The 72,089-nt window shown below is 33.0% G+C and overlaps 1 protein-coding gene across 1 annotated transcript; it reads right to left on the bottom strand.

The window, feature by feature from the left end:
• Nucleotides 1-30,758: 30,758 nt before the first annotated feature.
• LOC134718327 (uncharacterized) lies at nt 30,759-67,526 on the bottom strand. Its single transcript, XM_063580822.1, has 12 exons — nt 67,457-67,526; nt 59,876-60,118; nt 58,908-59,396; nt 55,492-55,598; nt 53,646-54,099; nt 47,982-48,751; nt 47,324-47,354; nt 44,202-44,473; nt 41,870-41,897; nt 38,247-38,573; nt 37,172-37,471; nt 30,759-34,381 (listed from the first exon to the last, which is right to left on the bottom strand). The coding sequence occupies exons 1-12, from the start codon at nt 67,524-67,526 to the stop codon at nt 34,047-34,049; spliced, it is 3,426 nt and encodes a 1,141-aa protein (XP_063436892.1). The 3' UTR covers nt 30,759-34,046.
• Between the last annotated feature and the right edge of the window lie 4,563 nt (nt 67,527-72,089).

Here is a 72,089-nt window from a genome sequence, read left to right as displayed (position 1 = left end):
AACGCCATACATAAATGTTTTGTCCAGGTTTTTATCATAAAAAGTTGTAAAGTACAAGGTATGATAAGGGGCTTTTTTGGCCCCCTCTTCAAATGACTTCATATTCAATTCATGGCTAGTATATGCCTAGTGACTTAAAAAAATGTTGAAAATTTAGAGTTTATCTGATTATTTGCATATAAAGTCGGCTCCTATATTGATATATTTAGTAACAATGTTTGCAGAATAAATAGTACCGCTTTCTCTTCAGGGCGTACAGACTACCTAAGAAAAGATAACACTTACGCACAGTCTGTTTCATTGTAGCGTTTTAAAATTATATGCAATACGCAAGAACTTAAAAGATCTTGTTCAGAATGTTTACATTGTTGCTAAGAGCAGGTATAAACATATTGTTATTCATTTAATATGTTAATCAAATCAAAGCTACACATGTTCCATATATGAATATTCAAAGAGAAAAAATATGAAAATTTGGAAGTAAACAACAATTACAAAAGAAAACAATGTCAGATTTTTTTTTCAAATCGTTAACTGAAATTACTTTTTACGTACTTTTTTTAATGCCTTACATGTAATATGATAATGTAGGAAGCATAAAAAAATAACAATGAAATTATAATCAAATGATAAAATAAATAAACCAAGGACAATTATGTTTCCTTTTGTAGCAGATTGATTAATTTCAAGTCAGAATTGTCTTAACGATATCGATACTTTTTTTAAAAACCGTAGTTATGAATAAAATACACTTAATAGTGTAAAATTGCAAGTTACTAATTACTTATATATGACATGTATATGTTTGTGTTGTAAAACGCTGGCATGTTTTATTTTATGCCACTGAAAATCTTAGGACATGATTTATTTTCAATAAAAAGCCAGAAGATACCAAGGGGATACTCAAGCAATTTTGAAGTACACTTTTCTTCTCAAGTCTCAATTCAATATTATGACTGCATAAGATTCCAGGACGGGGGTGGGGGGGGGGGGGCAAAATATAATGTGAGACTTGTAACTGCAGTTTGATATTTGGTGGAATGAGAGATGAAATGAGTTTAGTCTCTCATATTTAGATAGCATTTTTAAAACTGATTTGGTTTAAACTTCACACCAGTTGTATCTAATTTTCATAATCTGTGCAGAAATACTTTCAAAATCTATGTTTAACTTACTTGCTTATACACACAGATTTTGCACGGTCCGCTCTATTTTTTATCTCCTATATCAGATTTTCAAGAGCCATGGTTCCTTGCACCAATTGATTCGTTGTTCGGTTCTGGGTCGTATATTCTTTCTTTTTTTTTTAAATCTGTAAACCAACAAATTTAATTTGAAAACTTGATTATGTAAAATATCAGCCGATTTTAGATTTCCCCTATGTATCCTACGTTTGTATCTAAGATTGTATCTCAAAAACGAAAAACGGTTACTTTTTTAATGTTTTACTTGTTACTTTTAAAAGCAGAATTCGTAGATGGAATTTAGTAAACTATTCTGTGGAGTAGTTAAGTACGTAAACTTGGCGTTGATAGAAACTATACTTTTTTTAAAACTTTATGTTACTACAAGTCATTTGTGTATTCCGTGCATGGCATTAATTCATATTTCAAACTGTGTGTGAATATTGCTGTATGGTCGACTAGAGCTTGTGTATTATTTATTTGTTAACCAAATGTTGACTCTTAATAAAACTTTGAATTCAATTGAATTGAATGGACATGCTAAAAATTATAATTCTAGGTCAACACACAACAGGGATGACCTGCTCAAGTTTTTCTTGCCAAAATACAGTTATCGTTCCCAAGGTCAAAGTTGAATATCACGGGGAAGGTCAAAATTGTAAGGGGGAACACCCCATCATGATAATACATCCACATGACAAAGATGTAAAGTGTCCAAAACACGAAGAAGAGTCTAGTTGTGTTTCCTGAAAAAAAATACAAGAAGCTAACTTTGGGATCATATTTGAAGTTAACATGAAGATCATCATGATACAAGACAATATATAAATCTCATGATACAGCCACATGTCAAATATCTAAGGGATAGATAAAAAAATGTATTCCAATTATATACTATGTAGTGGATCTTTCTTTTATTTATTGAGCCAATTGGAAAGTAGAAGCATATTTTAAACTTAAATACGAAAAATATGACTGTTAATATTTTTTTTCAAGAACAATATACTGATATTGCCCTACAAATGTTGAGGGTTTAAAAAAAAATAATTAAAATATACGTTTAAAACAAATGTCTTCTTCAAATACAAGACCGACTTTGTGGTCCCATATACGCCTAATTTTTGTTCAGTCAAACATATAAATCCAGAATAAACAAAAATTCAAGTAAAGCCAATCGGTGAACTAAAATTTGCTTAGTTATCACTGAACTTAAATTTGCCTTAGTTACACCTGAAACTTCCAAGTTTGGCCGATATTGACACGTAAAAGATGCCATATTCGAGTTACAAAATCTTTTAAATGCATTGTTAAAAGCGTTTGAATGTTTTATAAGATTTTTAGTTATGCCAATTTATCAATGAGAGAAAAACAAGAAAAGAAAAACTAAAATTAGTTTAGGGGCAATAGTGTTGAGTATCCCTTTAAATGTTAGTAAAGCATGAGTGCAATTGTTTTTCTTTTCTGTGCTTTAAAAGCGTTTCCCGGGGGAAAAGGAATCTACGGGAACAATTTCAAACACCGAGGAAACTAAGGTATCACCATAAACAAAAACAAAAAACACTCCAGACAAACAGACAAACAGCAGATCATAATCCATTCGATCCTTGAAATCTTGGGAGAATGTCCAGTTCTAACTTATAGTTGTGAATATCTAAATACATTTAACCATTACCATTTGCTATTATCACGACCTCATTTAAAAACATAATTCTATAATAAAAAATCGACGAATCTAGATCAAATAACTAGAATAACCAGCGGAAAAGAAATTGTTTCCAAGTTAACATTGTTCAATGGTTCCTGAAATAACTAACGTCGGTCAGAGAAGACAAGTAGTAACACAATGAACTTTAAACTAACATTGTGACATAAATTAAGGATAGTTACATTACACTATGAATGGGTATCAATCTATGGAAGAAGCGAACCGATTAAAACTTTTCTTCTATCACATAGCGATACATGTATTGTATATTATCAATTATAAATATGCAGACATTCCATGCGGAAAATGTTGTTTTCGGGAACGAACAATTACGAAAATCATTACTTTAAAACTTAGTGTTCAAATATAAACAACAATTGAGTCTAAATTTACATTTCAGAAGTTAGTCAAAAGCAAACGTTTATGTCCGTGTAAAATTTGAAGTTCTGTGTTTTTATTATATTCATAAATATACAAATGCTATTAGTTCTAATATCAGTGCGATACTTTTAGAATATCATAGCGGTGTTTTTGTTATATCAATATTAGTACTTATTAGTGGACTGCTGTACCCATATTATGACAATTTTACCTATTATGTCTGTTTTGTTCATGCATCGTTGTTAATAAGACAGAATTTGACGAGACTGTCATACTCACATTTGAAAATGCCAGTACCGCTGGGGTTTAATAAACAATGTCGTAAGCAAATAGCTAAGTATCAAAATTTTAGTTCACCGCAATAATATATGTACAATTTAAAAACACCTGCTATAATCCTGACTTTTATGAATATTAAACCAAAGTTTTAATTAAAAAAGTTTTAATTTATCGTGTACTAGACAAACAAATTTCAAGATCCCATTTACATAGATAACAGTTTAAACTGCTTTCAAATTAGGTGTTTTCTAACTGTTAGAAAAAGGTCGATTAACCTTATAGTTAAATAAAAAAAGACTAAAACAAATATACCAGTATTAATTCTGTTCTTAAATTTACCAGTTTGTATAAACTTTGTCAAATATTCTACAGATCTAAAGTAATATATATTGCATAACAATAGCACACAAACGTTCGACAAGATTAATATACAAAGTACTAAATCTAAAAAGGTCAACTATATATATAAATACCGGATATCAATATTTGTAAAATTATCAGATTTGAACAAACACGACTCGCCTAATTAAGGTTTGTATCAGTCGTTATCTAATGGGGAAAGTCCGATCATCATGAGACACACAAGGCTATAAAGTTATCCTTATTGATGTCTATTAAAAATATGTATAATTGACGACCTGGGCAGGATTTAACAATATTTTACGAACAATTCACGAATAAAAATGATAACTGTAATTTTAATTTCAGGAGCTAATGATGAAACCATATCAACGATTTCAATTGTTTTCAGGAGGTTGGAAATCTTCTTCAGGTAGTTTTTTCGAAATATTATGATAATTGGTTTAGTCCTGTAACGCTTTCATTGATATATGATACAGTGATCCAGCAATATATAACACGAATACACTTAGTTTAGTTTAAACATATTTTATTGTTCAAAATGACAAAAGGATCAGACACAAGTTTAACAACTTAGTAACGTCTTCTCCAAATTTAAAACAATACACTATAAATATAAAACATAATAAATTGTGTCCAAGACATCTATTAAAAGTCATAAATTATACATTACAGTTATTTAACGACTTACCTCAAGCATCCTAAACTCTGTACACGTATGTTTGTACATATATTGATAAGTTAGATAAATTATTGATAACCTTGATAACATGTTAGAAATCTAGATAATTTACCGTAGTAAATTATTAGGGGGAACACCTGTATATAAGTGTTCATAGGATTGGACAAATAAGCTGTTTATATTGTAATGAATGCAAATGGCTGAGATGATGATGTTGATAAGAGAGTGCGGGGGAAGTTATGAATATATTATATAACCTTTAAAATGTGACTCAATATAACGTGGCTTGAAACATTTCTATGTTATTTGATGTCATGATATTATTTGACACGTTATCGCTTGTGATTAAATTGAGAATGGAAATGGGGAATGTGTCAAAGAGACAACAACCCGACCATAGAAAAAACAACAGCAGAAGAGCACAACCGGTCTTCAATGTAGCAAGAAATTCCCGCACCCGGAGGCGTCCTTCAGCTGGCCCCTAAACAAATATATACTAATTCAGTGATAATGAAAGCCATACTAAACTCCAAATTGTACACAACAAGACTCAAATTAAAATAATACAATACTAACAAAGGCCAGAGGCCAGATTTAACATTGAAAACTTAGAAATATGTTCACTGTAGTTTCGGATAACATACGTTACACAGTATAATCACAGAATCATTATAATTTGTTCTAAATAAATAAATAATATACAATTATGGCCCGTTGAAAAGGTAAATATCAAAAATTGTCAACACGATAATGTTATTTCAGTGAAGGCGCAGAAATATCTTTTAAGGGTTGACAATTATGGATATTCATCGATTATAAGGGGCAACAATTGTTTTATTACACCGAACTAACAATGCAATTGCCTTTTAAACACCTACTATTTTTTTTACATAACAGCTGGCTTTGAAAATACCTCATGAAAATACATTAAGTGTTCTTAAATTGGTCAAAAGTACAACAAAGCTAGAATATTTTTGTAAAATATCTATGGCCCTGAAACGGACCGTTACTTTATAAAAGAGGGACGAAAGATACCAAAGGGACAGTCAAACTCATAAATCTAAAATAAACTGACAACACCATGGCTAAAAATGAAAAAGACAAACAGAAAAACAATAGTAAACATGACACAACATATAAAACTAAAGAATAAACAACACGAACACCACCAACAACTAGGGGTGATCTCAGGTGCTCCGGAAAGGTAAGCAGATTCTGCTCCACATGTGGCACCCGTCGTGTTGCTTATCTGATTACAAATCCGGTAAATAGTCTAATTAGGTAGGTCACATTCATGAAAAGGAAGGGGATTGTAATTACGACGTAAGAAACATATCCGATATCATTTGTGAAACGGTTATTCCATAACGGTCAACCAACTCGTGATGGCGTCCGTAAAATTTACGAAGGGATGATTTCAACTTCACAATTTGGAACTCTTGGTTAAGTAGCTTCCTTGTGAGCAGCAACCCTCTATCAAGAAAATCATGATAGGAAATGCAAGCACGGGAATATCGTATCAATTGGGAGATATATACCCCGTATGCAGGTGCTACTGGAATGTTGCTACTTAGAAATGGAAAGTTCACAACTGGAAAGCTGAAATCATCTCTTTTGTCGTAAAATTTTGTTTTCAACCGACCCTCATTGTCAATTTCTAGATGTAAGTCAAGATATGAAGCCGACTTTACTGTATCTGTAGTATCCTTTATCTCTAGTTCGATGAGATGGATGCGTTCCACATTTTGAATTGTTTATTGAAAAAACATCACCAATATATAGCGGAAAGTAGAGTTAAAAAAAGTTCCTGCATGAAGTCAGCCTCATATAATAAAGAAACAAGTCGGCAAGAAGAGGGGCACAGTTTGTTCCCTTTGGAATGCCGACAGTCTGTTGAAAAACACGTCCTCCGAACGTAAAAAAATATATTGTCAATCAAGAAATCAAGCATCTTGATAATATCAGTTTCAGAGATTTTTATTTTTTGTTTGAATCAGAGTGATTCTTCACAAAGTAGGATTTATCCCTCCCAAGGACATGATACATGTATCTACGTTGGCCATTCTTTTTTATGAAGCAAAGTAATACCAACTCTTTCAATTTGTCTTTTAGTTTGGAATATGGAATACTTGTGTAAAGAGTAGAACAGTCAATTGTTTGAATGCTGGTACAAGATGAAAGAGAGTTAGATTGTATGTACTCTAAAAGATCTTTGGATTTTTTAAGTATCCTAAACTGATTCACGCCACCTCTAGAATAGGCAGTTTAACAATAACTTTGAAGCCCGTCTTTGATTGCTGATAAACTAGATGTTAATAATTTAGAAAGAAGTTTCGTGGAGCATTTGGAAAACCCAGCAATATACCGTTGTTTTTAACACTTATGTAGTTCGTGTATCCAATACAGTGATGGAAAGATCCAGTTCTTCATCTTTGGTTGACATTCCAAAGGAACATAGAACAGACCTATGATTATCCAGAATTTCCTCTTTGGTAAGTTTCGTGAAGGTATATGTTGAGTTTCCAAGTGAATTCTCAATACCTAATTCGTTTATCAAGCAGTTAACCCTTTAACGTTCCTACCGGTCAATTTGACCGATAAGCTAAATTTGTGGCGGAGTAGTTTGCATGAAGTTTTGTATCGTTGACAATTTTTGACGTACATATGTGGTTGTGGGCTCAAATTGAAGATCAGTATACCACCACCCTGATTTTTGGTGTCTGAAACCAACAAAATGCAATGCATTATGTCAATTTGCCCTAAATTGACAAGATTGTTTGGGGGGAAAACTGTTTTTTTTCTATTTTTAAATAGAATATTTTCACCAAATGTCACAAGACAAATTGTTGCTGTTTTTTGTTTTTAAATGACAATTTTGATAACTGTGTCGTGATCATTTACAAGAATACTATCAAAACTGTAAGTAAAACCCATACACATACAAAAAATCTGATTCATAGAGTATCAACACTGAAACAAACTCAACTTACAAGGAATTTTCATGTTTTGTTTTGTCAGTTTTTATAGCAAAAGAGATGAGAACATCTAAAATGTGTTAAAAATTGTTAGCCAAGTCGGAATAGTAATAACAAATCTTTGTTTCTTTAGTGTCTGGTTATGAGGGTGTTGGATATCGTATCTCTCAGGTAAAGAAATAGTCCCATATAGACGAAAAAACGAACATTTCTGAATAACTTTCTTACAAATTTGCTTCAAAAAATAATAATTTTCAAAAAATAGCTTCTTAAGAAAACGAAGTTTGATTATGTTCTCCCAAAATAAATTTCTAGTCTTACAGAGAAGGTGACTTATATGCTTAAATTTCATAAAATTTCCAATAGTTTCTGTGGCTCAGTGGAAAGATTCACAGTCTTACATCCGGATGGTCGCGTGTTCAAACCTCACTGCCGGAGGATGAAAAAATAAATTCCTATATTAAATGTAACTTAACTTAACTTTACTTTCAATTTCAATTAAGACAACTGAAAAACATGATTTACATCAAAAAGAAAAATCCCCCCCCCTTTTTCTCCCCTCTCTCTGTTTTTGTTTCATTCTTAGCCTGGGCACTCAATAATGCCAGATTTTCATTCAATATTTACTAAAAATTCTTTCCTAAAGGCTCATTTTTGTAAGCAGTTATGAATAGTACATCTTTAACATAAACTTGGGCCATTTATTGGACTATGACAAAAATTCTCAAAAAAAACACTATTTTTCGGAGTTTTGAGTCTTGATATTTCTACCAATCAGACAGGTTTTGCATCTTTCTGTATAAAGTTTTCATCGATAACGTTTCCGAAAGTCTTCATGCATTAATTTAACACTAAAACTATGTTCTATTTTTGTCACTAAATGTCTGTAAAACCGCTTTTCCGCTTGAATTGTACATTTTTGTCACTTTAATTCAGCATGTCACGTGACTTTTGTGAGATATCACGTGACCAACGTCAGAAATTATTTTCCTTAAATCAAGTTTTCCTGAAACCTTGGTCAATTACCTATCAGATGAGTCTAACTTGTCTTTTGAGTTAGCTTTTTATCGAAATGTGCAATTGATTGAAAACAGATATCCTTTATTCGGGAAGAAAAGGTAAAAAATCCTTGAATGTTAAAGGGTTAATGTAATGACTTTTACACACAAAACGATGTTATTTGGGGCTTTATTTAACAACAACTCATTTGTCATGGAGGTCGGATAGGTCTTTTGCAACATTTGGGTCTTTAAAGATTGACGTAGCATGGGCATGGATAGACCCATTCAGTTTCTTAATTCCGATTGGTATCAACGACCTCACTGCCTTAATCCATTTGGAAAGAGTGGCTTCGTCTTCCTTCTCGCGCTTAGCCCATTGCCAGGCATAATCCTCGACTGAATTCATCAAAATTTTAAATTTGTATTTCCAATTGATGGATTTAGGCTCACTATATTTCGGACCTTTCGATAACACATTTCGTAGAGAAGTGTTATTAACAATGTTAAGGTCACCGGTAATAACGTGGCCAGCAGGATTATATGTGAATTGGGAACTAGCACAAGTACAATCAGGAGGTTTAGACTTGAAGTCGTCAATATAAGAGATAGCATTGGCCGCTGACACTCTATTTATTTCTAAAGCTTTGTTTCCTCGTCTCTCGATGGGCTGTCAGTGTAACATGAACGCTGCCATTTTGTTTATTTACGTCTGTGACGTCATGTTCATGGGAGATAACTAGAGTGCAAATATAGACATTAAAAATGTTGTTTGCCGTTGAATAATAGGGTTATTAACCCCTGGTGTAAATTTTAAAGGTTATTCGTCCTCCCTTGCAATGAAATGAAAATTTACTGAATGATTCCATGTCACGTGATAACTCTTTATAGCTTCAATGAACATTTATCCTTTCAATTAATTTTCGTGCATAGAACCTGTTACTTAAAACTCATCAACATAAAATTTCTCACATGATCGTCTAATAACATAGGTTCTTCATTTAGACTAACAATTGCTTAATGGTCTTAAAATATGTTGATTAACTTAATTATTAATGTTATTGCAAATCTGCTGTGCAACGCATGTACCGTATAAACTGTCACATTAATCAAGATGAAAGAAGATTAAACTGATTAAGTATTGACCCAGAGTATACATATAGTTCGCTAACATATAGACACATTACAAATAACGCCAAGAGAAATTTGTTTCTGGAATTTTTTTTCTTTTTTCTTCGATGTTTACGCAGGGCTCAAAGTGCCATTTTGATATTCAACTACCGAATACCGTTTAAATGTCAATAAAATTTGGCTATCTCTTAGACTAGGTATAGAAACAGAACTTCTGATATACAGTTGAGCCCTCCGTACATATTGAGACAAGAAGCTTTCACAATTTCTCTTATTTGTATCTATATTTACATATGCTATGCAATGGGGTTCTTTTTCATTATACTTGTATTCTCCATATGTCTCTTGCTGGCCTTGGCTTAATTGGTAATAAAATATATCTATTTATGCTAAAAGAAAGGTCTTTTTAATGCACCTTTTCCTATTCCGTGTTTTTGTTTCAGAGATATTTTTACAGTTTTTATATCTATACCTAGCCTAACAGTAACTTACATTCAATTGACTTTGATGTATCAGGAAAGTCTCATTGTCATTTAAGCAGCCTCCGGTAGTCTTTTGTAATATATTTTTGATATCAAATTGACACTTTGAGCGCTCTGTACATGTTGAAAACAAAAAGTTTCCACAGATTCCTCTTATGGTATCTGTATTTTCATATACATAGTCTTATAGAAAATCAATATTGTTAAAATTTAGATATTGTATGTTTGTAAATATTGTCATGTTTGTCTTGGTAACATTTCAATATTTGGATTTTACACCAATAAACGATTTGATTTTATTATGCACTTACTCTGGGATAATTTTGATGACGATTGAAAGATCAAGATTTTTTTTGTGCAATTTTGGACATGTTCCTTTCGATAGTAGATAGGTTTTAAACTACCGAAAGGAACATGTCCTGGAAAAGTACCTAAATGCTTCGTCAAGCCATCCAAATTCTGTTAAAAATGCTATCTATACCTTATGGACTCGGTATTCGTGTTAAACGAATTTGCTCAACAGAAGAAAATTACAAAATAGGAAGAGAAGAAATAAAAACTCACCTCAGAAAACGGGGATATAACAATTCGTCAACTGAAGATCATCATTTTTTAAAAAGACAAAAAGAATTAAAAAAAATCCTTATTTCATAAGAGAAATCAATTTGAATAAATGTCTTCTAATAATTTTGTCAAATTTAAGTTAGTTATCATGGTTATAGTTTGTTTTGATCATCTTTGTTATTTAAAGTATCTATAAATCTTCTGTATTTTAAAGATAATAGGCAAAACGCAAACAATTGGTAAAAATCATCGTTAAAGAGAAATAACTTAATGAAGGAATCGTTTCACGATTTCGGCCCGTTGACTTATTTGACGATCTTGTCTTGCTAATAAAATTTGCAATTTAAAATTTTTAATCTATATACATATCTATTATAGTTTTCAAGATAAAAGACAAAAACACTAAAAATGGGTAAAAATTATCATGAAAGAGCAATAAATCCAATAAGGAGTTAACAGACAATTTCGACCATTAGGCTTCTATGTAGATCTTGTACTGTCTTTCTGATCATTTTTCTTTATTTAAGTTTCTTCATAGCTGTGGGCTAGGTACGCTAAAGACGGTATCTAACGCAATAGCCATATGCACTGGAATTCCAACTAGAAACCCATTTTTTTTTATGTAACTGGAGATCTTGCCCCTCTTGCAAATATACCAAAAATATAAACACAAATTAATTCAGTAATCTCACTAAAAAATATTAAATTTAGAAAATAAATTTTAGCTTGAATAGTTGAAACATGTGTATTTTGTCGTTAAGGTGACACTTTGGGTAAAATCATCGATTCTCTTATGTTGTACCAAACACATACGTGTATGAAGATTTTGGTAATTATAGTTGAACAGAAAAAAAGATGCTTTCTTTTAAAAAAAGAAAAGCAATACGTGAACTTAAGATCGCTGGTCACCAAAAGAATGTTGCTGAATTTTTGTTTGCTTTGAACTTCTGAAATAATTGACTGTGAATAGACAAAGATAATGGTGATATTAAACTAACTTTATTGAAACTATGTGATTGTGTGTACATTCTTGCACAGGTCAGTTGAAAGCAATGCTGTATATAAAAGTGTATAGATACAGTATAGATACAGTTACTATTTGAACATACATGTTAAAGCTCGGCTATTTTATACGTGGCTGATAGGTACCTCCAGACATTCAACATTAAGACACACTACATTAAATAAGGGTTAAACTCTATTTATTACACTGAGATACAAGAACTTAATATTTTACTGATTAAAATTAATATACAAACACAAATCAGCAGGTTGTTTGACAATGGTGAGATTCATGGGATAACTCTTGATTTTCTCCGTGGCTCATCGAAAGAGGGACCCATATTGGGTCGTATTTTTCTCCTTCCTAAACTTCACAAATTAAGTGAACTTGTTTTTCAAGGGATAAAAAAACAAACGATAGCAGTAAATAAATTGCCCCCATGCAGACCAATTATTTCTGAATGTAACTCTGTCACCGAAAGGGTTAGCAAATTTATTGATTACCTTTTGATACCTATAGTTAAAAGACAGAAAAGTTACATTAGAGGGGATAGTGGGGATTTCATAAATGAAATAGAAAATTTAAGGCCTGATCGGGATTGCCTTTTAATTTCTTTTGACTGCACCAGCATGTATACAAACATGGAGTACAATGAACTCATTTAGTCTGTTGGACGGGCTCATAGCAGTGCAGTAAAAGAAGATTATCCGATAAAATTACCTAGCTGTGAAACAATTAAATCGTTAGTAGCCACGGTGTTGAAAAACAATTATTTTGAATTTAATGACCGACACTTTGTACAGAAAATAGGCGCTAGTATAGTATGGGAAGTAAATGCAGCCAAGAAATTTATGATATTAGAGCATTCGAAGTTATCAATGAAAATATTGAAAATAATAAGTATAAAAATAAGATCTTATTTTACGGAAGGTATAGAAATGATTCGTTTATAAAAGCTCATACATCACGAGAAGAGATTGAGGAGTTTTTTTAAAATAGCAAATGATCATCACCTTTTATTAAAGTTAACTTATGAAATTTCAAACGAAATTTTTTTTCTCGATACAGTCGTACATTAAGGGTTGGAGATCAGGAACACCGGTAGCCTTTATATAAAGAGCTACATCGAACCTACTAATACATTTCAATTTTTAGATAGGACGTCTATGCATAACACAACAGTCTTCTCCGGATTTATAAAAGGGGAAGCTATTCGCAACCACCAAAACAACAGCAACACGCAGAATTTAAAAGATACAATTTGTAAATTCAAAGGCCATCTTAAGCAAAGGGGATATAAGGAGCATGAAATACTTCGTAACTGTGAATCGGCTCTCAATATCGAACGACCAGAGTTAGTCCGTTTTAAACACGAATCTGACAAGCAGATACCACTAGTATTTGTAACTAAATATCACTTTTCATTAGAAAATATAAATAAAGCCTAACGAAAACTGTCGCGTTGTCGTTTTTGTATGGGTTCGTGTTTGTCGATGTGTTATTATGAGGTAGCGTAGATTACGTAAAAGTATGTTCAAATGGCACAAAGAAATAAAAAACACAACACAAATTGTCAATTGTAATCAAAATGTAATCTGTTAAATGTATATCAGTTTGACATGATAAAACAGTTCACCAATAATCATACTTCACAAACACAATATTACTCTCAACACTTCTAACTAACAATCTCAATTCTATATATATTCTCTCCCTGACCGCTCCCATTATATACATAATTACAGGCGGTACTTCGACGGTTCCAAATATGGGGTACTGGGCGGTTCTAAAGATACCGGGCGGTACCTCAACGGTTCTAAAGATGGGCTACCGGTTGGTACCCTGACAGTTTCAAACATGGGGTACTGGGCGGATCTTAAGATAACGGGCGGTGCCTTAAAGAAATGAAATTTAACCCAAACGTATTTAAAATAAAGACATCTTACATGATAATAAATTAAACAGTCAAACTAAAATCGTCACAATCCCCCCAACTAGCAATTGAAATTCATATTTTAATGTAGTAAACAAAACTAGGCTACTCGCTGTACAGTTACATAATCCAAAACAAGCACAATATAGTTCAACTCATGTCAATATTGTATATTCACTTCAACATGTAAAATAAAGTTATAACAGGATTTCCTAACACTTTTAAATCACCAAGATTAGCTGTGACGAACCTTGTATCCAATATGTTATTGAAATAATTTCCCGGGGGTTCCAATATTTTATTTAAAGAATTGTCTGGCAGTCCAAATATTTTATTCACAGAATTTTCTGGCGTTTCTAATGTTTTATTCAATGAATTACCCGGGGATTATATTTGATCCAAAAAATTGTCCTGAAGTTTCTTGATTGGTATCTGATTCTCCAATATGATGTCATGTATTCCCAACACTATGTGTCCAGTTTTCTCACTAGGGTAAGAAAATACACTATCATTTTGCAATACCCTTTTAAATTCATCGGCTTCTTTAATTGGAAGATTCTGTATACCGCTTTGGTACATCCTTTCCATATATTGAGAAAACATTTTTTTTAGACGAATTACGATGCTCAACAATACCACAAACAACTTCATTTTCATCTTCTACCTCAACATAATTGCCGATATTCAAAACTGGTACAAACACAGCAATATGTGTTCCTTTGAACAACATAACATATTTACTGTTTGGGTTAAACAAACTTCCTTACACCATACCTTGTGAAGAATTAAGTACTCTTTCTAGCGCTAGTCCATATTTCACATCACATGGATTGGATAATACTTTCACCAAGTAAATGATTTATTACTTCTGAAACAACAATTGGAAATTGAACACAAAATTCATCACATTATTATGTCATAACACTTTTAAATCACCACCAATAGTTGTGATGAACCAGCTTGTAACTTATGGTCCTAGCATAGGTCTACTATCAGGCAAAATATTTCAGTAGCTGTCTTTTGTTATGAAAGTATATCTTGCACCAGTATCGATCTTGCAAGTAATTGCTGGTCCTTCTATTTACTATCTACCATCATACCGACCTTTCCTTATATTTTCGTTAACACAGCAACGTACGCTATTTTGTACACTATTATCGGACAATAATTCATTGTCTTTGTGTTCCTCTCATAGGTAAACAAACGCACCATCACTCGACTGCTTAGGTATTATGTGATACTCCGGAGTTAAATCTTGGTCTATTAAGTGATACAAGCTCAATATCTCTCCCTCAGTTTGAGTGGAACGTGTCGTCCTCCATTTACCTAAGGTACACTCCTTAAAACTTCTGCTACGCCACCAGGTACCGTAGGGCGGAGCAGGGCCTATTGCTCCGACCGGTTGTTGTTTAACTACCAGACGGTACACCACTATTCTGGGCGGAGCTCTCATCTGGTACCGTCTGATTTGGAATGTTCTGCTTGTTTCAATGTGTCTTACTCCAACAGTACTTTCTTGTGCACCTCTTTTTCCCTAATTTGTACACTGTCTGACACTTTTGTTTTGATATCTTCGGTTGTTCATAGGACTTTCTGAATAATTGTTCTTTAAATTCAGTTCATGAAAATCACTTCCTTTTTCCACTGGATATACATTATTTCTCTTGTTGACCTCAATCACATTTCCTTTATGCATTCGTATACATTCTTTTTGCATTTCACTTGAAACAGTTGCTTGGAGTGTCATAGTCTTAGTTCGCCTTAAAAACATGCGGAACTTGTCTGACTGTCCTCTTAAGGTCGGAAAGAACACTTACCTATTTCTTTCTTCATTCCACACATTTAGTGTTACAATGTTATTAGAGTAATGTGAAAAGTCTTACAGCACATCATCGTTACTGCCACTAAATGTTATCTTAACCTGAACTTCAAATCGGTTAGCTTGCAGAGGAGATGACGAGTTAATCGGTACAATATTTGCTTCGTCTCTAATATGTGGAATATACTGATCGAAATTCAATATCTGACGTACCGTATCGGTTGGCCTTCTTTTTTCTTCATTGTGTTTGTCAAAGTGTTCCAAACGTCCCAAGGTTTCATATATGAATAACTTCACAGGAAATGTTAAAGAATACCATCCGAACACAAGTATCACACTTAAGATAAACCAAATACATCTATTAAGAACGAATTACTTCAATGTATGATCAATTCCGGCTGTATTGGCATTTTGTTGTCTCTGGTTCATGACAGACATCGGTGTGCTCGAAATAAAAGATTCATCTTTCCAAGTACTGCTAACGTCGAAACCACCCCACATCTTAGTTGTTGGTGCACTGGTGTCCCAGGGATCGTCCGGTGTGCGGTTCTAGAATCATCCAGTGTCCTTGGAATAGAATCGGGTACCCCTAGGAATGCTTGAGGTGGTGAAGATAATCCTGGTGAGTACGGCCGTTTGTTCATAATGTTTTGTTTTCTAGAAACAGTCTGCTCTTCTCAAACGTTAGTAAAATTCATTGGATAAATATTATAGTCAGTTATATTACTATCCATCTCCATTAATGATAAAACACAACTTGTACTGAAAATTCTAACATATATCCAAATAGTTTAAATCTCACTGATATTCCAACTATTATCTTCATCACGAATATATAAAACTTTGTGCTAAATACAATACAATGTCTTATTTTAAATTCCTACTGCAAAATGAATGCAACCTTTCCCCATCAGTGCTCACAAGTACATATGGTTTGTGAGACAAGGGCCTAGTTAAGCTTTAACAGTGGTTTGATTCTTCGTCAGACCTTGTTAGCAGAGTATGCTTATGTTATACTTGTTGGTGTAGGTATTTATAATATCTTTAAATGGAGTATTCTTGTGGTATAACTGTTTGGGTAGATATTTATAGTATAACAAAAAGTGGAGTTACTATAAAGAGATAGCAACCAGACAGAAAAAAAGCATATATTTACTGGTCTCTTTCTTTACCTATGACAACAGACAGGTTTTTATGCTTTTTGAGAACTTGAGTTTACATTCCTCTAGGAGGCTTGTAGACATGCTGACATATTCTCTTTGATCTGGAATCTTATATATCTGGCTAAATGGTATCATAGTGTTACATTAATGGTTTATATTCATTGTATACTAACATGTTTTTGTCCTGAAAATCAATTGAAGGATTGTTTGCTGGATATCTTATATAATTCAGTCAGAACACTACATGTAGAAGGAAGCAACCTTATATTAAAATGTATTTCTAATTTTCTAAACTTCTTTATATCTATGTAATTGATCAATCCATTGTTTTTAGGATGTTAAGAATGGACTGTTGTCTAAAGATTTTATTCAATAGACAAATGAGAACATATTATTTGTGAGACAAGGGCCCCATTAAACTGTAACAGTGGTTTGATTCTGCTAGTGTACTTCATCCAAAGGATGAAAATTCCTAGTGTGTTTGTCCACCAACAAAAATGCAATAGTTTTTTTAATCCGGTAAAACACTTGCCATAAGATTCTGAAGATGGTTTTCCTGTAGGGGAAATATATAAAAAAAAATTGTAAGGGTTCCGCGGAACCCAGTGTCTCGCCTACTTTTGCTGTAAATCGCAGGCTCAACAAAAAATGAGGAAAAAAATCAATAGAAAAAATCCTCTTGATACTATCTTTTGATTGTAAGAAGCTTCTGTCCAAGTTTGGTAAAAATCTAGGATAGTTAATGAATCTAATTAATGTTTGAAAACTTAAACTGCCGACTGTATGTAATGTTAACTGGAAGAAAATCTAAGTCCATTTAAAAGTAAAATACAGAAAAAATGGAGTTATCTTTTTACAATATTTACTTCTGGATACTATCTTATGGTCATAAATAAGCTTCTCTCCAAGTTTGGTACAAACCCAGGATAGTTTAAGAAAGTTATTAAAATTTTAAAAACTTTAACCACAGAGTGAATGTAATGTTTCCACGCAGAAAAACTAAGTCCATTTATAAGTTAAATACGGAAAAAATGGATTTATTTTTTTACAAAATTTACTTCTGGATACTATCTTATGATCATAAACAAGCTTCTGCCAAAATTTGGTTCAGACCAAGGATAGTTTAAGAAAGTTATTAAAATTCTAAAAACTTTAACCACAGAGTGAATGTAATGTTTCCCCGCAGAAAAAACTAAGTCCATTTATAAGTAAAATACGGAAAAAATGGAATTTTATTTTTACAAAATTTACTTCTGGATACTATCTTATGATCATAAACAAGCTTCTGTCTAAGTTTGGTAGAAATCCAGTATAGTTTAAGAAAGTTATTAAAATTTCAAAAACTTTAACCACAGAGTGAATATGTGTGGACGCCGCCGACGACGACGCCGACGCCGACGGAAAGTAGGATCGCTTAGTCTCGCTTTTTCGACTAAAGTCGAAGGCTCGACAAAAATGGGGCTTGCTATTTTGGAGGGATATTTGAATTAACTAAAACTTGCATAGGTGATTTATGTAAAAAAAATTACAAAATTGACTATCTATATAGTTTTTGTTAACCCAGGAATGTTCACACTAGTGTTTGTTTTTAACCAGGCATGATTACACTAGCGATTTTTCTTCAGGAATGATCACACTTGTTTTTTCGTTTTAGGAATGATTACACTAGTGGTTTTGCTTCAAGAATGATTATACTAGTGATTTTGCTCCAGGAATGATTACAATGGTGATTTTATGCGGTAACAATCCTGATAAAGCGAACATTCTAAGGAGGGTTTTCTTGAGAGGAAATAACAAAAAAATGAGGCTCAGCTTTTTTACGGGATGTGATATGGATTAAAATTACTAGTTATTTTCTGGATAAAAGAGATAATGATAATCAGATAATATGAATTTCATTCATTTAAAGATAAAAAAAAACATAAGTGAATTGTATTAACTAGTCTAGTGTTAAAAAACTCCGATTGTTATATACATGTTAAACAAAAAGACTACTATACAACACATACCATTTCATTCTTCAAATACTATTATTACATGTATGTACATAAATGACTGGTTTCTTTTTGTAAACAATTGTTTAAAAATATTCATATATACTAAACTGCCTGACATTTTTAAATACGTTTTGGCCTCGTAACAGGTTCCAACATTTCATCCAATTCAATATCAAAATTTGCAGTTAAAGCCAAAAGAGATAATAATTGACATTCACATTCACGAGGATCCAATGTGCTTTGTGTTACAAAATGATAGTCGTCATCGATTTCAAGATCATTGTCGTTTCTTGTTTTCACTTATATCAATATTATTGTTCACATTAATACATTCATCATCCTTTTCAGGAACGTCAATGCTCTCATTTTCATAAAACCTTTTAATACTTTTTTGGTTATAAGGTTATACATGTACACGGTTTAAAGTAACATGTAATGTAAATGAACAAATCAATAATAGAGATCGGTCATTTAAAGACGTATCAACCGTATCATATACGTTGACGTATCCGCATCTACAGATATACCAAAAAACAGTATATGATCCCGAGCTTTAATTTTATGTACTTTCAATAATGCAAATAGGCGACTGATTAATTTGTAATGCAGAAATTTATTAAACAATAAGAAATTATCCAGTTTCATGTGGAATATGTTACCCTACTTTTAAAGATATTCCGGATAGTTGGAACAGTTTACAGGCATGATAGGAGTGAATACGGTAAAATCGTTTGTTTGTGTATGAACTTGTGCTCACGACACGTAGAACTGAGTTGTTAATTGACAAATAGAGTGATACTCAGTACTTTCTATTACATTTTATGATAAAAACGCAAATGAACAATATTCAAAATTCCTTACATGTATACAAGTAGTACATTTGATTATTTTTTGTGTTGATTCATATAAGATCTTGAAATATTTTTTAACTAGATTATTAAAGGATTAAGTACGATATTCGTATACTTGCCCTACATTGGCTCCTTTTAAGGGCATTTACAAGTAGTTGATAGAACCCTTTATTTTTGTTTTACAAAAAAAGTAAAAACACAAAAATACCGAACTCCGAGGAAAATTCAAAAAGGGAAATCCAAAATCAAAAGGCAAAATCAAAAGTCCAAACACATCAAACGAATGGATAACAACTGTCATATTCCTGACTTGGTACAGGCATTTTCTAATGTAGAAAATGGTGGATTGAACCTGGTTTTATAGCTAGCTAAACCTCTCACTTGTATGACAGTCGCATCAAATTCCATTACATTGTCAACGATGTATGAACAAAACAAACATACTCAAAGAGTAAAAATGTCAAATAGGGGTACAGCAGTCAATATTGTGTTATCATCTTAATATCACTATAAAATGTAACGAAGAATCACAAAAAGGCATAAAAACACCACTATCACAAATATTGAAAGTGTATGTTTGATTGTTTCGAAGAGATTCCAATTATTTTTTTTAAATTAAGTATGGTCTTATTAATAAGCTCGGGATCACATAATAGTTTTTGATATATCGCAGATGCGGATACGTCAATATATACGATACGGTTAATACGTTTGTAAATGACCGACCTCTAATAGTACCTCTCAATTACACTATTGACATATAATATTCCCCAGTGAGTATAGGTATGTCGGAATAAATACACCCTGGAATAAAAGTATGATTACAAATACACATCAATAGCCTAATAGAAAAAATGTGTTTATTCCTTATAATTCTCACCCCCTAATTTTTTTTAATTCATTCTTTCAACTTTAACTTTTTTCAAACCCTATATGTATATGTCTTGAATGAACATTGAAATATACCTAGTTTTTTCATAGGTTATGAAAGTTGTTTCAGCAACATGGTCTATGGAAGTGTAAACCAAGGTAAAAACTCATAACAGACTTATCACATTCAAGTATTTGTAGATATGAAAAATCATTTAATAAGAACAGCAACACTAATGACACAAAAAACGAGGACATCTGGTATTTAACAATTTACAGGTGTCTTTGTGTTTACAATAATACTAGAACACACCCGTGAAATCGCGGGGAAATAGAGCGTTTGTAAACTGTAAAAAAGAAAATCTGGAGAATTTCAGGAGATGTATCAAAAGTCAAAGGTACTTGTAGACTGGGCACATTTTTTACCCTCCCCCTTTTTTCCAAATACCGATTTGTATTCCTTCTGTTTTTTGCATACTATGAACATACATATACACTATAAGCAATATGAACTGTCACTGATATATATTATATATATTATATAACACGTCAAAAAGGGTACAACATCACCATTAAATAACTATAAAATATACAAATATTAGATATTTCGGATAACAGATATCCTTCTTCAATAATAGCACGATGTCAAATGAATCATGTCAATATATTCAAACTGAAATACTTTTTCTAAATCTTGAATTTATACAATTCAGGCAAACACCACAGACGCTGATACAATTTTAAAATTTCCAAACACGGCGCAAAGATTACAAAGATATGCCAAATGAAAATAGTTATTTTCGTTGTGAACTGGCACAACTCTAGATTTCCAAAGGTTGTGACAATTGAGATGTTATAACTGCATTGAGGGCAGTCCTCAAACAAAAAGATCAAAAATGTCCTAACCGATCCAGGATGGTATAAATTAGACAACGGTAGGGCAATTACAACAGAAACTACATATTCAAGCCTCCCAAACGAATAGCAGTCTAATAATGATTGAACAAATAAGTTTTATATAATAAGGTTAAATATTGAACGTGGCAACGTACTTATACATTATCCCGAATCAATGGAAACCTGTAATTTAAACTGTTATTCGTAAAAGCCAAAATAACCCAAACTGAATAATCATAAGAATGGATGACAAATGCGAATATACATGGTACTTATAGGACATAGAGGCATGATAATTAATTTATTGTGGAAGGAGGAGAAGCGACACACAAAATGAGGTCTTATCGTTTAATAGTATAGATAAATGTTGATCTCTAAATTCTCATGTATTCTAAAAAAGAATATAGTTTATGTAAATGTACAGAAAATGAAATTAAGGGAAAATTATAAACTGTAAATTCAAAAATTATTGTTATGTTTTCTTATGGTGATGGAAAAGCTATTGCAAAAATAAAGTTCACATTTTAATTTTGTTAGCACTATCTGTATGAAGTATTCACTGATATTGCAATATCTGATCTCACATTTATTTGTACATTTTTTATAAATCTCTTATATAAATGCTGCAAAGATTTCTGAGTTTACAGTATTTTGAAAGTTTTGTGAAGTACATGTATTTGACCTTTTCGTATTTTACGGTATAGTGTATACTATCACAGATGTTAAAGATCTCAATGATTGGATGGCCAGCTATTTTGATGAGTTTCCTTTGTTTGAAAGAATTTCTGATACTGAATTGGTAAGGTTGACTATTACTCAGTACTACAAATATATGTTCAAATTGAAAAAAATGACAAATCATGTTTATTTGGGGTCCAGTGGCAAATAGTTCATGCATATTCAGGAAGAGACACTAGATAAAGAAAAATCAGTTGGAGATTCGTGATGAAAGAAAACAAGAACTCAATAAAGATAACTGCTGAAAAAGTGGGATCAGACGTTCAAACACAGTTATCTTCCCTTTCTTTTTAAATTGTAACATGAACAGCCTGAATAGCAGGAGAAGATAACTCTGACAGCATACATTATAAAAACATAAGTGGTATAACATCAGGGAACCTAATATTTATAAAAGGTAAAAGAGTTGAAACGGAAAATGTATACTTTTCACTATAAGGCCTTCAGTAAATTAAGAAATGTCCCAGTATAAAGGACTTTTGAGAAACAAAGAAGAAGGGCATATGGGAAAAGTATATAAATGGGAGAAATTTCGATCATAATTTAACCAAACGTCTATGCAGGTTTGACTGTCAGTTTTAAATAACAATGCCTTTTTATGGAATAGTTTTAGCTATAAAAGTAAAGTTCTATGAACATTTTGCAGGAATCTGACCAAGTTGTAGAAAAATTGTTCATCAGCACAGAGGAAGGTCAAAAGGTCACAAGAAACAAAGGAGAATAATTATTGGCAGTGTATAGACGAATTGTTAATCCTTATCAACAGACAGACAACATAGATAATTCAAAGCAAAGGCAGATAATATGATAGAAATATCATAATTTATTGTCGATGTTATTTCAGAAACTGTGTCAATAGCATGAAATTATTATGATTTACTGTAAACCAACAAATTGTAGAGAGTGAATTATTTCAATTACATACCAAGAAGACCAAGTAGAACATAATGTGAATGTAAAACATCATGCATAAGTCAACAACATATTTAGAAATAAAACAGTGGCTACAAAGGGCTAAACTAAAAAAAACAATATAAATTTGTTTACAGTATAAGCTTTCATTAGGAAACCAAAATCATAAAAGAATTGTTGACAAATATAACTTGTCTTCTGATTCTTTTGTTTGACCTCTGAGAACAATGTCAAACTACAAATATTAACCTTTATAAGGAAACCAAACACATAAGATATTTTTAGGAGGGTCTAGAACGAAAAGGTGTTAATGGGGGGAAAATATGGAGGAAAGTTTGACAATTTAAGAAATGATGATCTATGATAGACTTTTGAGTTCCTCAGATCTGTACTTTGTGTTTTTGTTGTTGTTGTGAGGGATGTATAAATAACACACCACACCCAGTCTGTATTTTTGTAAAATGTTTTCTGCTTTGTATCAATCTGATGTTTATAGTTTGTACTTATGTTGTACTGTTCAACTCCTATGTGAAACTATTTTCTATTTGATGTATCGTTACAGTTTAGCTATAGCTACCAACCTAAAAAGAAACATGAAGCCTTGTTTCTATATCCTTTTGCAAAAATATTATTATAATGTTTTATGACCATTCTAAGTTATATTCATGTTATCTGCCTTTCATAGACATAAGCTTCAATCCCAATTGAATATGTATTAAAGAATTCATAGCTACAGATATCAAATTCTAATGAAGGAGATAGTGTATCACTAAATTTAATTGCTATATAATTAAACGATTGTCTACAATACTGTTATTCCATTACTGTGATCGCCTAGTACAAGTGATCCAAGTGCCGTGATATGCGATGCTGTCAAGGATAAGTTATCATTCCGTCTTTGTCCGAAATTGCTCTCAGGTCTGGAGGTCTCATGGGACTGGATATGGTACCGCAGCATTAACAAATCCCAAAAAGTTGTCAGATGGCAGTATAAAAATAAGATATAGTATGTAGGCCAATGAGACAATTTTCCAGCAATGTCCGAATAATGTAGAAGTTAGCAACAACAGGTCACCGTTCAGACTTCAACAATAAGAAAAATCCATAATGAATAGCAAGCTATAAAAGGCCACGACTTGACAATTTTGAAGTAAAATCATAACCTTTAATTTTTTTTCTATGCTTTACACTACTATTCACATTCATAATTTAAAGAACCACACTGATTCCCACAACAAAAATACCGAAGATGATATTAAAATGCTTGAGTTTATTATCGACACCATATTTGTTGAGTTTTTGGTGGATTGATAATTCAGCATACCGTTGGTATTCCAATGGGTACTATGAGCACCACTACTAGCCAACTTGTACTCATATGAAGCAGATCTATACAGAAACATCTTAAAGATAAAAAAAAGTTCTTAAATTTACTTTAAGATATAAAGATGAGGTTCTGTCACTCAATAACCCACATTTCAATGAATGCGGGACAACTCAATTTTTTATGCCCCCGTCATTGCGGAGGGAGCATTAAGTTTTACCCTTGTCCGACTGTACGTCCGTACGTCCCAAAATTGGTTTCCGTTCTTTAACTTCAGTTTGCCTCTACCAAATGTTATGAAACTTATTCACAATGCTTATTACTACAAAACACAGATCGAGTTTGAATTTTGGTGGCGTCACTTTTACCGTGCTAGAGTTATGCTCTTTTACAAATAAAAAAAAATGCTGAATTTTTCGTTTCCGTTCTCTCACTTAAGTTTGCCTCAAACAAATGTTATGAAACTTATCCACAATGTTAATTACCACATAACACAGATCAAGGTTCAATTTTGGTGGTGTCACTTTCACCGTTCTAAAGTTATGTCCATTTACACATCTCAAAATTGCTGAAATATTTGTTTCTGTTCTCTAACTTTAGTTTGCCTCAACCAAATGTTATGATACTTATAATGTTATATGCAAGCGGGGTCATCATCTGTGTCCCATGGACACATTCCCCATTTATTTAATTATGTTTTGCAAATTCAGCAACATGCAAATGATATTGTCATGTTAAATATAACGTTTAATAATTATAATCATTTACATAGTTCAAATCCTCTTTTAATACTATATCCAAGTTGTAATAAAAGACGGTCCCATTTTACTTATTGACGGGCAAAGTTGACCGAGTAGTTGGTCTGATTTGACTCTGTCCGACTTGTCTCCGGGCCGAGATGTCCCACATTTTACATATTGTCAATTTCCCATTTCTGTGCAGTAACACCCTCTGTACGGCGTTAATAGGTCTCAATTAATATGTTAAGATGTACACTCTATGCAGAATTATTAACATGGGTGTGCTCTTTGCATAACCGGATCCAGGGGGACCTGGGGGAGGGCGGTCCCCCCTTTTGTGAGAAAATATGGTTGATTATATAGGAAATCACTGAAGCATGACTGGAGCGGGGCCCCCCTTAGGTCAGTCAGCCCCCCTCCCTTATAAAAGATTCTGGAACCGCCACTGCTTTGCACAACAAATGCTCTGAGTTATTAAAAGAACAACTGAAATCGACACTATGTCAGTTCAACAGTCACTATCACTAACTTGTTGACATATATGTCTTGACTCACTAGTGACATGTTTTCCATATCTTAGATCTGTATATCCCAGTACAGTCACTATCACGGTTGACAGATACGATATGTCTTGACTCACTAGTGACATGTTTTCCATATCTTAGATCTGTATATCCCAGTATAGTCACTATCACGGTTGACAGATGCGATATGTCTGGACTCACTAGCGACATGTTTTCCAGATCTTAGATCTGTATATCCCAGTATAGTCACTATCACGGTTGACAGGTACGATATGTCTTGACTCACTAGTGACATGTTTTCCAGATCTTAGATCTGTATATCCCAGTATAGTCACTATCACGGTTGACAGGTACGATATGTCTGGACTCACTAGCGACATGTTTTCCAGATCTTAGATCTGTATATCCCAGTATAGTCACTATCACGGTTGACAGATGCGATATGTCTGGACTCACTAGCGACATGTTTTCCAGATCTTAGATCTGTATATCCCAGTATAGTCGTCTGATCTGTATCGACTTGATTCTTATCCTGAGTGTGATTTTTTAACCGATTGAATCAACCTAGCGGGTGATACATGCACAGCATGATATGCGTACCCTGTCGACACACCTGGTCTTGCTGATTTTGGAGTTGATGTGATTCCCTTAGGGCTTGTTTATTACTTTACCTTATCCCTTCTCAAGATTTGAACATCTGTAAACTATTGTTGTGGTACAGAGTCGAACGATATCAAAAGGACATTCAAACTCAAAAGTCGAAAATAAACTGACAATGCCATGGATAAAAAAAAAAGACAGACAAACAATATTACACCCAACACAATATAGAAAACTAATGACTGATCTGCTTTCCAACTCCCAGGTAATGGTGGGGTTCGTCCCATCCTGAGTACCTGAGATCACTCCCAGTTAATGGTGGGGTTCGTCCCATCATGAGCACCTGAGATCACTCTCAGTTAATGGTGGGGTTCGTCCCATCCTGAGCACCTGGGATCACTCCCAGTTAATAATGTGGTTCGTCCCATCCTGAGCACCTGAGATCACTCCCAGTTAATGGTGGGGTTCGTCCAATCCTGAGCACCTGATATCTCTCCAAGGTAATGGTGGGGTTCGTCCCATCCTGAGCACCTGAGATATCTCCCGGATAAGGGTGGGGTTCATCCCATCCTGAGCAACTGAGATCACTCCCGGTTAATGGTGGGGTTCGTCACATCCTGAGCACCTGAAATTACTCCCAGTTAATGGTGGGGTTCGTCCCATCCTGAGCACCTGAGATCACTCCCAGTTAATGGAAAGGTTTGTCTCATCCTGAGCACCTGATATCACTCCCAGTTAATGGTGGGGTGTGTCCCATCCTGATAATCTGAGATCACTCCCAGTTAATGATGGGGTTCGTACCATCCTGAGCACCTTAGATCACTCCCAGTTAATGGTGGGGTTCGTCCCATCCTGAGCACCTGAGATCACTCCCAGTAAATGGTGGGGTTCGTCCCATCCTGAGCACCTGAGATCTCTCCCAGTTAATGGTGGGGTTCGTCCCATCCTGAGCACCTGATATCTCTCCCAGGTAATGGTGGGGTTCGTCCCATCCTGAGCACCTGATATCTCTCCCGGTTAATGGTGGGGTTCGTCCCATCCTGAGCACCTGAGATCACTCTCGCTTAATGGTTGGGTTCGTCCCATCCTGAGCACCTGAGTTCACTCCCAGTTAATGGTGGGGTTCGTCCCATTCTGAACACCTGAGATCACTCCCAGTTAATGGTATGGTTCGTCCCATCCTGAGCACCTGAGATCACTCCCATTTAATGGTGGGGTTCGTCCCATCCTGAGCACCTGAGATCACTCCCAGTTGATCGTGGGGTTTGTCCCATCCTGAGCACCTGAGATCTCTCCCGGTTAATGGTGGGGTTTGTCCCATCCTGAGCACCTGAGATCACTCCCGGTTAATGATGGGGTTCGTCCCATCCTGAGCACCTGAGATCACTCCCAGTTAATGGTGGGGTTTGTCCCATCCTGAGCACCTGAGCTCACTCTTAGTTAATGGTGGGGTTTGTCCCATCCTGAGCATCTGAGATCACTCCCAGTTAATGGTGGGGTTCGTTCCCATCATGAGCACCTGAGATCACTCCCAGTTAATCGTGGGGTTTGTCCCATCCTGAGCACCTGAGATCTCCCCCGGTTAATGGTGGGGTTCGTCCCATCCTGAGCACCTGAGATCACTCCCCGTTAATGATGGGGTTCGTCCCATCCGGAGCACCTGAGATCACTCCCAGTTAATGGTGGGGTTTGTCCCATCCCGAGCACCTGAGCTCACTCTTAGTTAATGGTGGGGTTCGTCCCATCCTGAGCATCTGAGATCACTCCCAGTTAATGGTGGGGTTCGTCCCATCCTGAGCACCTGAGATCACTCCGTTAATTGTGGGGTTCGTCCCATCCTGAGCACCTGAGATCACTCCCAGTTAATGGTGGGGTTTGTCCTATCCTTAGCACCTGAGATCACTCCCAATTAATGGTGGGGATCGTCCCATCCCGAGCATCTGAGATCACTCCCAGTTAATGGTTCCTGTTGCTCAGTCTTTATTTTTCTATGATATGTTTTGTGTACTGTTGTTTGACTTTTGGTCTTTTTCTCTTTTTTTGCTAGTCGTTGTCAGTCGGTACATCAATTTCCCGAAATCTCCCACAAAATGAATATTTGCCCGAGAACCGATAAATCTCTTTATCATATGTATATTGCGCGCCTTTTTTGCTTTCAATGTAAAGAAAACAAATCATATCAATACACCCGATGTTGATCTTTTTACAGTTCATGCGATTCGTTGAGTTTTTGTCTTTTTCCTTGGATTGATGAGACTTGAACATCGTTGAAATACAGTTGCCTCAAGATATGTAACCTAATACCTTAACTCTAACACAGAGCTCTGCCTCAAGATATGTAACCTAATACCTTAACTCTAACACAGAGCTCTGCCTCAAGATATGTAACCTAATACCTTAACTCTAACACAGAGCTCTGCCTCAAGATATGTAACCTAATACCTTAACTCTAACACAGAGCTCTGCCTCAAGATATGTAACCTAATACCTTAACTCTAACACAGAGCTCTGCCTCAAGATATGTAACCTAATACCTTAAATCTAACACAGAGTTCTGCCTTAACCATGTAACCTAATACCTTAAATCTAACACAGAGTTCTGCCTTAACCAGATGATTTTTCCAAAAATATTATCCATTGTAAAGGGAAATGAGATAATTAAATGTTTTATACACATGTGCATGTTTTAATTGGCAGATGAAACGTCGATACGAAAAGCCAATGTCCATTAAAATATATTTTTAATGCAATTATTTTGTATCAATTGTTCTGGTTGGATGACAATATGCGTAAAATTCTATATCTCCCTTTCTGTAACTAATGAAGACGACATTTTGAATACCAGAATGTATTGACATGTTATTTCCCCAATATGAAGTCAACAATACTGAAATAATGACTAAAATTGATTGATTTGTTTATTTTGCATTAGTATAGTGATAACTGTACTGTATTTGAAGTTTTACGGACGTCAATCGGTAGTTTTATTGTTGCCGTTTACCTGTCTTCTCTAGTCGTCACCCAGTGAACTAAATTTGCGACAGTAAAACTACAGACGGATGTCCGCAAAGCTTCAAATACAATCCAGTTATCTCTAAAGTATAAAGACTACCTATTAATAGATAATCGTTTGAATACATTCTGGAAGGCATTTTGTACAATTGCTTATGGTTTGATCGATGATTTAAAACATCTGCTATCTATGCAATTGTATGATTAGGGCAGGAACATATATATTAGATATACTGTTCCCAGATTAGGGACTTGTAAAATATACAATGATATTTTGTCGCCGCAAAGAAACGTTTATTTTCATCAGGTTTTCTTCATCTTTGGATGAATGTTTCTACTGATAAACAGTATATTCCTTTCATTGTTCGAAAAAGAGCTTCCAGAGACTGGTTTTTAGTAGGCTATGTGCTGCTCAGTCTAGTTTTTTATGTTGCATTTTGTAAATTGTTGTGTGTCTTCTGGTTGCATTTTTTTGCCATGGCGTTCTCAGCTAATGAGTTTGAATATGACTTTGGCATCTTTCACCTCGTTTCTGATTTTGTGAATGGTTGGACTGTCAAACTCACCGTGTTGAAGCTGCTTTTATTTTATTGCACAATAAACAGATTCACCGAGCGCAGCTGGATACGACCGCAGAGGTCTAACCCTTTACAATTGGGGCAAACATGCACACAATATTCAAGCTTGATACACGTCTAAATTTGGATTGTAATTTAATATGTGACACTTTATAGGTTTCTGACACAGCATAAATGTAGTCAAAGAACTTAAAATTGCTTATATGATTTGCATTTATATTTAATTGAAGATTTCTTGCTATTGTACATTTTACTGTGCACTGTGAAGTTGCGAATTTTGAAAAGTTGACAATTTCTTAAATCTTTTTTTTCTGTTTTTGTAAAATGTGGTGCAGTTTAAGAGACGTCAATACACTTAAGGTAGTACCTAACACTAATGGGAGATAACTCTGTAAAATCAGCTAAACGTTTGAATTACGTTATTGTGAAAGGAATATTAAGCTTTTTGGAGATCAAAATTGGTGTTTGTCAAACTGCTATATAACCAGTGTAAATTTTCTAACAAAACGGTTGGTTCAAAATTTTTGAAATTTTTATATTTTTGTTAACCCCATGTGGTTAAAGGGTCAAAGTAGATAATTTGACAAAATTTTATGAAAATTAAACGAGCCAAATTAATTTTAGTAAAAGTGTTGGGTACCACCTAAAACACGTGTTATTGTCTAAAAACTAGATAAATGCTTGTTTTAGACCCTCTTTGGCCCCTTATTCCTGAACGGTTTAGACCATCTTCCCCGAGTTTGAATCCCAACCTTCCTTTTGTGGTATTGGACCTTTTTGCTTAAATTTCAAAGAGATCCGTTCACTGAAACTTAAGATATTGTCCTGAAACAAAATGTCTTCGGACGATGCCGCCACAGACATGATAGCATTTTACGATCCCCAAATTGTTTTATGGTCGTATAATGAACAAGAACAAGAACATGTATGTAGTTTTGTTTTTACCTTTAAGGAAGGTAGACTGCATTAACAGTTTATACATATATTCAAGTAGAAGATACAACTAAAACACAAATAACGCTTCAATAATCACATCAACAACGAACACAACGGTATCATAACATATTTAATTTGTAAATTATAAAGTCACTAGTTATTTAAAATAAAACAGTTGTGCTAATGCAAACAGTTTGAAGGCAAAATGTATAAGCATTGAAAAAGGTTGACAAATTTATGACCAATCAGGCTTAGGATTTTTTGTATACATGTATGGAGTGATTGAGTACAAGGAGAAAAGCATGAAATCGGACTGTCATTGTTGCAAAATTATGTCTGTCATAATCTTATCACTATTAAATATTGTAGAAATCTGAATATATAAACATGTTCACATAAAAGCAATAATATAGCTAATAATGGAATATTGGTGGATAAATGTTTAATTTGCAATCATATCAAATCTCCTTATTTTTATATACAAATTTTGATGTTGGCGATGGAAGGAAAAGGGGGTTAAATTTTGTAAAACTGACATAAAAAAATAATAAAAGATTCCAAGCTTATCATTGTGAACGGCATTGTATTCCTCATTTATAAAAAAGTAAAATATCAGAAAAACAAGGAAAATTCAAAACGAAAAATTCCCTTATCAAATGGCAAAATCGAAAGCTCAAACACATTAAACACCTGTCATATTCCTGACTTGTTTCAGGCATTTCCTGATGTAGAGAATGGTGGAGTAAACCTGGGTTTATTGCTAGCTAAACCTCTTACTTGTATGACAGTCTCATAAAATTCCATTATATTAACCACAATGTGTGAACAAAACAAACAGACATGATATGTACCAATTTAAATGTCAAAAAAGGGGTACATCAGTCGACATTGTGTTGAAATCTTAATCACTATAAGAAAAAAGAAAAATATGTCAACAAAGAAAAACAAAATTGCATATAGACCAAAGCACATAGGCAAACATAAACAAGGATACAAAAAGGACCATAGCCGATTAACATAATGGCAGGATGTTTAAGTACTGAGCCACACCTAAAGATCCCAAAGTGGTATTACCAAAAAAGGGTTAAACAGTAAAAGTAATTTACGAAGACAAATAAAAGAACACTACACCACGTTATAAGGATGATAAACAACGTCAGTGATTAAAATCTTATTTCAAGACCGTCATATTGGTGAAATTGAATATGTATCAAAAATGTCTTGGTATCTTCAGAAGAACATTTAACTAGAACCTGTATCGCTTACCTGATTCTACTTGGGTTTTTGAAATCATATAAAAAAATATAAAATTTGGCTAAAAGTGACAACACAACCTCATAAGGAAAGGAACATTCAGGCTATGTTTAATTTCATTCAAAAGTCCCCCACTGGCGGCCATCTTGGATGATGGATCGTATACAAAGTAACAACACTTGGTCAGCACATCATAAGGAACATTCTTGCAATGTTTGGTTTCATTCCATTCTGTGGTTCTCTAAAAGAAGTCGTTTGTATGCATTTTCCATATGCATGATATGGTCCTATGTTAAACTAAGTCCCCCGCTGGTGGCCATCTTGGAAAATGGATCACCTACAAAGTAACAACACTTGATCAGCACCTCATAAGGAACACTCATGACGATCGAAACGAAAATGTTAAAAAGGCAAATCAAGCAAGAAATTGTATAGCATTGCGCTAAAACACCCCAAACAACACATGGTGCAGATGGCCTGAATTGAATGAGGCCAAACATTTGCTTGGTAGTAGGTTTTCAAATGTTTTTCGACTTTTGATATGTCATGTATGTTCTCAACAATTTGAAAATATAATATAACCAAACAATCATCACTGACCTGTTTAGATTTAAACTTCTGTTTTCTGATGGATGAAAGATAAGTTCATTTGACAGAACATGTTATGTCAAAAACATTCGTTGTGAAATATACCATGTTATGTTAGCAACAATTATATTTACATAATAAGAGCATATCGTTGTGAAATATACCATGTTATGTTAGCAACCACTATATTGACATAATAAGAGCATATCGTTGTGAAATACCATGTTATGTTAGCAACAACTATATTTACATAATAAGAGCATATCGGTGTGAAAAACCATGTTATGTTAGCAACCACTATATTTACATAATAAGAGCATATCGTTGTGAAATACCATGTTATGTTAGCAACAACTATATTTACATACTAAGAGCATATCTTGGTGAAATACATGTTATGTTAGCAACAACTATATTTACATAATAAGAGCATATCGTTGTGAAATACCATGTTATGTTAGCAACAACTATATTTACATAATAAGAGCATATTGTTGTGAAATACTATGTTATGATAGCAACAACTATATTTACATAATAAGAGCATATTTATGAATAGGCTTATTTATTTACAAATGTACATATAAAATTCGCTGTTTGATAAACACAATATACAACAAGCTAATGTCAAAAATTTCAGAAACACTTTAAGGACAAGATTCTGTCACTGAATTAGTTATTTCATATGTGCATACTTTATTATTCATTAGACTTAAAATTTAGACCTAAATTGACTATTAAGGTAACATTGAACAGCTTTAAGAGATTAACATACACAATTATGATTGAAATTAAATTGATAATAACCTAATTGCAGCTATGTAGGTTATTCAAAATTTATCAAAATAGTACATATAGTATATTGTATCAAGTTACGACATATCCTTTAGGTTGCACTTTGTAAATACAGCTGTTTAACAAACAAAGCCTCTTTTGGGATATCTACTAGTGATATATGTTTTGTTTACCTACTGGTTGCTAGATATGATACTATGTTGCATCTCAAAGAGACACATCTTAGGAACTTTACCAGAATGAATTCACATGGATAGCAGCCAAATTAAATTCTGAGAAGGACCAAATGTTAAGTGAGAGGAAATATATAATTTCAGTATACATGTAGGTTTAAATTCCTGGAAGTTTGAGGCATATAAATTTTGAAAATATGCAGCACAGCCATATGTTTTGACCTTTGGAAAAAACAGTAGTGCATATGAACTTTCCAATTACTGGTTCCCAATAATTATATTAAGATACATTAAAATTATTTTATATGAATATAGAATATGTCATGACTGCTTCATAATTATATTAACTGTTATGGAACGAACACTCGTAGATAGCTTTTTCCTTGCCAAGCATGACACTCACACATGACATATGTTTAAAATTAAAGAATGTTATCAATTATATATTGTGATTCATTCACATTGATGATTTAAGTGACCAAATCATTGAACATTGGATTGACAATACATCCTTGTATTCATTGTTTACTGGTGTTTGTCCTAGATGTCTTTTACTTGTTGTGTAAAGTTTTTCTTCTGAAAAAAATGTACATTTATTTTATTTCAAGCATTGATGAAAGGTTGCCATATCTGTGCTAGTAATTTCTGTCTTTTCTATTTGATCTGCTAGATCTGCATAAATAGAGTCTTTCTTTAGGGCTTTGAGAAATTCATTAAATCCCTGTTCACTTTTTCGCAAAAGAATGTCCATCAAATTCCTGTTCTTTTCCTGTGGTGTTTTACCAGATTCTATCTTCTTCCCATCATCAACTGACACTACCTCTTTTGATATTAGATGATCTACTATGTTCTCGTGTTGTATATCAGTGATGACCTTGAGGTAATTCTTTTGTAGACGAACTTTATACAATGGAACATTACAAACTGAAAAGCCTACAAAAATATAAAAAGAGAGATTTTATTTTCTTAAGTGCTATAGAATGATAGAATAGATTACCTTAGCCGTATTTGTCACAAGTTTTTAGGGTTTGGGGGACTCAATGCTCTTCAAATTTGTACTTGTTTAGCTTTGTAATTGTTTTGAACTGAGCGTCACTGATGAGTCTTGTGTAGACGAAACGCATGTATGGCGTATTGCATTATAGTCCTGGTACCTTTGATAACTATCAACCTTTTATTTTTTTTTATAATGAATTTTATCTATTGTAACAAATAGATTAGCACAACATGTATGAACAAAGGTATACAGAATGACATTTTCACACAAAGGAAGTATTAAATAATAAAACAACAATTGAATATATATGATGGTGCAATAATAGGTTGAAAATAAATAAATATCTTATAACATTGAAATCTTATGTGTTCTTGCAATATACATAAGTGGTGTTTCAATCAAATGTTAACCTTTATTATTTATTCTATGATAGGGCCCAGGCACTCCAGTATTTGTTATATTCCTCTACAGAGAGGTTTTGAAATGAAATGTATTTTTCTATCAACCTTTTATGACTTAAGAGGAAATTAAGTTCTGAAAAGCGATTTGGACCGCATGAAATTGATAACGTGTTGTTTTCTCTTTTCAGCATCACTTGGTTGATACCTCTGGCTATGTACTTCCATTACCCTAGAGTATTCTTCTCAGTTGTTGTTACATTGGTTGATACCTCTGGCTATGTACTTCCATTACCCGAGAGTATTCTGCTCAGTTGTTGTTACATTGGTTGATACCTCTGGCTATGTACTTCCATTACCCTAGAGTATTCTGCTCAGTTGTTGTTACATTGGTTGATACCTCTGGCTATGTACTTCCATTACCCTAGAGTATTCAGCTCAGTTGTTGTTACATTGGTTGATACCTCTGGCTATTTACTTCCATTACCCTAGAGTATTCTGCTCAATTGTTACATTGGTTGATACCTCTGGCTATGTACTTTCATCACCCTAGATTATTCTGTTCAGTTGTTGTTACATTGGTTGATACCTCTGGCTATGTACTTCCATTACCCTAGAGTATTCTGCTCAGTTGTTGTTACATTGGTTGATACCTCTGGCTATGTACTTCCATTACCCTAGAGTATTCTGCTCAATTGTTACATTGGTTGATACCTCTGGCTATGTACTTCCATTACCCTAGATTATTCTGCTCAGTTGTAGTTACATTGGTTGATACCTCTGGCTATGTACTTCCATTACCCTTGAGTATTCTGCTCAGTTGTTGTTACATTGGTTGATCCTCTGGCTATGTACTTCCATTACCCTAGAGTATTCTGCTCAGTTGTTGCTACATTGGTTGATACCTCTGGCTATGTACTTCCATTACCCTAGATTATTCTGCTCAGTTGTTGTTACATTGGTTGATACCTCTGGCTATGTACTTCCATTACCCTAGAGTATTCTGCTCAGTTGTTATTACATTGGTTGATACCTCTGGCTATGTACTTCCATTACCCTAGAGTATTCTGCTCAATTGTTACATTGGTTGATACCTCTGGCTATGTACTTCCATTACCCTAGAGTATTCTGCTCAGTTGTTGTTACATTGGTTGATACCTCTGGCTATGTACTTCCATTACCCGAGAGTATTCTGCTCAGTTGTTGTTACATTGGTTGATACCTCTGGCTATGTACTTCGATTACCCTAGAGTATTCTGCTCAGTTGTTGTTACATTGGTTGATACCTCTGGCTATGTACTTCCATTACCCTAGAGTAATCTGCTCAGTTGTTGTTACATTGGTTGATACCTCTGGCTATGTACTTCCATTAGGTTACATTGGTACTGACATGATTTATAACAAACCCTTATAAAAATTACTGTTTATCAATTTAAAAATTATGCAAAAACTAAGGTTTCAACTCATATGCTGCAAAATTGGTCTTAAGTGGATTTGTCTAATTTGTAGGTCCTTTTTGGGTATTTAGCTTTTCTACTGTTGCGGTTTCATTCATTGTTAACTTCAAATGGATTGGATTTCAGCTTCACCAAACACTATCTTGACCTAGTTTAATTTAAATCGGGAACGAGAGACGGACAACCGGATGGAGAAATGAAGGAAAAAAACGAACAGACGTACGCATGAATGGACACACAGACCGAAATAACATAATGGTTTGGGCATACACACAGTCAACAATACTTCATAATTATCATTCGTTAATAAACATTTTTTTTTCTATAAGCTGTATCACTATTGAATAAAGTATTACAAATAATACCAAGAACTTCAACTTTTATTGCCTTTTTTGTCAGCAACTAACGGATAATTTAGACATTATATTATCTATCAAACGAGTTGATACGGATAGAGATGTTTAGTGTATTAACAGAACTGGCTTAATTTTACATTAGAACTATTTTAATGCATTATTTTCTTTACTTTCACTTAATAGATACGTATTAATCCATAGATGGTTTGAAAGTTCATATGTTTCATTAATACAAATTTATTAATACACAGCTATTGTATATATAAAGTTTATTCTTGATGTAGTGTAGACGTGTTTAGCTTAATGTTGGAAACTATTGACGAACAATTTATTTCTCATATATATGCAGTGAAATTGATTTTCGCATCATGCAGTGAAATTTGATTTTCTATTTTTTTTTTAAATCTAATACACTCTGTGTGGAATGTCACACTAACATGTGCAGAAGTACCAAAATATTTTATATTTTCTTTATAAACATTCCTTGCTTGTGTTTATGACCCCTTTAGTCATACCTTCATTTTCAGCAGATACTAATGTCGGACTTGGACTAGTTTCCTGTGAATGATATATTAAATCATTAGCGATATCTTCGTATCCATAATTACGTAATCCATCAACAAACACACTGTAAGCAGGTTCTCTCCTTTTAATCACAATATCCAGCAATGCTTTGTTCTGGTCATCATGTCGAGGATAATGTTCAATACCAAGTCTGTCGTCTGCTGATATCACCAGATGTGTCATCATATGGTCTAAAATTTGGCTGATTTGTATATCTTGTATAATTCTGTTTTCGTTTTCCCTGATTCTATCTGTTAATGAATAGATTTGTGTATTAACAAAGACGTTTAGTGGATCGTCAAGTAAAAGAATGCTTACAATTTTCTTACATTTTTTTTGTACATCAAATGTTGTTTCCCGAAAAACATATAAACTGCCATGAAATGTCATAAAACAGATATTAAATCAAGTTGAGTGTCATTCGAAATTTAAAGTAAGGTGTCGCTCTACGGTCAGGTTGTTGTCTCTTTGACACATTCCCTATTTCCATTCTCAATTTTATTGCATAAGAGAAAATACAAAACATGTCAGTATATTATATTGATCTCAATAAGTTCAGAAAGGATCATGATGTAAAATTAGCAGTATGGATTGGACTAATTACAAAACACACCCCTTCCAGTTTGTGTATCTTTCTGTTTGGGATTTGTTTTCCTACTTTTTCCTGCAGCAAATGTTTTCAGAGCTGTCATCACTTGGCGTTATTTAGCAAGTATTAGGAAAATAGTGATCAAGGTCTGGTTAAGCATTAACTTAATATGTCAGACAAAAGTGGTAGAAGAGAGATTTGTGCTTAACCATATGATGAAGTACAATAGACAATCTTTGTTTTAAATATTTCCCTGATTGTATTTAATTCCATTCAACAAACATAACGTCAGTGGCATTGTATAATAAAACTATTTTAGCACTGATTATATATATTTCTGTTATAAATCTATGATATACATATTCCATGTACTGAATAACTGATTTACATAATATAGTGTCTTTTTTTATTTACTCAGACCGTTCATGTAGCATTACCTGTTACAATTTCTACTGCTTTAAGTGTATTGGGATCAACGTCCTTTAAAACCTCCTTTAAACACCTGGCTCCTTTACCAATATTTACAAAAGCTTGCTCAAGTACCCGTATTGTAGGTTTCACTGTTCTATCTTTCCTCCATGTAAATAACACTTCCTTATTCTGTGCTGTCAAATCACGATCACATTTCTCTTTGATGCTCTCTATCTCTTCTACAGACAGTCCAAGTTCTATTCCTAGTTGAAGAACTATCTTGCCTATCAGCGGTGCTAATCTGTCTACAATTTCATCTGATGGAATGCAGTCTAGAATATCATCAGGAATACCTGGAATAAGAAAACAAATATATCTACAGAGAAGTATTCAAAACTAATTAAAGACTAATATTGCAGTGTTACCTTGAATGCTTTTTTAAACAATGGAATATTGTTTATCCTGGACAGTCCAATGCGTGTTATGCTTATGAGACACAAGGGTAAACATTTGCATTTATTTTCCAGCTGATAAAAATCAAATATGGTAATGTATACAGTTTCTAAGAAGGAGACAATAGCTGAAACTGAAAAACGGACCTAAATATTTCCCCCATTACTTCATTGTAATTTTATAATTATTCAAGGGCATATTTTTCCCCATTTTGGACTTCCAAATTTTAACTATTGTCTCATCCCAATTATTTTAATCGTCTACTGGATAATTCTTAAAGGGTCATGACCGGCATTTAAGAGTGCCTTATTAATTACATATCGATTATTATTAGTGTCATTTTATTCACTGGCTGGTTACAATCGAAAAATAAATTAAGGCATACAATGTATACATTTCAGAATACTAGTAATACGGAAACAAAACAAACCACCAAAACTGAAAAATGGGATTAGGGTAAATGGAAACCTACCAGTTGGACATCTTCACCTTACAATCGTGCCATAAACCCAATGCAACTGCTCCATTATCATGATTATTTCCTGGCAAACTACCAAACAACACATTGATCAATGGACTATGATAAAAAGACCATGTCAGACAAAACCTGCCAGTCGGGAATGTATACCTTACAACCATTTGATATATCAAATATAGTTGACATTTGACTTATATGTGCAATTGACTAGACCAGAAAACTCATCTTTGATTACAGAAGCGTGACATTGAGGTCATTTATACAATGAATATGATTGACGCATTGATAAAAGTATCTAAAACAATGTCTAATCATAAAGAATAACATCTACAAATTGAATGAACCTTGAAATTGAGGAAAAGTTTAGTCAGACATGTATACGTCACATTCATAACACTTACCAAATATAGTTGTCTTGTTGAGATACAAACTTGACCAAGTAAACATAACCCTGATCATTGATCCATGAATACAGGTTAAGGTCGGGTGATTCTTGTCTGATTGACAAAAAGACATTCAAAGGAACCAGCTATATGTCGTATAACTAAGCATAAGAGAAAAATTCCCATTACTTAAAATTACAAGTTTTGTTTTTCAAACATCAGTTAAACCATGAAATTGAGGCCAATGACGACGGATGTATACAAAACATAAACTTCTTAACGTTAGGAATCTATACACACAATGTAGAATAAAGCATCCACGTCTTCTAGTTTCTGAAATATCAAGCTTTACAAAATAGTTAAAACGTCACCAGATTGTCTCACATTCTGCAACTTTTTTCACAAGTGAGACAAAAATGACAAAAGACACATAAAAGTATATGTAGTATGATCATTAAATTCACAATTGCTAAGTTTAAAAGTTTGTGTTACAAAAGACTAAGCTCCAATGTTCGGGAAATTGGTAAAAACGTTTGGCCTATGTTATAGTTTTGTCTATCTACTATTATTCAGGCTTTCAAGACAAAACAATGCATTGTAACCGTATGTTCTATGGTTAGCCATAGCAGCCATGGTTGTTGTCAGAACAACATTTATGCTGCATATTAAAAAAAAATATTCACTCTAGGTTTTGTTGAAATTGGTCCAATAGTTTCTGAGGAGGTGACTATCTTTATAAAAGTATACAATGGACAAACTTTTAATGTTTTCTATTAATTGGAATAAATTTAGGGAGGCAGTCATTTTTACAACCAAATCACGCATGGAAGATAAAGATGGTGATTATATTTTCGAAAGTATGTGCTGACTGCTTTGTAATAAAATAAAAAAAATACATAACTATATGATAAAGATAATAACATTATGATTACTCAATTCCATGAAATGGGAAAACTAGAGGCTCTAAAGAGCCTGTGTCGCTAATCTTAAGCTATGTGCATAGTAAACAAAGGACACAAATAGATTCATGACAAAATTGTGTTTTGGTGGTGGTGATGTGTTTGTAGATCTTACTTTACTAATTATATCTCTATCTATAATGAAGTTTGTCCAGTAGTAACAGTGGAAAATATTTTTAAAAAATCCTTAAGGAGTCAATTTACCATTTTGATCATGTTGACCTTATTTGTAGGTCTTACTTTGCTGTACATTATTGCTGTGTACAGTATATCCTTATGTATAAAAGAATTCAAGATATTAACCAAAAGCTGCACAATTTTATAAAAATTACCAATTCAGGGGCAACAACCCAACAACAGGTTGACTGATTGGTCTGAAAATTTCAAAGCAGAAAGATTTTGACCTAATGAACAATGTAATCCTATCAGATTTGTTTTGGTTTCAGAGATATGAGCCAACAACTGCATGTTACCCGATGTTCTATTTTTAGCCATGTCAGCAATCTTGGTTCACGGGCAGGGTCATCAGACACATTTTCAAACTAGATACCCTTATGATGATTATGGACAAGTTTGGTTAAATTTGTCTCAGTAGTTAAAGAGGAGAATATTTTTGTAAAATATTACAAATATTTACAAAAAATCACTATAAAGGACAATAACTCTTTAAGGGGTCAACTGACCATTTAGGTCATTTGACTTATTTGTAAATCTTACTTTGCTGAACATAATTACTGTTTACCGTTTATCTTTATCTATAATATTATTCAAGATAATAACCCTAAACAGCAAAACTTCCTTAAAATTATCAATTCAGGGGCAGCAACCCAACAACGTGTTGTCCGCTTCATCTGAAAATTTCAATGCAGATAGATGTTGAACTGATAAACAATTTTACATCATGCCAAATTTGCTCTAAATGGTTTGGTTTCAGAGATGTAAGCAAACATCTACATTTTACCCCCTATGTTCTATTTTTAGCTATCCTGGATGGTAAGCTGGGTAATCAAACACACTTTAAAAAAAAATAAGATACCCCATTAATGATTGTGATCAAGTTTTGTTAAATTTGACCCAGTAGTTTCAGAGGAGAAGATTTTTTGTAAAAGTTAACGACGGACGAAAGACGAAGGACGACGACAGACGCCAAGTGATGAGAAAAGCTAACTTGGCCCTCCAGGCCAGGTGAGCTAAAAAGTTGCACAGTTAAATGAAAAGGAATCAAGATGACTTTTTGTTCAGATTAACTTCCCTTAATCGAACATTGTACCAAGGTAAGCATAACATTTATGTTTTTTTTCGATACAGAACAGTACGAAAAACATAGCACTTTTTAAATATACCATGCACAAATCTTAAGATATCAAAGTACTTACTAGATTTCACTTGTTTTCTCTGACGTACCTGCAAATATGATAATATTTAACATTAATTTATTTCAGGGTGATAAGTTACATCTACCATTGATCCATGTTATGTGGATACAAGTTTTTACAGTTATTACAGAAGTAAAGGGTCAAGACAAAATCATAAAGACATGTTCAAATTACTCATTGCTTATGACGGTTTTGGTCAAAGATTAATATTATATAAACTTAACCTTAGCAAAAATTAATGTAAAAAGTTTAGTAAAAGTACCAAACTCAAAGACAAATTCAAAAACAGGACGCTTATCAAAACTTGACCAATTTATATCAATATCAATCAACTGAAAAGGTGAAAAACAGGACGCTTATCAAAACTTGACCAATTCATACGATATCAATCAACTGAAAAAGTGAAAAACAGGACGCTTATCAAAACTTGACCAATTTATACGATATCAATCAACTGAAAAAGTGAAAAAAACAGGACGCTTATCAAAACTTGACCAATTTATACTATATCAATCAACTGAAAAGGTGAAAAACAGGACGCTTATCAAAACTTGACCAATTTATACGATATCAATCAACTGAAAAGGTGAGAAACAGGACGCTTATCAAATTTGACCAATTTATACGATATCAATCAACTGAAAAGGTGAAAAACAGCGGCCATATTCATTAGTTGGTACAGGCATTTTCAGAAAAGAAAGCGTGTTCAATCTGGTTTATAGTCAGTTAAACCTCACACTTGTATGACAATTGTTTGTTTAAAGGGACACCATTGGGTGAGTAACCCAGACAGATATAACAGGTCAAATCACTAAACAATTCCTACAAAAGACCAACTTATGTAGCAAAGCGCCAAAACCAAAAAATAGTAGATACTGAATTTTGAGTTTCACTATAACATCAACAAAAAAGTGTTAATTAAGTTATATATATATCACATACCGTCTATAGTATAAACAATTTCTCGTAAGTGAAAATAAAGGAAATATAATTACAAAAAAACTTTTGTATCCAAATAAAACCCCTCGGTCCTCCTGGACCAGAAATGCCTAACGTAAAAATTATTTCAAATATTCTTAAGGGGTTCCATGGAACCCTTTGTCTCGGCTCCTATTGCTGCTGCGTGTCAATGTAATGTTGACTTAATAAAAACTCAGTCAATTTATCAGTTAAATACAGCATTTTTCGATTTTCTCTCTTTAAATGCTACTTCTCGGTCAAGAAGATAAACTTCTGTCCAAGTTTTATGAAGGCTTACAAACTAAGTATGTAAAAACAAATAATCCCAAAATGTCGGTAAATGTTAACTAAAAAGTTAGTCCAACTTTCAAGAGGATACTGAAAATGAAAATATATTTTCAAAACGTTGCATCAGACATTATCTATTACCGGTAATAATTAAAAAGCTTCTGCCAATGTTTCATAAAATTCTAGGAAGGTTTGACAGGGTATTTGAGGTGAAACAAACTTTAACCTTAGACTATATCTACTTGTTAAAAACTGTTAAAAGTCTATGTATCATTAAAGGGACATTGGCTGTCAAATGCATGCTTATCGATTCGACTCAAATTATACCATATAATTTAAAACTATTAACATGTATATTTAAATTATAAAAAAAAGTCCTAAATAAACAATTCACGAAGCATGTGGTCGATAATATTTATCCCTACTTTGTGTGTATTCAAGTCTAGATGCCATTTAATTAACCATCGATGTGACCTCCAAAGACAGCCTACGGTCATATAACCCGATATCAACAAGAACTTGATACTATGGTTTTGTCATTAACAAGGATCTATCCATATTTCATAATATTCCCGAAAGGATTAAAAAAGTTAATGACATTTAATTAAACCCTTACCACAGACTGGACCTAAATGTTGATGTTGCGGCCAATGCCTAAACCAGAATCAAGGATTGCTATGTTTCACTTTCACGAAATTAATTTTGTAGGCTCACCAACAACCTGGTGTTAGTATGTTCAGATAGAGAGTCATTAAAAAATCATAAAATCGAAAGAAACATGATATCTCGAAGACAAACAAAGGGAAACTGAAGTAAAATCAAAAGAAACATGGTATATTGAAGACAAATAAAGAAAAACTGAAGTAAAACTGAAAGAAACAAACTCAAAATAAAAACTAGAATCTATAATTTAATATGACATTGCATATGTCTCTATAAGGTCTTGGTACTGTCCTATGCAATTTTTTGGTCAATTGCAGATAAACATTACAAGACAGACATGTACACCTTAAAACCATACCATTTACCAAATATATATATAAAAAAAAAAAAGCAAAAGTCAATTGCAGTAATATTTACTTACCACACATAATGTATGTGATGGTATTTCCATTTCTCTCAATCCATTTTCCAATTCTGTGAATGTAATTTCATCATTATCTTTCAAATGCATCAGTGTCAAAAATTTTACCATCTGTGTATTTGTTGGGTAATTCTCTACCATATCACTCCATACCATTTCTTCCATTCCAAGATGGAGAGCCAAATCGTGTAGCATGCGTGTCTCACAATTAACAGACAGACGAAGCAACTCTGTGTTACTTGGGATCTGAGATAACGCATCTTCACTCAAACCTAAAATGAAAATAAAAACACATATATATATAAAGGAGATGTAGTTTATAATTAAAGGCAACAATAGTATACCACTGTTTGAAATTCATAAGTCGATTGAGAGGAAAAACAAATCCGGGTTACAAACCAAAACTGACAGAAACACATCAAATATTAGAGGAGAAATACGACCCAACAGAAACACAAAACTGGTAAGATTGCCAATGAGACAACTCTCCACAAAAGACTAAATGACACAATAAATAACAGTTGCTGGTCACTGTACGGCGTTCAACAATGAGCAAAGCCCATGCCGCATAGTCAGCTATACAATGGCAATGTCAAACAATTCAAACAAGAAAACTATCGGCATAATTTATGTACCAAAAATTAACGAAAAACCAATATGTAACGTATAAACAAACGACAACCACTGAATTACAGGCTCCTGACTTGGGATAGGCACAAACATACAGAGTGTGGCGGGGTTAAACATGTTAACGGGATCCCAACCCTCCCACTAACCTGGGACAGTGGTATAATAGTACAACATAAGAACGAACTATAAAAACCAGTTGAAAGAGGCTTCACTCATCAGTTGGATAAAAATACAAATACTATAAATACAAGTGGACGTGACCGGTAACTTCTACATCCCAACAACAAAACTACACTTAGTATATATCTGAGAGTACTCACAGTTAACTGCCCAGTAGGCAGTACTTCGGTACTGGCGTGAAAATACGGATTTTTTGTGTTATTCAAATTTGCTGTTACAAAATGATAGAAATAATTATAAATTAAGTAATGTATCTCCCTCCTTTCACGGATTTGGCTCTACCTTTTGGACCTTTCAGATTATAGCTCTTCATCTTTTATATAAGCTTTGGATTTCAAATATTTTGTCTACGACCATCACTGCAGAGACATGTATTGTCGAAATGCGCATCTGGTGCAAGAAAACTGGTGGACTATTAGACTTCGAGGGTATCACCAGTCCTGTTGCCACTACTTCGGTTCTGGCATGAAAATACGTTTTTTTTTGTGTTATTCAAATTTGCTGTTACAAAATGATAGAAATTATTATAAATAAAGGAATGTATCTCCCTCGTGCAAAGCTCTGATTCCTTTCACGGAAATGGCTCTACTTTTTGGAACTTTTATATTACAGCTCTTCATCTTGTATATAAGCTTTGGATTTCAAATAGTTTGGCCACGAGCATCACTGAAGATACATGTATTGTCGAAATGCGCATCTGGTGCAAGAAAATTGGTATCATTAATTTTATTACTAGGACGTTTCTAAATTTCAGTTAACAAAATTTCCGTAAAAATCAGGATGTGTTTAATCCCGTTTCAAACAAGTTTTCTACAGGTACAACCAAACTTCAAAACCGAGTCTTTATATTTATGGACAAATTTAGTAAAGGTTTTAAGTCATTTATGGTAACGAAATCCCTGGCTTAATAATTTACCAGTAATACATAGATTATGTTCGTTAAAATCAAATATGTAACAACAGACACGGGCATAGCGAACGAGCTGTGAAATATAAACACTGAAGATAGTCCCAAAGGAACATCACCATCTAGAAATGGATAATTGACAATTTTAGTGTGGAGTTTCCCGTTTAAAACCGAAATATCTAAATATAGGAAAGGACAGTTATTACCATTTAAATTTGATTTATTCAAAGTATGTTCCTTTGGGTAAATTTAAGCAGTGTATTGATAAAATAATTGATTATTCAATGACAAAAAATCATTAAGATAACGGTAAGTGTTGTTGAATTTATCAATTAAATGCAATTTAGACGGGTCTTTACTGAGATTGGTCTTAAACTGTGATTCATAACAGTACAAACACAAAACAACTATTAAAGGGTCACAATTAATGCCCATAGGGATACCTACAACCTGTTGACAAACTTTGTTTCCGAATCGTACATGATTGTTATCAAGGGGGAAAATAACAGCTTCAATCATCTCATCACACCCTCATTAGGTATACCTAGCATATATAATGTACCTTTCTCTTTAGAGAAGAAGGCTTTAAATGAGTTGCAGCACATATATTTGCATTCATATTTACCAAAATACTATTTAATTAAATAGGAACACTTTTGTTTGATAAGACAGTGTAGAAGTGTAGTGTAAAGAGTAGAAAAAAAAACAGAATCAAAGGGACGATCAAAAACACGAAATTTATTTAAAACATCCAAAGAACTTTTTACACTCCAAAAATAGTTCATTTAACTATGTGCATATATTGTATTATAATAGTTTATAATAAGCTATTTGATAGCAGTGAATGAACTTGTTAAAAGCACTGAAAGATAAGTTGTAGCATGTGTAAAGAGAGTACGTTATATACCGAGTTAAGATGATATAATTATTCAACATTGGAAGTTCGTAATTTGAGCAACATATGCAGTAATCTAATTCTAAACTCTTCGAAGTTATCTTCACAAAATACACCTACATGTATTACCTTATGTACAGCACATAGTTGTATTTGTTGACAGCAAAAGTAGACAATTTACACATATGACATATAGGATATATTTTAGTAATGTACAGCAATTAATCTTAACCATGTTAACTTAACATGCAAATCATATATTCTAAATTGAAAGTGTCTGATACATATATCTTTTGTTATTGTATAAACACAGATGGTTAACATCCATTACTTTTCCAAAGAAGTTTCAATCTGAATTATGTGAAATATTGTCAACAGCACAAAGGTAAAGCATATCAGTAGCATGGTTTATGTCATGAGATTGGAATAAAATTGGATATTGAAATAGTTACATCATGTACATAATAACTCAATAATATGGAAGTGCAGAGAGATTAATGATACATTTACCTGGACAATTAGCATCACACTGCTTTTGCTCCTGTAAAATAGAAAATAACCCTACAATTCAAGTATTTGTATAATTCCATGTAAACAAACTACTTGCTCATCGGTCCACAAAAGAACATTTCACTTTGTAAAATGTGTGAAACTAATGACAAAAGCACACATGATAAAACAAATACAATATTGACAAATGCTGACAGTTACTACAAGCAAAGTCAGGTAAATATTATAAATATTAATCCACTCCTCTACCTTACAAAAAAAACGTTTAAACATAGAGGTGCCGTAGAAAAATTATTATCCTTTGTCCCTCCGTCGGATACATTCGTCTATTGCTCTTTACTATCATGCCAACATAAAAAGTTTGTACAGATATAAATTTGTCTGTGAATGTATAAACATTTTTATGTAACGACTTTAAGAGCTTGATATGTAACATAGGTTTCTGAATTTTACGTCATTTGGTTTATGGTGGGGAGTTGTCGCGTTGACAATCATATACCATATCATATTTCTTACATAATGTTGAAAGATTGACTGTCTAACATATAATGCAAATAAAGTAACTATCTTATCCAAGGGAACTTGGCCACTTATGCACAGGCTTAGAAATCCTTTCTTAATTTATCGCAATGATGTACCTATAAAATTATTTACATACCTTTTTCTTATTCCAAATACGCCAGTTATTTTTAATGTTTTCTCCGTGTTTACAAAGACATTCCTCAGTCTCGGAGACCAACTTGTTTTCTGAAGTGAAACAGTTTAATGTCGAGCAGGAGTACTCGGTGAGGAAAGGTAACTTGCTGCTGGCTTTACAATCAATGGAGGACTGATAAAATTCGGAGATTCTTTCTAAAGTAACAAACAAACAATCCCGGACACTGGTGGCTATATCAGGTATTATCAGGCCCTTGGAGCGCTTGTGGACTAGGTACAGTAAGATCTTATTTCCTTCTACACAGACAACAATATCATGCTCTTTATCAAACGATAACCCAACAAACCCGGAAAACATAAGTTTCCGTCCTTGGTATTCTTTTAATGTCCACATACTCAGACATGCACATATTAGACGGTTTGGTAAGGCTGGAGGTATGATGGTTCCTTTGAAAACAAAGGCCAAACTAACAGTCCTCTCTGGTTTACATTCTTGTGTCAAGTAATCTGTATTATTTCTTTGTGTAAGCATACAGGGTACAAAGAAGTTTTCTATTGGTAGACGACTCCCTGTTGTATCATATCTCCGTTGTTCGGATACGATATCTAGATGTATCAGCATATCAAATATGTACTCTTTAAATGGTAAAATCTGACGGAATTCTTGTTGTTCCCAAATCTGGTAGAGGTCTTCTTTTTGTATCATTCCATTTGCAGACATTTTTGTGAAGGTTTTTCTTGTTTTATTTTCTTTAGGCCAAAATGCAACATCTATAAATATGAAAAAAAGAATATGTTATCAGACTTAAAATATAGTTTATATTATGAGGTAATACCGGTCTAAAAAAGCAACATGATGAAACAATTAGTATTACTAATTTAGATCATCACTGGAAAAAACAATTTATTCTAATATTTCAATAAAATGTCTTTTATATCAGAACACATTTTTTTTTGTCTAGTCTGTTATTACGGGATTTGGTGATCAAAGTTAAATAATTTCCCATTTGGAAGAACATTATCTGAAACAAGGCTTGCATGTGCTGTGGGAAAACTGCTAGATTTCAAATGTTTGCATGGTTTGTACATGTTTTCTGTGGGAGAAACACTAAGAATGTTGTATGGCAGTCATCCATGATGACATCTTGTCAGTCAATTACTGTCTTTCATATTTTTTCCAGCTTTTAGCACAATTTTTCGGTATAAAGTCTACTCCTTAGTTATTATTTATTCTAAGTCAAAAAATATTTTGAATGTTTATTACCTTGATTTAATACACATGTACATTCCTTTTGGGGAGGGTATTTTTTAGTTTTGAGGTAAGTTCCCAAGCTGTGATCGTATATATATAAAGAATACATTTATGTTAAATACACTGAATTTGATTTTTTTTCTTTGATATACTGGTTATTTGAAGATTCCCCGTTAAGCTTTGTCTTTATCAGTTCAATAAATTTAGAGAATTTCATCCTAATGTAAAACTACATCTACAGCGATTTAAGCAAAATGTCTTAAAAAAAATCAAACCATGCCGCATCATGATAGAATATAGTGTGGACCAATAAATGATCAAAATATCCATCTCAGTTAAAATGGGTCAATATGATATTAAAGATATCTATAAGATGGTAAACAGCACACAATTACCTCTGTGTTCTCATTTATAAGGTACTTTTAGTTCATTTATATCTCTCATTCCCTCTAACTTTTAAGACTAAGAACTATTACTTATTTATGTTAGAAATGTGATAATAAATGCGTAATTGTATTGTTAAACCTGAATGAGCTATACATATAAAAGTTAGCTGACTCCATGGAGGGCTCAATAAGTTTTTACGTAAAACTGAAATTTACGTGCAATTCCAGAGAGAGACATGTAATGCTTCCCTATTAGTAATTAGTTATTTATTTTCAGTAGTCAGGCTTTTATAATCCCTATACATCACCATCTGACTATGGTGTAAGGGGTTTGATATATAAAACAAACACAAATGAATAATTGATTACATTGGTTTTTTTACCACTAGTAAATAATGTATTGTTACTGCTTCAAAAGACTTTCATTTACATATTACAGTATATTCCTTAAAGAGCAACTTAAAAAGATGTTTTCTTGTAAAACCCAAAATAGGACATTTAAAGAAAAAGTCAAAATAAGCTCCCCAAAACTCTGTGTCAGGCTTGCTCAGCCTATTAATATTAATGGTAGAGCCTCATTTTAATGCAAATTTTTCACAAATATGTTTTGAGACTTAATCCACTTACTATATTTCAGGATTGCAATATTTCAGTGAAAAATAATGAAATATAGAAAAATGAGAGTTCATTACAGGTCAAAGCTGCATGTGCAGCTTCTCTCGATAGGGTTAATAACACCATTGTTTTTTCTCCTTTTAGTCTTTGTTGAATTGACATTTAAAAAAAACGGTTTCAAAATTTATCTTGATAAATTGGCATGAGTAAAGTTTTATTCTGTCCAGTCAAACATTTCGTATAAGATTTCATTGCATATGAGATCACCAATCAAATCCCCCCTCTTTTTTCCTGTTTACAAGCTTTTGTAACCATGTCATCTAGAGTTTCCAAAATATTCTATAAAAGCACAAAAACATAATGGTGCTTCTTAATCCCCAAAATATATTTGAAGGACCAAGAATTATTTTTTTTGCAGTGAAATGCAAGGTTATTTTTCTACAGCTGTTAAATTCAAGGGAATATTTTTGTTGAACCTGTTTCGTAGGAAACCAGATGTGTCATTCTATGATTTGATGGTTTTACATCACAAAGTTCAATAACTGATCACTAGATTGATCATAGATAATGTATCACAGATAAATATGATACATGTATTATAAAATAGGGGCAAAATATACCAGAGGGACATTCAAACTCATAAACTGACATAGCCATGGCTAAAAAAAGAAAACGACAAACAGACAAATATGATATTATAAAATAGGAGCGAAATATACCAGAGGGACATTCAAACTCATAAACTGACATCGCCATGGCTAAAAAAGAAAAAGACAAACAGACAAATATGATATGATAAAATAGGGGCAAAATGTACCAGTGGGACATTCATACTCATAAACTGACATCGCCATGGCTAAAAAAGAAAAAGACAAACAGACAAATATGATATTATAAAATAGGGGCAAAATGTACCAGAGGGACATTCATACTCATAAACTGACATCATCATGTCTAGAAAAGAAAAAGACAGACAAACAATAGTGCAGAGAACACAACATAGAAAACTAAAGACTAAGCAACAATAACCTCACCAAAAACTTGTGCATGTTGTGGTGATCTCAGTTGCTTAGCAGGGGCAAGCAGATCTGGCTCCACATGTGGCACCCACCGTGTTGCTCATGTTAGTACAAATACAAAAGTGGTACCAAGTTTAATTCGGTAGGTTTTATTTGTGAAAAGGGTACAGAATTATGGATACGACATTAGGAACATATCTGTTATCATCTGTGAAACGAATATTTCATAACGGTTAACCAACTCGTGATGGTGTCCGTAAAAATTACTTTCAACTTTACCGTTTGGAACAATTGGTTTAATTTAGCAGGAATTCAAGCTTCATTGGTGAGGTTCAGATTTCAGGATGAAATATGTTCCCCAATATAAATAGAAAGTGACACAGTTACAACATGATGAGAGAACTAAACATGAATAGTTGATATTTCATAATCATGGAATATAAATGTCTGTTGAATTTCAGACAATTGATTACTCCAGGATATCTTCCATCAAAATACAAGTTCATTTAAATCTGTGAATAAAACTTGTTGTATCTTTTGACAAATGTTTCAAAAACGCGAACCAATGAATAATTTGTTAAACTAGGCATCAAGATGGGCACTTATACCATTTTGCAATTGTGTTTCATTTGTGGTCAAAATGCATTGATCCTGCAACAAAATTGAAAATAGAAACATGGAATGTGCTAAAGAGACAACTATCGACCAAAGTGCAATGAACAGCAAAAGGCCACCGACACATAAAACACATCTTGCAACCCTAGGGATGCATCAGCTGGTCCCTAAACAATAATTATATAATGTATGTTAGTTTAGTGAAAATGAATGTCACACTAACCATGTATACATTCACTGTCTATAAAAAGCCTGATATAAGAGTTTCAGTTTGAATATATAACAACTACACATTGTCTCAAAACATAATTGTGTTGGTAACCAACTCATAACGAGATAGAACTACTTGCAAGGTTTTTAGCATTGTTCAAATATATTTTATATTTTGAAACCATGTAGTTCTAAAGTTATACCGATACATCTTTACTTAATAAATATCAGTTTCAGTTTAAATTGAGAAAAAAACTAAATAAGGAATGTGTCTATGGGACACAGATGATGCCCCAGCTTGCATAATGCAGTAAAAGTGACACTACCCAAATTTGTAATTGATCTACCTTTTTTGGTAATAAGCATTATATTTAAGTTTTTTAAAATTTCATTGAGGTAAACATAAGTCGGAGAACAGAAACGAAAAATTCCGCATTTCTTTCCTTTGTAAAAGTCATAACTCTAAAACGGTAAAAGGGAAGGCACCAAAATTCGAACGTGATCTTTGTTTTGTGGTAGAATTTTTAAAGTTTGGTTGAGGCAGGGACTTTTTTTTACTAACGGGACTGGTCACTTATAACGATATCTAAATTATCAGACTGATCTCCCCAGTAGCTGATGTCACGTGACTTTATTGCAAATCATTTCACATTTACGAAGTGTTCTTCATAACTACAAATAAACTATATGCTCAATTTTATCAAAAAATCGTTTTTATGAAATTTTATACATTTTGTCATTGCAAAATGCTGTTTTTCAAAACATTTCTCGAATCGCGTTTTAAATATTGATCTTTGAACTTTGAGGAATTTATTCGTTGAATTGTCAGTGGCCGCCATCTTGTGTGATATGTAAACCATTTTAAACAACTGGGGTGATCTTAAAAACGATACGTCTCAGTTAAATAATTCATCATTCTTTCAAAATCTTATATTTTTTTGTCATCTTAAACGGCTATTAATCAGATTTTGTATATACAACTAATAATAATTATACAATTACAATGTACTGTGAAGTACTCAAATAACTACTAGCATTGTATATCAGAGATACAAAAATAAGTTTATTGTAGGGTGGTAGCTTTAAACAGGAGGCTGAGTAATCAAATAAAAACAATAGAGACGAGTCCCGTTAGTATAGAAAGTCCCTGGTTGAGGCAAACTTATGTAAGGAAATGGAAACAAAAAAATTAGCTATTTACCCATTTTTAAAGGGACATAACTCTAGTATACTAAAAGTGACGCCACACAATTGAAATTTGTTCTAAGTATCTGAGTAAACTGCTCGGTTGCCTGCTGCCGTACATCACCAATTAAAAAACCAATATTTTCATTCAGAAATCTGTTAAACAATTGTATGCATTTCACAATTATTAACACTGTGGATAAAAAAATATTATTTTTTTTACTAATCATATTACATAAAAGGTCTCACCAAAACAAATATTAGTATAGGATATTATTAAACAGTCTGTCACGCTCTAATAACAGGTAGGTAAACACTTTTTGGATATTTGATCATTTCTACCTGCAGTATATATTCACTACATAATGAAAATACATACACACCTGTGATAAAAGATCTCATAACTTCCACCATAAGAAGGGGGTTGATCATTACATTATCTCTCAGTTGGGGTGTATCGAAATAAACAATCTTCCCCAGAGAATGATGAAAATGTAGGAAATCAGTCAACTGCTCAGGGGACAGGACAGACACCTCGCTGATAGCATTTAATTCTTTAACTTCAGCCAATGACATTATTTGCTTTCCTTCTGCCACTAGTTCAGCGATCTCTAGCTCTAGTGGCACACACGCATTGGGCATTCTTTCACCCCAGCATGGGTGGTCGAATGTAAGTTCTGTAATTGTTTTCTTTAGAACTTCTATTTCTGGGTCGGCTTGATCTTTGGCATTGACAAATATTAGAGGTCTAAGGACCAGATGATGTTTTCCCTCGTGGTCTTTAAACAATTCCTCAATTCCTCTGTAAAGCTCTTCACGTCTGGTCGCAATATTCTCCTGTTAAACATAAAAAATAATACACTGATACTGCATCGCACACCTGGTGATTTATATGCATCTTCAATGGTGGAATATTCCAACACGTACTACAATCTGAAATTTTCAAATGACATACATCTTCTCTTATAGGTCAATTTTACACTTTTAACCTAGATCTTATACTTTCAAAGATAACAGACTGAAACTGTTATCAGTTGTTAAATCTTACATTCCAAGGGGAATAAAATGAAAAGAGTCTTTTGAAAGAAACACTAGCTATTTATATTTGTGTTTGGTAATTCACTTTTAATTACCTACCTAGTATAGAAACACAAGTAAACAAATAAGTCACATTTAATAAGTTGTCAATACATCTAAAACAGGTCAAGAGGGTATTTGCATGAACATATGGATATTGTTATAGTTCAATTTTTTGTTGATAAAAATTATAATTATTTTAAAACAAAGCATGAATCGTCCTAATGCATTCCCTGTCCAGATTTTTGATTTCATCAACTCATCAACATTTGTATTACGTTTTGGAATTTCAAATATTTTGGGGACTTACATCACTGAAAATACAGTTAAGACGTATATCTTGTGCAGTACCACTAAATGCTAAACTTTCACTTTGTCAAAATATTTGTTGAAATAAAACTGACTTAAATACAACTTTAACAATCAAACTGAGCAATTGTTATAGTCAATAGACATTGCCCGAGAGTGACACGGCAAAGAAAAAAAAAATTTTAACATTTAAACTGAGCAATTGTTTAAAGTCAATAGACCATGCCCGACAGTGACACGGCTAAGAAAATTCAAACTTTAACATTTAAACTGAGCAATTGTTTAAAGTCAATAGACTATGCCCGAGAGTGACACGGCCAAGAAAATACAAACTTTTACAATTTAAACTGAGCAATTGTTTGAAGTGAAAAGACCATGACCGAGAGTGACACTGCAGAGAATCTTCATGAAAATTTACTACATTTGAAAATGCCTGTACCAAGTCAGGAATACGACAGTTCTTGTCCATTCGTTTTTGATGCGTTTTGTTTTTTGATTTTGCCATGTGATTATGGACTTTCCAAATTGATTTTCCTCTGAGTTCAGTATTTTTGTGATTTTACTTTTGAATATTAATACAAACACAAACCGAATATCAATTTTCTTATCTATAAGTGGTTCTTCATACATTCTACTCTAGTTATAGGCCCTTTAATCTGATCTTAAGTCTATTACCCGCCAATCAATTAGGATCTTGTTCTTTTAAAAGTGTAGCTTTACACGAAGTTTGGTCAAGTTAAGACATATCGGCATATTATCATTATGTAAGCAGTTTTTACACATTATTCAAGTGTTTCAAATTGCAATGACTAACTACTATATTTCTAACATAAGATAACTCACCAATGGTACTTTGTCTTTGTGAGTGGCAACAAACAAGATCTTTGGAATGCCTGCATATACAACCTTACAATAGGTCAGGATGGAATTGACCCAATATTGCAAGAATACTACAAAATAAAATCAAAATCTGTCATAAAAAAAGTATAAACTGTCTCTCATCTTTGTCTATGTGAATATTAAACAAAGGAAGCAGATGGAATACAAATTCATGACTAAATTTAACAAGTAATTCCATTCCCCTGCTTACTTTTTTAGGCATAAAAAATAAGGAAATAAATCTGGATGGTATATGAAGAAAAAATTCATCAAAACTATAATTTTTAGTCTTTGGGTAGATATTTTGAGAAATCAGTATGTAAACATTCTAACATTAAATATGTTTTCTGGTTAACTCATTATAAGACAATCTGACTTTCTTTAGGAAAACATTTTTTTCACATTGCTTAATGACTAGGCCATAAATTGTGAATTTGACAATACATTGCTTAACTTATTTTTACAACAAATAAACATATATGAAAAAAATAAGGATTACATTTGTTTTGCTGCTACTTAATACAAAGTTTTAACAAAAATAGGTTTCAGGAATAACAACAAAAGTGCACACACTGAAATTTCTCACCTTCTTTACTAAGCATTTATATTATGTTGATAGTCCTACATATAAAGTTTAACTACAACTATCACATAAACTTAACATGATCCAAGAAAATGAGGTCAAGGTCAGATAAAGTAAACAGAAATACATGTAGACCTAACAATCATTCAATACACTAAATGAAGTTGACCTATTGCCTATAGTTTCTAAGAAACAGACTTAAATAAACTCATTATAGATACTAGGATTAAGTTTTGTATTTACACCAGACCGCGTTCCGTCTACAGAAGACTCATCAGTGACGCTAGAATTCAAAAATGTTAAAAAGTCTAAATAAAGTACAAAGTTGATGAGCATTTAGGACTAAATATGCTAAATGTTTTGTCAAATACAGCTAAGGTGGTCTATTCCTGGGTAGAAAAGACTGAGTATTTCAAAAATTCAAAAGTTTGGTAAACAGTTAATTTATAGATATGACCAAGAAAACTAAACATTGACCAATGAACCATAAAAAGGAGGTCAAGGTCAGATGAACCATTCCAGGCAGACATGAACACCGTACAATCAATCTATGCATCACATATACATGTAGTTGAACTATTGCTTAAAGTATCTAAGAAACAAACTTAACCATGAAAACTTAACATTGATCAATGATCCATGAAAATGAGGTCAAGGTCAGATGATACCTGGAGACTGACATGTACACCATAAAATATTTCCATACACCAAATATAGTTGACCTATAATATATAGTATAAGAAACAAATACTATAAAACTCAATCAAATGAAAATGAGGTTAAGGTCAGATCACACCTGTCTGTTGGACATGTACACCCTACAATCATTTCAGATACAAAATAAAGTAGATCAATGGCATGCTGTATAAAAAACATACCAAAACACAAAAAAATAACCATAACTACTGAACCATGAAAATGATGTCAAGGTCGGATCACACCTGCCAGTAGGACATGTACAACTTACAATTCTTCCATACACCAAATATACTAGACCATCAAAACTTAACCTTGTTCACCTATCCATGAAATGAGGTCGAGGTCAAGTGAAAACTGTCTGACTGACATGAGGACCTTGCAAGGTACACACATACATACAACCGCAGAGGTAGAACCCTGAACAGTTTGTCCATGTTTGGACACAATATTCAAGCTTGATACTGTCTGAATTTGATTGTTATCAAATTTTTGACATAATATAAGTTTCTGACACTAAATAAATGTGGTGAATTATCTAACAAAATTTTAATGGGTTAAAAAAATTGTAATACATTTCAATTGCAGATCTCTTGCTATTGCACAATACTGTGCAAAAGAAGATTTCTTGCTATTGCCCAATACTGTGCAATTGAATATTTCTTGCAATTGCGCAATATTGTGCAATTCAATATTTCTTGCTATTGCTCAATACTGTGAAATTGAATATTTCTTGCTATTGCGCAAAACTGTGAAATCGAAGATTTCTTGCTATTGCACAATATTGTGCTATTGGATATTTCTTATTATTGTGCAATACTGTGCAATTGAAGATTTTTTGCTATTGCCCAATACTGTGCAATTGAATATTTCTTGCAATTGCGCAATATTGTGCAATTCAATATTTCTTGCTTTTTGTGCAATACTGTGCAATAGAAGATTTCTTGCTGTTGCGCAATACTGTGCAATTGAAGATTTCTTGCTTTTTGTGCAATACTGTGCAATTGAGCTAGAAATCCATACACTTGAACACAAGTTATTGTCTGGAAACTAGAAAAATGCTTATTTTCGGCCCCTTGTTGGCCCTTAATTCCTAAGTGTTTCCGGCAATTACCCCCAAACTCAATTCCAGCTTTCCCCTTGTGGAACCTTGTAGTACAATTAGTACAACTAGAACAATGCTTGTTTTTTGCTTCTTTTTTGGCCCCTTATTCCTAAAATTTTGAGGCAATTACCCCCTGAATCAATCCCAGCCTTCCCTTTGTGATATGGAACCTTGTGGTACAAGGTCAGAGAGATCAATTCACTAACACACAAGTTAATGTCTGGAAGTAACAAAAATGCTTATTTTTGGCTCTTTTTTGGCCCCTAATTCCTTAACTGCTGGTACCATAACCCCCAAAATCCATCCCAACCTTCCTTTTGTGATATTGAACTGTATGGTAAAATTTCATAGAAATGCATTTACTTAAACTACAGTTAATGTGCGAAAAGTAAAGTGTCTTAGGATGATGACATTGAAGCAATCGTCAAACCAATATACGACCGCAAAAATGTGTTGTGGTGGTATAAAAATATGATGTTGTCTGTTAATAAGTGCAACACTCTGTTCATGCTTATGATAAAATCATCAGCTCCTTTTTGTGAGAATTCACTCATTTAAAATCTAAAGAAATTTTCAGGAAAGAGCTTTATCACAATATATCATGATGTCATTCTATTGTTCTGCCGACTGATTTAAAAATTTACAGTTGTTTGCTCATGCTCTAACTTCCTAAAAGAGTTGGCCACTCAATTTGATTCAAATTTAACTGATCATTTGTGTGTATACAAAACACTTTCCAACATACAAAAAATAAAACCTGGAATCTTTGATAAATATTATTGTATAACCTCATATCAATGTTTCAAAATGTGAGACATATTGAGGTTAATATAGTAGTTTGTGACAATCTCAAAGTGGCAATGTAAACAAGTTACGTAAACATTTTGGTTTGCTTAAATATTTAGAAAAGACAATTTTTTATTTTTTTGAATTATCACCTTGCTGTTATAGAAATGATTGTTCGCATTATCGGAATGTAAATAACATGCATATTACCTGCTGGCGTTGGCGTCATGTGCTGCCCTGGAAAACACATCACATCAGGGACCTGTTCATGCAATTCTTTGCTCCCATCAAATACTACAAGAAACAATGCCCGGAACGTCATGAAGGTCTGGTGTGTTGTTAAATAAACGTATTGTCCACCAAAATCCCAGAAGATAAGACGTCCAACTTTCATTTTATACTTCCCACTTTTGAGGACCTTTTCCATTTTCTTTCTAATTTCTTCTTTAGTCATTCTTGTTTTCATTTTCTTTTCCATCTGTTTTACCGTGTGAGGCACATTGGAGGATTTCATAGATTGTGGACATTGTGCTGCTGCAGACTCTTCTGAGGGCAAAGAGGAAAGTGTAGCTTTGGCATAACCAGTTGGGCTTGTATCTGGAGCTTTGATGAACTTTTTGGTTAGTTCACTCTCCTTCTCTTCTTCCAGAGAGGTCATTAAAACCTTATGGTACACAACATCCAGGGCATTATAAGAGTCTGCAATTATATTCAATACATCAGGCAAATCAAACCCAAAACAGCTGCAGGCTGTCAAAACCAAGTGAAGAATGTAAGAAAAATCAGAATTAAGATAAGAATCATATCTTATCATGTGTAACATTTACATAATGCTATTAACATATTTTAAAGAGAGTCATATTTTAACTGATTGATTGATGACATTATTGATTATGGAAAATAAATGTTAATTCATTGATTAATTTTAACATTTAAATTCAATTTCAAAATATAAAACCTTAACATCGTTCTAATAAGATTAGTAAATTGTTAAGATTTTCATACACAAATCAGATTTGATATTGAATTAATATGGTGCGTGAATAGAAGGCACAAAAAAGATGGCTACAATGTGAAACTAATTTAAATCAGTGCTATAACATCTCTGCTGATAGCGCAGTCCATGCAATAGAGTTTTTTAAATGTGGTCAGATGTTTGTACTTGTACCCTTTCTCACCTTGATCAACAAGAATCCACTCTTTTGTAAGAATATCTAGGCCACAGCGACCTTCTACCAGAGAAATCCCATCTGTCGGGTGTCGACCATCAGGTATAATTTCTCCAGCTAACAGCTTAACAAGAGTCGACTTCCCAACAGAAAATTGGCCAGTTACCATGCATCTCATATCAAAAGATTCATAGCTGCCCTTCCCTAATAAACGATTTAACATGGCAGACTGTTGCCCTTTTCCGATGGAATCTAAAAAAAAATAAAAAAAATTGGAAAGTTTTGATTTGTTCATGTTGTGAAAAAAAAAATGTATCCATACAAACACTCATAGATAATTTCTCCTCATTTGTGGGTTAATATGTTGATATGTCATCTTTTCGATATGTCAATGCGTTAAATATGTCACAATGTCTTTATGTCTATGTTTTTATGTATTAGCCTGTTTATGTATTGAATTATTGGTGTAATGATGTAGAAGTCTGTTAATGTGTTAATTTGTTAGTGTTTTAATATGTTAATGTGTTGATATATGAATATTTTAATGTGTTGAAATTTCAGTGTGTCAATATGTCTGTGTCGATGTATGAGTCTGCATGATAATGTGTTAAAATGTCAGTTTGTCGATATCTCTGTGTGGATGAATTTATCTGTTAATGTGTTAATTTATAAGTGTGTTGATATGTTTACATGTTGATGTACAAGTCTGTTAATTTGTTGATTTGTTAGTGTGCCAATATGTCAAGGTGTATGTATGAGTCTGAAATTTTAGTTAATATGTCAGTGTGTCAATATGTTTATGTGTCGATGTATGAGTGTTAATGTATTGATATATCAGTGTGTTAATGCATTGATGTTTGAATCTGTTAATGTGTTAATCTGTCAGTGTGTTTATATGGCAATGCATTTATTTTTAAGTCTCTCAAGGTATCAATATGTCATTGTGTTGATGTATGAGTCTTGTTCTATGTAGATCTGTCAGTGTTTTGATGTATGATCCTGTCAATGTGTCAATATGTCGACGTGTGAATATTTTAGTCTGTTAATGTGTTGATTTGTCAGTGTGTCAATTTGTCAATATGCAAATGTTTCAGTCTGTTAATGTGTAAATCTGTCAATGTGTCAATGTATGAGTCTGTTAATGTGTTCATCTGTCAATGTATTTATGTTTGAGTCTGGTAAGATGTTGATATTCAGTGTGTCAATATGTCAATGTGTTGATGTTTGAGTCAGGTAATGTGTTGATATGTCAGTATGTCATTATGTCAATGTGCTGATGTTTGAGTCAGGGAATGTGTTGATATGTCAGTGTGTCAATGTGTCAATGTGTTGATGTTTGAGTCAGGGAATGTGTTGATATGTCAGTGTGTCAATATGTCAATGTGTTGATGTTTGAGTCTGGTAATATGTTGATATGTCAGTGTGTCAATATCCAATGTGCTGATGCATGAGTCTATCAATGTGTTGATCTGTCAATGTGTTGATATATCAAATGTTGATGTATGAGTCAGTTGATGTGTTGATCTGTCAATGTTTCAATATGTCAATGTGTTGATGTATTAATCTGGTTATATGTTGATATGTAAGTGTGTCAATATGTCAATGTATTGATGTATGAGCCTGTCAATGTGTTGATCTATCAGCGTGATGACAAATGTGTGTTAAAGTGTTGATTTGTCAGTGGGTGGATATGTCAAATTGTTGAAGTGGGAGTCTTGTAATATGTTGATCTGTCAGTGTGTCAATATGTCAATGTGTCTGTTCAATATGTCATTGTGTTGATGTACGAGTCTTTTAATATGTTGATCTATCAGTGTGAATCTTTTAATGTGTTAAGTTTGTCAATGTGTCAATATGTATATGTGCTGATGTATGGGTCTGTTTATTTTTTGATTTGTCAGTGTGTCAATATGTCAACTTGTTAATGTTTGAGTGTGTTTATATGTTGATTTGTCAGTGTGTCAAAATGTCAATGTGTTGATGTACCAGTCTATTAATATGTTGATCTGTCAGTGTATCAATATGTCAATGTGTTGATGTGTTAAATCTGTTAGTGTGTCAATATGTCTATGTGTTGATGTGTGAGTCTGTTAATGTGTTGATTTGTCAATGTGTTGATATATCAAATGTTGATGTATGAGTCAGTTGATGTGTTGATCTTTCAGTGTGTCAATATGTTTATGTGTCGATGTATGAGTGTTAATGTATTGATATATCAGTGTATTGATGTTTCATGTTTGAATCTGTAAATGTGTTAATCTGTCAGTGTGTTTATATGGCAATGCATTGATTTTTAGGTCTCTCAAGGTATCAATATTTCATTGTGTTGATGTATGAGTCTTGTTATATGTAGATCTGTCAGTGTTTTGATGTACGAGTGTTTATGGGTTGATTTGTCAGTGTGTCGATGTATCAATGTGTAGATGTTTTAGTATGTTAATGTGTTGATATGTTGATGTGTCAATATGTATATGTGTTGATGTGTGAGTCTGTTAATGTGTTGATCTGTCAATGTGTTGATATATCAAATGTTGATGTATGAGTCAGTTGATGTGTTGATCTGTCAGTGTTTCAATATAACAATGAGTCAATATATGAGCAGGGATGATTCCAGGTGTTTTCAAATGGGTCCCTTGAACATCAAATTGGGAATTTTTATCCCAATTGGGAATTTTTTATGCATAAAATCTAAGACAAAATCATATCATTTTCCTGTAAAAATGGACAATGAATATTAAGTTTAACCTCTACACTGATTTAAGAAGTTGTAACATTTTGAATAATTATGGATGGGCTAATGATTATGATATATATGATTCTGATCTCATAGATATGATCACCAGATTACTTGAAAGTTATTGTCTTAAGACCAGGGAAGTTGTATTACATGAATATCATTGCACATGATGCACTATTCCAAATAATTATGACGTCTTGAAAGGCTATTATATTTTTTTTTCTTTGACGCCTTACTTCAAAGTAACCTAGGCATAAACATATATACCAGCTAACATGAATCTATGGCAAGCCGTTTTACTATTTAATCAAATATAAAAAAGAAGATGTGGTATGATTGTCAATGAGACAACTATCCACAAAAGACCAAAAACATTAACAACTAAAGGTCACCGTACGGCCTTCAACAATGAACAAAACCCAAACCGCATAGTCAGCTATAAAAGGTCAAGATATCTCATGTAATATATAAAATATCTCATTTGATATATAAGATATCTTCTATAGTTTCATTTACACATGTTACATAAGATGTCTTATATATTATATGAGATATCTTATATATTATATAAAATATCTCATAAGTTTATTAGAGATCTCATAAAGTATATGAGATATCTTATAAATATCTTTTATAATGTACAAGATATCTTTTATAATTTATAAGATATCTTTTATAATTTACAAGATATCTTATATAGTTGATAAGACATCTCATATAGTTTCTAAGATATCTTACATAGTTTATGGGATATCTTATAAAGAAAATTATATATAAGATATCTTACAAAAAAAATTATATAAGATATCATGTAAAGAAAATTATATAAGATATCTTATAAAGAAAGTTATATTATTATCTCATAATATATAAGATATCTTATATAATATATAAGATTTATATAAGATATCCTATATAATATATAAGAGATCTCATTTAATATATGAGATATCTTATATAATTCATTTTTAAAAGCTATCTTATATATTATATGAGATATCTTATATATTTAATAAGATATCTTATATATTTAAGAAAGTTTTAAAACTTTATAAGATATATCTTATAAAGTATATGAAATATCTTATAAATATTTTTCATATAAGATATCTTATATAGTTAATTGGATATTATATTTAGAAAATTATATAAGATATCTTATAAATTATATGAAATATCTTATAAATATACTTTATATAAGATATCTTATACAGTTTATAAGATATATCATATAGTTTATAAGATATCTTATATAATTTTTAAGATATCTGATAAAGAAAATTATTTGAGATATCTTATAAACAATTTAAGATATCTCATACATTATATAAGATATCTCATGAACTATATAAGATATCTTACAAACTATATAAGATATCTAATGAACTATTAAATTCGATATCTTATAAAGTTTATGATATATCTTGAGGTTAGATTATATAGCAAAACTGCTGCCATATTAACCACTGAAAAAAATCATCCATTGGGTATTTTTTTCAACAGATCATCTGTATAAACTTACCTTGATTTTAAATGGATTTCAGATTGAACTGGCCAATTGTCGAATTAAGAAAAACAATTACAAAAGTTTATTACTTTAATTGATAAGATATTTAAAGCAATTGAACCAGTGAACTTTAAAATTATTTGGATCATTTATATATCTTTTGAAACAGTTCCATAATAAAAACATCGTATTTCAGGGAGAGGGGGGGCTCATTTCATGAATGGTCTATTATCAACATTTTTTTCAACAAAAACATAACGGGCGATCTGCTTTTACGAATTTGGCGCCCATTAAAATTTATTAATCAATGCTATACAAACATTTTAATTTGCTCTTTGTCGATGTTTGCTTTGACACCTGTTTGTCAAAAAACATGTTTTTGATCAACCTGCTGAGCGATCTACTTATACGAGATCAAATACTGCCATAATATTTTAACCAATTGAAACCAGCTGCTAAAATTGTTTACCTCATGTTAACATAATTAAATCGTTGTTAATAAAATGCGATTGTAGTCAACATTCTTATGTTATCCGGATTTTACTACGTTTTGACAACAAACTATGACATGTATGAAAAATTATAGTTGCCGTAATCAGTGACGGAAATTTTTCCGGCAATACCAATTTTTATTTTATTTTCCTGAATTGGGAATTTATATTCACATAAATTTTTTGGGGGCCGCTGGCCAATTTAAGGGCCGCTAAGCGGCCCTAAACTCTATAGTGGAATCATCCCTGATGAGTCTGTTATTTTTTCTAATCTGTCAGTGTGTCAATATGGTAATGTGTTGATGTATGAATCTGTTTAAGTGTTGATTTGTCAGTGTATCGATATGACAATGTGTTGATGTATGAATATGTTTATGTGTAGATTTGTCAGTGTAGCAATATGCCAATTGATGAGTCTGTTTCGTGTTGATCTGTCAGTTTGTCGATATGTCAATGTGCAGATGTATGAATCTGTAAAAGTGTTAATCTGTCAGTGTGTCAATATAGCAATGTGCAGACCTCGACAATAACGCTTGTCCAATTGTCCGGTACCAGAGGGAAAAAAGGTCGGAAGTGTAAAAGCTGTATCAAGCTTGTCCGTTGGGACAAGTACAATTATTCTGCAGAAAATAAACTTCATCCAACTTTAATAAACAGAGCATAATTATAAACAACAAACAAACAAAACAAATATTAATTTGACATGTTTCTGTCACGTGGTTTCTGTATTCTGTCTATTCAAATGCAAAACCTTTTACTTCGACTTGCAATCGATAATTTAAACTGGTTCTTTGTCAGGTACTTTTAACAGGTCAAAAGTATACTATTCTCGGAAACCAGTCTTACTGATCCGAATCAATGCTGCGCTTTATAGATAAGGTAACTTTATAGTACAGTTCGTCACCTGGACAGGTTTAGCTCGAAGTTTAAGACAGTCAGCACCGTAGGACACATATTTAGTAGACATGATTGATAGACAGTTTGGCAAGACAGGAGACAATTTGGGACCAAGACAAATCAGTATCTCATTTTCTTACCTTATTATGTTCTTTTTAATAAATACCATATTAGTTTTCTCATTGGCAATCAGACCTCATCTTCTTTTTATTGATTGCATTTGAATAGATTCTGATGAGACTGGCATTGGTGAAAACTAGAACCTAAGTCCTGTGACATGACTAGATTCAGTTGTACTTGACTCATATTTTTGAAAAGTATTTCAAAAGAAATTCATCAAATTCAATTCTATTATTTAAATTCGTTTTGTTCCTTTAATCAACTTAAAATGTAAAAAGGTTATTTTGGGTTAAAAAAAAATTGGACAAGTAACAATTTCATTCGGACAAATAAGTTTTGGTATGTACTTGTCCTACTGGACAAGTTGAAAAAAAGTTATTGTAGACATGGTAGAGGCCTGATGTGTCGATGCATATATGAGTCTGTTATTGTGTTGATCTGTCTAAGTGTGGATACATCAATGTGTCAGTATATGAGTCTGTTCAAGTGTTGATCTGTCAATGTGTCAATATGTCAATGTGTAGATCTCTCAAGGCGTTGATGTGTAAAAAGCTTTAGAACTGTCAATGTATAAATATGTCAATGTGTTAATTTGTCAACTGGTCAATGTGTCCATATGTCTTTGTGTCAATGTTTGAATTTGATCCTCTTTTGATACATCAATTTTGAGATGATGATCTGTCAATGTTTTAATATGTCAATTATGTAATATGTCAATTTTTTAATAGGTCAACTGGTCAATGTGTCTATCCGTCTATGTGTCAATGTATTAATATGTCAAAAAACTACTTATTCTGTATAATCCAGTTGAGCTGATGGCTGGTTTTCAGCATTTCAACTTCCCCTTATTAGAGTCAACATGAAAAGACAGACACAAGTCCCTTAAAACATTAAACATGAAATTGCAGATAGAGCAAAAATCTCAACAAACGTCCATGAGAACAATTATTGATCCACCAGTGGCGTCCATCAGTTTGTACTTGCAAAGAAACCCTTCAATACATAATTGCATGATATCCTGTCCATTTATTTAATTTATTTTATTATTCCACACTTTGTAAATACTATTAGTTTATTTTCATGAGACATCCATCTTCACTGAACTTAAAATTGAGAATGGAAATGGGGAATGTGTCAAAGAGACAACAACCACCATAGAAAAAACAACAGCAGAAGGTCACCAATAGGTCTTCAATGTAGCGAGAAATTCCCACACCCGGAGGCGTCTTTCAGCTGGCCCCTTAACAAATATATACTAGTTCAGTGATAATGAACGCCATACTAATTTCCAAATTGTACACAAGAAACTAAAATTAAAATAATACAATACTAACAAAGGCCAGAGGCTCCTGACTTGGGACAGGCGCAAACATGCTTGTATACATTAAACTTTAGGGGCCAGCTGAAGCAGCCTCTAGGTGTGGGATTTTCTCGCTGTGTTAGAGACCAATGGGAGGCCTTGGGCTGTTTTATGCTATTTGATCTGGTTGAAGTTTCTTTGAAGCATTCCCCGTTTCCATTCGTAATTTTTATCAAATATTCAATTGCTTGAGTTATATATATTAACTAAGTTTCAAGTTGATGTGATCACAAACTACATGTTTATTTCAAATAACTGGGAGAGACGCACAAACAAGAAACATCATGACCCTCTACTATTGTAGGCAGAACAAAAAAAACATCCATGTACTTGTCTTAAGCAGATCAGCTATATCCCACTGTGGCAATACTCTCAGAAAAGTATGGATGTACTTGGGACAACAAATGTCCGTTTATTAGAAACAAGTAATTATAAATCATTTCAGTCGGTATCTGAATAATTTACATTAGATAATTACCTTCAACTACTGGTGCTGCAGGTTCCTGTAAATGGGAGTCAGGAGTTACTTCTGGGGATGTCTTTGACATGACAGTCTACAAAAGAAAAATATGCTATAAACTATCATGCCCCATGTGAAAACTTGTCAAATAGTTTAATACCCCTACAGAAAAAAAAAGTTGAGGGCTAGTTGAGGGCTAGCTGTTTTAAGCAAAATAGTTGAGGGCTAGGTGTTGAGCAGCTTTCTTTGGTTACATCTTCTGACATCAGACTCGAACTTCTCTTGAACTGAATTTTAATATGTATTGTTATGCGTTTACCTTTCTGCATTGGCTAGAGGTATAGGGGGAGGATTGAGATATCACAAACATGTTTAACCCCGCCGCATGTTTGCGCCTGTCCCAAGTCAGGAGCCTCTGGCCTTTGTTAGTCTTGTATTATTTTAACTTTTAGTTTCTTGTGTACAATTTGGAGTTTAGTATGGTGTTCATTATCACTGAACTAGTATATATTTGTTTAGGGGCCAGCTGAAGGACGCCTCCTGGTGCGAGAATTTCTCGTTGCATTGAAGACCTGTTGGTGACCTTCTGCTGTTGTTGTCTCTTTGACACATTCCCCATTTCCATTCTCAATTTTATAGCTCAACTCAAACCTTGCCAAGCACTGTATGTTTGATAGATGTCGCTCAACTGGCCCTCAACTGAACCTGGCCATTAAGTTGAGGAAGAGTTGAGCAATTGATCTTTGGTTTTCAAATAGTTGAGCAAAAGTTGATAATTCAGACTTTGATTTTTTTTTTTGTAGTTGAAGAAAAGTTGAGCAATTGATCTTTGATTTAACTTTTCATGTAGTTGAGCAAAAGTTGAGCAAAAGTTGAGCAATTAGAAATATGAGCTGGTGATATCAATGTTATGTGGTCCATCTGTTTTCAATTTATCTCTGTGTACATGTGTAAAGTACAAGAAGACAGGAAATTGTATTGTAAATGTACACAGAGTTTGAGGCAAATTAAGGGAAGCACATGTTTTTATACATTTTTCTTCAGGTATTTACTTAACTATAACTCATAACATAAAAATAAAAAAACAAACAGTATTTTTTTTATTATAAGATCAAATATTCAAGATTTTGGTAATTAAAATAGTTATTATTAGGAGCAAATGTTAAAGGGATCACACTGTCACAATACCCTAAAAAACCTCAATCAAAGTTAAAATTTGAACTGGGCTTGAGCATGCACATGGCAAGCAAAGATGTCTTCTAGCTATCATGAATAAAATAAGAATTTTACAATGAATGTTTACTAATAACTGTATAGACATTGAATAGTGCAGTGTATCCTCTTCTGATGGCATGACTTTTGGATTAAGGAAGATTGATGTTTTAACAAATATTTATGGAAACATCTTTTGGTAAGTACATTGCATTAGAATTTCCACCATTTTGAATAAGTGTGTATGCACATTTAGTTCAAAATAGTGATATTTAAAGTGTCTTCTTAACTTTTTACAGTGAAGAAAAAATTTAGACAATATATTTATGCATTAATTTATATATTATCAAGTGTGTAAGACAGGAGACATATTTATTTTATAATTAAGAGAATTTGTTTTATAAAGTATTACTAATATACTAATAAGAATATTCTAATACCGGTACATATATAATGAATATGGTATAAAACTATAGATATCTGGGGTAAGACTGCCAATAAGACATCTATCCACAAATGACAGATATATATATATATATATATATATCTAACATTGTTGGGTTGATGTTTAGACGAGTCAACTCGTCTAAACATCAACCCAACAATGTTAGATCTGTAAATTTGCTTTCGCAAATTTTTGGTTCTTCCCTCGCCGGGATTCGAACCCATGCTACTGTGATATTGTGACACCAAATCGCCTGCACTGCAGCCGTCCCGCTAGACCACACGACCACCTGGGCTCTCAAAAAAAGAGCTTTCGGTGGGCATGTGTTACCTTTCCAAGTCAGTTTTAATCTAGCGGCATACTACAGTACATGATATATAAGGCATGCAGATGTTATTGTTACAGATCAGCTAAATTATCTATAGTAAAGGATCCTACAAATTAATGTAATATACAGTCACAGAAAATAATTATATTCATAAGTACGTCTGAGTCAGTGACAACTCTACAACAGATGTATCCATCAGATCGCCATCAATGATGGTGATACATGGCTGTGTACATAATGTATATACAACTCGTCTAAACATCAACCCAACAATGTTAGATCTGTAAATTTGCTTTCGCAAATTTTTGGTTTTTCCCTTGCCGGGATTCGAACCCATGCTACTGTGATATCGTGACACCAAATCGCCTGCACTGCAGCCGTCCCGCTAGACCACACGACCACCTGGGCTCTCAAAAAAAGAGCTTTCGGTGGGCATGTGTTACCTTTCCACGCCAGTTTTAATCTAGCGGCGTACTACAGTACATGATATATAAGGCATGAAGATGTTATTGTTACAGATCAGCTAAATTCTCTATAGTAAAGGATCCTACAAATTAATGTAATATACAGTCACAGAAAATAATTATATTCATAAGTACGTCTGAGTCAGTGACAACTCTACAACAGATGTATCCATTGGATCGCCATCAATGATGGTGATACATGGCTGTGTACATAATGTATATACAACTCGTCTAAACATCAACCCAACAATGTTAGATCTGTAAATTTGCTTTCGCAAATTTTTGGTTCTTCCCTCGCCGGGATTCGAACCCATGCTACTGTGATATCGTGACACGAAATCGCCTGCACTGCAGCCGTCCCGCTATATCTTTTTTTTTTCTTGTTGAACATGTTGAACAACTCTTTCTGTTTTGAGAATTTCAATATATATCTAAATACTTCTCCTTCCATAAAAATTAATATGGCTGCAGGATTAACTAGATTTATTTACTAGATAACTTTTAACTAAAGTCTCTAAAGAGCCTGTGTCGCTCACCTTGGTCTATGTGCATATTCAACAACTGACACTCTCCAACATTGTAGACAAGAATAGAATTTACGACAAAAATCAGTTTAGATGATCTTGTATTGCTTATCATTTAGCCTGTTTACTTTCTATCTAACTTCTTTAGTTTTTGCTCAAAACACAAAAGAAGATAAATAAAATTCTCATTTAAGGGCAATCACTCCTATAAAGAGTCAGTCTACTGAACTATATCGGCAAAATTTAAATTGTAAGTAGATCTTGACTTGCTGATCATTTTGTGATTTAAAGTGTATCTTTATCTATTATAATTTTCTATCATTTATGACAAAACGCAAAAAAAGGTGAAAATCATCTTTTAAGGGCAATAACTCCAAAAAGGAGTCGTCTGACCATTTCCTCCATATTGTCTTCATTGTAGATTTTGCTTTGCTGATCGTTTTTGTCTAGCTAATTTTCTATCTGTCTAATATAGTTTTAAGATAGAAGGCAAACAAGAATGTGTCCAAAGTACACGGATGCCCCCCTTGCAATATCATTTTCCATGTTCCATGGACTGTAAAAATTGGGTAATAATCTAATTTGGCATTAAAATTAGAAAGATTATACTATAGGGAACATATGTACTAAGTTTCAAGTTGATTGGACTTCAATTTCATCAAAAACTACCACTAGAAAAACCAAAGAGCTATTAAGCCCGCTTACTGTCTATGATGCCTGTCAACAGCTATTATTATTGACTAGATCGATTTTATAGACGTTCTACATTCAAAATAGCTGTCGTATTTCAAAGTTGCTGTCAATCAGTTATTTTTGCCGTCTGCAGTTAAAATCGTCTTTCCGCTCGGCAGATTTGACCTTTACCTTTTAATCCCTCTGATACCATCAGATCACGACGGCCCTTTAACAGACGTCCGTTTAATTAATTATAAGAAGTTAAATCTCGCGATCGATATCGTGAACAGTTATTACAATAACTATATAAGTAATTTATATTTGGTATTTCTTTCAAATTAATACAATTATCATGAATGCAAATTTTAATATTTAAGATTTAAAATTAACCGCTCAAAAGAATTGAAAAAGTCACATTTGTTCTTAATATTCTTAATTACCACAATTAAACATCGTCCAAAGCTTATGAGTTGTTTTCAAAAGCAGACCTACCTGAGTTTAATTCACATCAAAGGAAACCACCTTAATTAGTAGGAGCGGCTCTTTGTCAATTTCAATGACAGTGTAATAAAAAAAAAGTTGTATAATGAAGGAATGTTGAAATAGTTAATTGATTTATATAAATTAACATTATTGAAAGGATTCATATTGCTGAAATCGTACATTTAATCATACGTTTAATATAAAGATATTCAATTGAAAGACTTAGTATCATTATTAACAATTTTTTTTCTGTTGCTTTAGGTACACATATAGGTATGTGCGCATTTAACAGGCACGCGATTTTTTTTATGAAAGTGTTTTTTAACATTTCATAATTCTTTGAAAGGGATTCAAACATCAGATTTGAGTGAATTATATAGACCGAATAACCTAAATATTGCAATAAATCACGTGCCTGTTATTTGCCTGTTTTACAATTGTTTGATTTTTTAATTTGAAATTGTTTACGTTGACTAACAGTATCGTTTTATGATAGAAAAGAGCAGACTTGTCTTTATTT

This window comes from Mytilus trossulus, chromosome 5, assembly GCF_036588685.1.
Source record: "Mytilus trossulus isolate FHL-02 chromosome 5, PNRI_Mtr1.1.1.hap1, whole genome shotgun sequence".
Classification (NCBI taxonomy): domain Eukaryota; kingdom Metazoa; phylum Mollusca; class Bivalvia; order Mytilida; family Mytilidae; genus Mytilus; species Mytilus trossulus.
This window is presented reverse-complemented; position numbering and strand designations above follow the sequence as displayed.

Bases quoted from the DNA above. Each gene is read 5' to 3' on its own strand.
- LOC134718327 (XM_063580822.1), bottom strand. From the start codon at position 67,526: ATGTCAAAGACATCCCCAGAAGTAACTCCTGACTCCCATTTACAGGAA. The intron at 48,752-53,645 runs GTGTGTATGTAT...TCATATTTATAG, and splicing joins TATGAGATCTTTTATCACAG to ATGTTGCATTTTGGCCTAAA. The intron at 34,382-37,171 runs GTATGACTAAAG...ATATTTTTGTAG, and splicing joins AGTATCTGCTGAAAATGAAG to GCTTTTCAGTTTGTAATGTT.